The sequence below is a fragment of the Peromyscus eremicus genome, chromosome 3 (genome assembly GCF_949786415.1).
Source record: "Peromyscus eremicus chromosome 3, PerEre_H2_v1, whole genome shotgun sequence".
In the NCBI taxonomy this organism is placed as follows: domain Eukaryota; kingdom Metazoa; phylum Chordata; class Mammalia; order Rodentia; family Cricetidae; genus Peromyscus; species Peromyscus eremicus.
This window is the reverse complement of record NC_081418.1, coordinates 112,752,837-112,824,925: the sequence shown is the minus strand read 5'-3', so window position 1 is coordinate 112,824,925 and position 72,089 is coordinate 112,752,837. Positions and strand designations below refer to the sequence as shown.

The 72,089-nt window shown below is 43.6% G+C and overlaps 1 protein-coding gene across 3 annotated transcripts; it reads right to left on the bottom strand.

Annotated features, from left to right (window-relative positions):
* Positions 1–22,351: 22,351 nt before the first annotated feature.
* Positions 22,352–67,086, bottom strand: Ppp4r2 (protein phosphatase 4 regulatory subunit 2). 3 transcript variants are annotated; one of them, XM_059258286.1, is made up of 9 exons: positions 66,986–67,086; positions 66,013–66,094; positions 40,238–40,408; positions 28,264–28,357; positions 25,984–26,021; positions 24,393–24,467; positions 23,920–24,063; positions 22,926–23,224; positions 22,352–22,805 (listed from the first exon to the last, which is right to left on the bottom strand). In XM_059258286.1, the coding sequence occupies exons 1-9, from the start codon at positions 67,017–67,019 to the stop codon at positions 22,477–22,479; spliced, it is 1,266 nt and encodes a 421-aa protein (XP_059114269.1). In that variant the 5' UTR covers positions 67,020–67,086; the 3' UTR covers positions 22,352–22,476. The 3 variants fall into 3 exon arrangements, with proteins under 3 accessions (XP_059114269.1, XP_059114270.1, XP_059114271.1); XM_059258287.1 differs by having other exon boundaries at positions 22,926–23,221; XM_059258288.1 differs by lacking the exon at positions 66,986–67,086 and adding an exon at positions 66,474–66,600.
* Positions 67,087–72,089: the final 5,003 nt, after the last annotated feature.

Genomic DNA, 72,089 nt, shown 5'->3' with positions numbered 1-72,089 from the left:
CTGAGCCGATTCCTCTGCATATAGACAGACCCCCTTGGAAACAGTCCCCAAACGATGTCCCCAAATGGAGACTTCGAATCTAACTCCTTAGGCCAAATATGGCATCAGATCCTTATTTTAACGGCTGCTGGATACGCCACGACACTAAGAAATCAGAATTCAGCTGGCCAGTTCCCGTTGATGGACAGCTGAGCGGCCCACCCTACATCTCCACACATCACCACAATGTCAGGCCACGTACATGGTGCACCCGGCAGCAGCCTCCACCTCCACCTGGCCCACTTCTCTTTTCCTCTATGGTGTGACCATCCCAAAGGCCTGGCCTGCCCTTGAACCGGGGCCGGTCAGAGCTCAGCAGGTTAAACAAGATGTAGGGCTTGATGGGCCAGGGCTGACGGTGCCAGCTCCTACCAGGGTCCAAAGCAGATGGAGGAAGCCAGAGGGAGATTATAATAAAGAGGGAGTTGGCAGCTGGGCCTTCCTTTGGGAACCATGGAGGCCAGCAAGGATGAATTAAATGCTTTTTTTTTTTTTTTTTTAAGAAAAAAAAAAGGTGATGTGAGCTGGAATCTAGCCACAGGCTTGTCTTGTATCTGACAGCAACACATATGCCTGGCGATGATGGACTCGTGGGTAAGCAGTTCGGGGAGTCCATGGTATGACATGAGGGACACTGGTCCACAACGCCCAGTCTCGCATGCCTGCTTTTTGGTTCTTTTTCTTACACCCACCTCACCCAGCCCAGCCCATCTCAGGGCCTTTGCACAGGCTGGATGCTGTTTCTGGGAAGCTCTTCCCATGGATGGAATGTCTCCTTAGGCATCATCTACCCATCCCCTCTCCTCGATGGAGGCAAAGACACCCTCTGGAAGGCGGCCTTTCTTCCCTGAACCCACTGCGCTGCCCATCAACGCTCCCTACACGCTTCTCTCACACAGCATGGGAAGTCTCTCGGGTGGGTATAGCTCAGTCGTACAGCACTTGCCTGATGGGACAGTTAATATTGTCAACTTGACAGGATCTGGAATCAGTTAGGGCAAGAGTGCCCGGGAAGGATTCTCTAGACTGGGTTAACGGAGAGGGGAAGACTTGCTGTAAGTGTGGGTAAGGCCATCCCTTGGGCTGAGGTCCTAGGTTCAATAAAAAGGAAATGGGGTAAGAGCCAGCATCCATGGCTCTCTGCTTCCTGACTGGGGACACAGTGTGACCAGCTGCTTCTCCAGCCAGCTACTGCGACTTCCACATCATGATGAACGGCACCCTTCAATAGGGAAACGCTTCTTCCCTTAAGTTACTTTCTTATTTATTTATTTACTTATTGAGACAGGGTCTCACTTTGTAGCTTCAGTTTGTAGATCAGGCTGCTCTCGAACTCACAGAGATCCACCTAGCTCTGCCTCCCGAGTGCTGGGATTAAAGGCGTGCGCCACCACCACCCAGCTGCCATTTTTATTTATACAATTTCAATGGTTTGCGTGAACAGTTTTACAATCAGATGTGTTTCCTTATGTTTCTAAAAATGGTTACAATAATCACCAGTTTGTTCCTCTCCTCTTCCCCCTCCCATCCCCCAGCTTTCCCACCCGTCACCATTACCTCTTTGATCTATATATAACTCTACTGTTAGAAGCATAAACAGACTTGTAAGCTACGAAAGAAATTTGCCAACTGGGCACACGGACAGGTAGAACAGTGTGCCCATCGGATGCCTTTACGGTTACAGCATCATGCAAGGTGAGAGACAGTTTTGTCTCTAGTGGTTAATATTTACATCTGGTGAGGTCTGGGTTCTCAGAGTCAATTCACCAGCTTGAAGCTGGATCAGTCCGTTCTACATTAAGCACTACTCCATCTCCTTTGGGGATATACTAGGTTCTTCCTTTCATCCTCTAAGCAACATAACTTGAAAACTTACCCTTAATAGTTGCTTATCCCTTGTTCTCATGTCCTTCTTCCTTAAGTTCTTGGGGCATCGGCACAGTTATTAGAAATGAGGGAACTGTGGGTTTCTATGCTTCTACTTCATCCCCTGTCTCTAGACTATTCCCATTAACTCCTGATAACATCTATTTACTATTAGCATTTCTCCAAGACTCTGGTGGTTAAAATCATTCTCCCCAGAACAGTTATGCAAATATGTAATATTAAACTTTATGACCTACTGTGACTCTTTCAGGCCAGCAGTATGGCTAGCATGGGCTCAGCAAGAAGAGTGTAGCACATACGCTCCTGGGGTCATGCCCAGAATTATGCAGCCAGCCGTTCACAGGTTTTTCCCAAGTGGTCCAGGGTCTCCAGGGTTTCACCACAAGGAGAGCCAAATGTGCTGTTCTCAGGCCTCGGTCCGAAAGAAGTCACATGACTCCTGCCCAATCTTTAAGTCACTTCCATCACACCAGTAGAAGAGTAACTAATACACCACTCATGTGCAAGGCCACAAAAAAAAGTCTCTTTTGCTTTCTTAACCCTGTCCCTGTCTATAGTGTAAACTCCGTGAAGGCAGGGATTTTTTTTTCTTCTTTGTCCCTGCCTTGCCCCACCCCCACCATACATACCGCCTTGCGGGGCCACACAGCACAGGGATCAAACCCGGCCACTGCCACTAAAAAAAACCTGAGCAAATCAATATTCAGCTGTTCTCCACCCGTTCCTCTCTCTAAAAATGAGAATGAGGACTAGAGAGAGAGACGGCTCCACGGTTAAGGATACTGGATGCTCTAGCAGAAGACCCAGGTTCAGTGCCCAGCAAGGGCAGGTTTTTGTATCTAACACCAGGTCCAAGGGATCTGATGCCCTCTTCTGGCATCAGTGGGTACTGCACCCATGGAGAGCAATTTTGTACATGCAGAAAAAACTAATACACATAAAATAAAAATCTCAATTAAAAATAAGTAAATAAGGCCGGGCGGTGGTGGCTCACGCCTTTGATCCCAGCACTCGGGAGGCAGAGCCAGGCGGATCTCTGTGAGTTCGAGGCCAGCCTGGTCTCCAAAGCGAGTTCCAGGAAAGGTGCAAAGCTACACAGAAAAACCCTGTCTCGAAAAACCAAAAAAAAAAAAACAAACTCTCGCCTTGCCAGAATATCACAACATCAAACAGCACCCTTGAACACTATGAAGTGTACAGGGGCCCAAAAGTCTAGCCAAGGGAGTCCCAACTATGACAGACACGACCGCCCCCTTCAGTCCTTCCCTGGATCTCCAAATCCATAATTCTACCCTGAAAGGTCTGGCCCAGATCCCTTTACTGCTGCTGCAGACCGCTACAGATAATTATCACATGAGTTCTGGGGACCAAAATGTTATTAATCCGCACTTCTTTACAGCCCAGCTCAAAGGTCAGTTCTTAACAATTAACGGTGCCTGGGGGGCGGATTCTGACTTACTCATTAAGGTAGAAAACCGGCCTCTAGCCACTGTCCACTTAAAGCTTTAAATGCCACTGATTACAGCCTGCACGGTCCACACCCACCTGCTGACCAGCGGTATTAATTATTTACAGAACAACACTAGTGGCCGTGTCTCTCCTTGAATTCTCAAATTCCCTGCAACAACCTCTAGTTGAATCGCTCATTAGCGGCTCCTCTTGTACCAACAACCTGCGAGGGTTGGCGGGGGAGGGGGAGAGGGAGGCGGTGCTACAAAACAGGTTTCCCTTTGCCAGGAAATGAAGGAAAATCCAAGCAGTTTTCAAAGCATCGTGCTCCCTCTCGTGGCCATAATACGAACTGCAACGCCAGGATCCAGAGTGCTGCTTCTGGCCTTGGAGACATGCAGATGAACTTTAACCCGAAGCGGGGGACACACGTGACTTTTATTAAGTTCTATGTGGGAAGCGGGGGTAATGTGCATAAACTTAAAATAACGGGAATTAGGGCTTGTGCCAAAATAAGGCTACACCTGAACACTTTCCCTTGGATTTCAAAGCCAACTTGTGCTTCCAGGGGTAGGGGAGGTTGGGGGGAAGCATTGGGGTTTGTTTAGGCTGGGGAAGAAAGGGTTTCCTGCTGTAAGAAGACCGGATCTAAGCTCCGAGCCTCCTCTGGCTGCCAACATTTTCTTAAGCAACTTCCTTTGATGAAGCTGCCGCCAATTAATGGAAACACACGGAACACACGGAGGTGATTTCCACAGAAATCCACCAGGCCTGAGAACCAAGGGAAGCTTGGAGCTCGGGCAGAAATCAGAGGCTGCCAAGCCAAAGAGAGACAGCCTCAGTTCAGTGTGTGCGTGGGCCGGCCAGCTAGGGCCTGGGGTCATTAGGAAGGAGGAGGCCCCCTGGGGAGACCCACTAAGTTCGGGTCCCTCAACAACTTTTCAAATGAACATGTTTCCAACCGGAACGCCAACGCCGCTTCTATCTATCTTTCTTGCTAATGTTGTTCCCAAGACTGAAGATTTCCCAGCTCTCTTTGGGAGCAGCAGCTGGGTTCCTGGGTTCTACTCTCTGCCATCTTTACAGTCCAAAGGACACACCCTGCTGACCCTAAGTAGCCAAAGACTAGGCAGTGGGCAGAAATTCATCTGTGAGAGCATCAATCTGAAGATTTCACACCGGGTAGTAGAAAAACGTGTAAGGACAAGCCACAGCCTGGAGGAGTGGCCCTGGGTACAGTTAAGTAAAAAAAAAAAAAAAAAAAAAAAAAAAAAAAAAAAAAGGGGGGGGGGGAGCTGGAGTTGTGGGCAGGACTCCCCCGCCCCCTCCCCACAAGTGGGTATTTGGTTTGTAATAAATATAAATACAAACAGAAATGCTCCCTCAGACAATTAACAATAGCTGCTTCATGAATCTGGTTAAGAAGCTGGGAATGTGGCTCAGTGGTGGAGCACTTGCCTGGCATGCTTGAAGTCCTGGGTTTGATCCCCAGAGACACCAAAATGAATAATTAGTAACTACAAGAAGATGCAGTCCTTGTGTGGGGCACCCTCTGGAAGGCACTCTCTCTTCCCTCGGCTTGGCCCCCACAGGGCTTGGTCATTAGTGTTGATGGAACTCAGCTCTTACCCGCTCCTAGATTTTGAACCCATATAAGGAAGGGAAGAAATGTCTTCAGTTGCTAGACTCTCTTAGAAGCTCAGAAATGGGGAGATTCACTTCCCCGAGGATTGAAGGGCAAACTCCTCACACCTGGAAAATGGGAAGTGAAGAAATACATCGAGTTCACACTCTAGGTGAACGAAAGGGCTCCGTGTTCAGAACCAAACTGCAGCGCACGGATGGCTTCTCACACCTCCGCCAACAGCGGAAGGCTCTGGAGGCTTGTTAAGCACAGGGGACAGGACGTCCCAGGGTGGCTCACTCGGTAGGTCTTCACTGGGACCTAGGAGACAGGGGTCGCACATCCTATAGGCTCCTGGATGTAGCTGAAGATGCCATTCTCATCCTGGGAACCGCACACTGAACCACTGACCACGGGTCCTGCAGTGAGTACTCCACTTTAAACAGAGGAGGAAATTGCAAACGGAAGAGATCGGTCCAATGGTTCCCAGGTTGACTGTGCCTCAGAATGAACTGGACCCTGCTTGTTAAAATGCAGGTTCCCAGCCGGGTGGTGGCTGCGCACGCCTTCAATCTCAGCACTCGGGAGGCAGAGCCAGGCGGATCTCTGTGAGTTCCAGGCCAGCCTGGGCTACAGAGCGAGATCCAGGACAGGCACCAAAGCTACACAGAGAAACCCTGTCTCGAAAACAAAAACAAAAACAAAAAACGCAGGGGGCGGGTGCAGTAGACGGCCAAGTGACCACACAGTTTAAAGAGCTGCTCAGGGTGCTAGAGAGACAGCTGAGAGGAAACGAGCACCCCCTGGCTTCTCTTCCTGATACCTGGGTTCAGTCCTCAGCACCCACATAATAGTTAGCTCACAGCAGTCTATTAACTCAGTTATAGAGGATACGGCACCCTCTTCTGGCGTCCCTGGGCACTGCATGCATGTGGTGTACATACATAAACATAGGCAAAACTTTTTGTTTGGTTGGTTTTGTTTGTTTGTTTCTTTTCCAAGACATGGTTTCTCTGGGTAGCCCTGGCTTCCCTAGAACTCACTCTGTAGACCAGGCTGGCCTCTAACTCACAGAGATCTGCCTGCCTCTGTCTTCTGAGTGCTGGGATTAAAGGCGTGTGCCACCACAACCCAGCAACACTCTTACACGTAAAGACAAATAAATCAATATTTAAAGAGCTGCTCAAATGTTAAGAAAAACCTGGATTTCCCCCAGAGTGAGCTAGTAAAAGAGTTCCAAAAACAATTGCTCAATCCTGGCCACTACAGAATACTCATGGGCGCCTGTGGAACTGTCACAGGTGAATTTTCTAATCCAGTGATTCCTAGAGGGCCTCTCCCTCACTCACAGGTGGCCCTCGCATGGTTTCTGGATCTGCCTCTTCATCTCACAGCGTGCACACACCCCACAACCCCTACCATCCTTTATTCCCCTCCACCACCCCAACCAGCTTCTTCAAAACTCCCTGGGCTGAGTCAAGACGGTACCAACAACCCACCTGGTGTATCATTCCACCACCATGAAAAAGCACTCTTCACTGGGGAAACTGAGGCTTGGAACAGCTTACAGAGTAACAGCAAGCGCAGAGTCACAAGGGAACTCTGGCTATGAGGCACAAGTACTTGTCCACCATGACGACATTGGGTCTCACAGCCCAGGATGGCCTGGAACTCACTGTGTAATCCAGACTAGCCTCAAACTCTCCATCCCCCTGCTCCAGAATGCCACTGTGTAAGAACATTGCTTTCTACTCCATATGGGAAACAGCACCTATGGTAGTGGGGCTTCAGGCCCAGCCTGGGCCTCCCCTCCCTTAGAGCAGGGGCTCCTCCGTGTCCAGTCATTACTAGAGCAAATGCAAATTCGGTTTATTGATGGGCCCACACACAGCACTATGGGTTCACACTCCCCACATGCTTCAAACTCACGTGACTCTCTCGAGGGACACCATCACCCCACTTGACAATGTACAAGCAGTTCAGGAGCTATTGGCCTTACCTGGGTCATGCCGAGTGAAGATGTTCTCCCTCTGTTTGAAGTCACCAGGCCGTCTGTAATAAAAGCTGGGGTGTCACCCCTGATGTGTCCAGATCTGGAGTCACCCTGCTCCACCTGCTAAGGGTGAAATCCCTGAAGGTCCCACTTTGTTGACAAAGCCTATTCTGCCACTGTGGGAACAGCCACAAGCAGGTGTGTGTGGAGCCCATGGCCAAAGGACACTGGACAGGAGCTGTGTTTCCCCCCAGGGGGTTGCCGCTCAGACTCCTGGGAAGCCGCCCTCTGGACCCAGGTGTGTCCGCTGAGGATGTGAGAAAGCCTAAGGCAGAGTGATGGAGCAGGCAGGGAAAACTCATCCACAGAGCTTCGGAAAACCCCAGGCAGGCACAGCACGGGTCCATGCCTGGATCCTTTTCCCTGACACAGCAAGGCTAGGGCAGCCTGACTGAAACACACTCACTTTCTCAAACCTGGACACAGTATACTGAGGGAAATTCAAATTTCATACAGATAAGGAGTTTGGTTTTTTTTTTGTTTTGTTTTGTTTTATTATTTGTTTTTGCTTTTCGAGGCAGGGTTTCTCTGTGTATCCCTGGCCATCCTGGAACTAGCTGTGTAGACCAGGCTGGTCTCGAACTCACAGAGATCCACCTTGCCTCTGCCTCCCGACTGCTGGGATTAAAGGCGTGCACCACCACTGCCCAGTAAGGAGTTTTAAATAATATTTTAATTAATTATTTGAGAATTTCATACAATGTATTTTTAAAGATTAGTTTGTTTTTATTTTATGTGTACGTTTTATCTGCCTGTCTGTGCACCATATGCATGCAGTGCCTGAGGAGGCCACAAGAGGGCGTCAGATCCTCTGGATCCAGAGTTACAGATGCTTGTGAGGCACCCGGTGGGTGCTGATAACTGAACCCAGTTCTCTTGCCCTTAACCACTGAGCCATCTCTCCAGCCCCTATACAATGTATTTTTATCAGCTTCACCTCTCTTCCCCCAGCTTCTCCAAGATCCACACTCTCCGTCTTCACCTCCCCACACGCAATGTCTAGTTTTCTTTCCTTTTTTTTTTTTAACCATTTTGTCCGGTTTGTGTTACCCGCGTTCTCTTGGGAGTGAGAACTGCCCTGGTATGTTGTCACCCCTCTCTCAGGAGCGATCAGCTGCCAACAGCTCTTCAGCTAGGGGTGGGATTTCCTGCCCGCCTCCCCGCTCCGCTCCATGCTGGCTCGAGCTTGTGAAGGGCTTGTGCATGCTTTCACAACTGCGGCTAGTTTACATGTGCAGCTTCCCTGCTGTGTCTGGCAAGCACTGATTTACCGAGCTGGCCTGCCACCTCTGCTTCCTACATCCTTGAGATGGCTGAGCCTTGGATACGGGGTGTGATGTGTTCATCCCATTTAGGACTGAGCGCTCCACAGTCTCTTGTGAGTCTTCGTATTAACCACCATCTACTGCAGGAAGAAGCTTCTCCGATGGGGGCTGAGAGATGCACTGAGGCGTTAGGAGATGTTTTCATACTGTGTCCATTTAGCAGAATAATAGCATTAGAGCTTCTCTCCCAGGGCCTATGACGTATCTAGTCGCAGGTTCTCGACCCTGCCAGCAGTGCCAAGTATGGGTCCAGCTCATGACGCAGTCCCCAGATCCAAACAGGAAGTGGTTGGTCACTCCCATAACATTTATGCCACAATTGCAGAAGTGGGTGTACCTTGTCGGGCAGTTGTTGCTTGCAGGGTTCACGTCTGGGTGAGACTGGTGATTTCCTTCCTTCTCCAGAAGCATGCACAGCACCTTCCGGCCCTAGGCAAGCTATAGTAGGGATGAAGCTTCCAGGTGAGTAGCACTTTGATTTCTCCATGTGTGATGAACATGCGTGATTTGTGACAGTAACTTAAGACTTAAGACTTCCTTCATAACTTGCTCTGCAATGACAAGTGACTCATTGATTTTTAAAATTTTAGTGTGTGGGTGTGGGTGCACGCGCGCATGTGTTGGGGTTTGAGCGCCACAGCGCACATATGGAGGTCAGAGAACAAGTTCTGAGAGTCAGTTCTCTCCTTCTACCATGTTCCTAAAATGGAATTCGGATCCTTAGGGTTCTGTGTCAAATGCTTTTATGCCCTAAGCCATTTCACCAGCCCCGGGCTCTTCTCTAACTGTACAGTGAGGGTCTAGACTGGCCTCTTAACAAAGCTCACAGGGGAAGGTGTTGAAACTACCTTCCCAAGGCGTCTCTCTCCATGTCCATGTCTCAGTCTCACACTGTGATGGTGGATGTCAGGGTTAAACACATTGTACACATTGTCTGGATTAATTATCTTACCAATCATTCCATTTATTCCCCCTGTTCCTGTCCCATGGAACCAACCTAAACTCAGTGGCAAAAACTTCTCTAAACCCAAGTTCATGGTGTGTGTGTGTGTGTGTGTGTGTGTGTGTGTGTGTGTGTTGAAACCCTGGATCCACTCGTGTCCCCTGGAAGCCCAAAGCAGGATATAGCTTTGTAAAAGTTTGATTCCCCCTCAGGGACCCCGTCTTGGTCCCCTGAGGAGTAAAGGATGGCATTTCAGAGGTATGAGTTGGAGGCTCAATTGGGCTCATGCCTCCACTCAGGGCTGGATCCTATCTTCTCTCTGGTCCTCCTTTTCCTTGACTACATAATTCCCAGAATTCAACACACAGGGAGGCCACAAGAACCGGGATCTTCACATCCCATCATTCTGGGGCCATAGACGCAGTTGCCACCTAACAACACAAATGGCTCAGAGCATGAGGTCCCAGCATGTTCCTGTTGTCTTATAGTCAGCAGGTCCCCTCATTCCCACCAGGCTGACCCTCCCTTTCTGCAAAAAGCTCCAGGCCATCCAGGAACATGACACACATCTTCCTTCTCGAATAGTCCAGCCTAGTAGCAAAGAAATACAAGCTATAGTCATCCCCTGCTTTGCCTTAGAATAGTCCCTGCTTGTAGAATATTAGTTAAAGATGTGTTATATTTGTTTATGTTGTGGAACGTTTGTTTAATGATATAAAGATGTGTTGCATTCTTTTATGTTGCATTTATTTAACTCTGTGAAGCTGTGTTACTGTGCCCGTCTAAAACATCTGATGGTCTAATAAAAAGCTGAATGGCCAAGAGCTAGGCAGGAGAAAGGATAGATGGGGCTGGCAGGCAGAGAGAATAAACAGGAGAAACCTGGGGGAAAAAAAGATCAAGGAGTAAGAAAAGGAGAGAAGGACACTAGGGGCCAGCCACCCAGCCACTCGGGCACCCAGTCACCCAGCCACTAGGGCACCCAGCCACCCAGCCACTCGGGCACCCGGGCACCCAGTCACCCAGCCAGCTGTGGAGTAAGAATGAAAGTAAGATACACAGAAGAAAAAGCCCAGAGGCAAAAAGTAGGTGGGATAATTTAAGAAAAGCTGGCTAGAAATAAGCCAAGCTAAGGCCAGGCGTTTATAATTAAGAATAACCCTCCATGTGTGATTTATTTGGAAGCTGGGTGGCGGGCCCCCAATTAGCAAAGACTAAAGAGTAAAAAGAAAAACGAACAACACACTGCCCCCCACCCCAGGCCCCGATGGGGAGTGCACCCTGAAGGTGTCCACAGGTAAGCCATGAGTCAGGGGAGGCACTGGCATCAGGAACTTGCTTATCAGCTCACCAGTCCTGTCAACCATGAGCCCATGGGGCATAGGCTTCCCTTTCCACGCCTAACTCAGCACGCTGGCCTCACTCACAGCCCTTCACATCCTGGAGCTCAGTCGCTCAAGTCACAAATCTTAGGGTCAGGGCTTGAGAGATGGCTCGGTGGTTAAGAGCACTTGCTACTCTTGCAGAGGACCTGGGTTCGGTTCCCAGCACACACCAGGCTGCTTACAACTGTCTGTAACTCCAGTTCCGGGGATCAAATGCCCTTTTCTGACCTCCTCAGGCACCAGGCACACACATGGTACATATACATATATGCAGGCAAACACTCCTACACATAATTTTTTTTCTTAATTTACAGTCATGGCTGGGGATATGTCTCTGTTGGTAGAGAGCTTGCCCAGCATGGATTCACTCTCTTGCACTGCATAAACCAGACATGCTGGCACATACCTGTCACCTCAGCACGTGGGAGATAGAGGTTCAGGAGTTTGAACTCATCCTGGACTAAATAGTGAGTTCGAAGCCAGTCTGGGCTACATGAGACCCCGAAAAACAATAAAAACATGGGGTCACCTTGATCTGTTGTTCCCTCGTGGTCCATCTGCATGGGATGTAAGATGAACTGCTAAACGGTCTTATTAATAAAAAACCCATAGCCAGATATTGGGGTGAAAATGGAGAGATCAGAGGAATACGACAAGCCATAGCCAGCCTCCTTACCAACCCTCAGCCTCCAAAGAGACCTACTTTCTGCATACCCACGCCTATATGCCTTTCTGTTCTGCCATCTCACTTCCTCTCTCCGCCCAGCTGCATCACTTCCTGTCTGTCTGTACAGACCTCCAGACCTCTATGGTTAGTGCTGGGATTAAAGGCTGTATCACCATGCCTGGCTCTGTTCCCAGTGTGGCCCTGAACTCACAGACATCAGGATGAATCTCTGCCTCCCGAATGCTAGGATTAAAGGCGTGTGCTACCACTGCCTGACCTCTATGTTTACTATAGTGGCTGGCTTTGTCCTCTGATCCCCAGATAAGCTTTACTGAGGTGCACAAAGAAAATATCACCACAGTGGGCTCTTGAAACTGAGTCACCCCTTCTGCGGAGACCTCTCCTCTCTACCCATCAGTGACTCCACCCATTACCACCACCTCCGTGTGCCCTAGGCTCTTCTCAGCGCGGTCCCTTCTGAAACTGCCATTATTCCGTGTGTTTGGCCTACTGTGTCCCTCTCCCTTTGAAATCGGGTCCCTGCGATGGCAGAGGTCCCGTGCACAGAGGAGCCGAGGGAGGAAGTTTTGTGAAGCTCACAGGGAGCTCAGCATCTCCTGCGCTCATGCTCTCCAGCTCTCCTCCGGCTTTCTGGGTCCAGGCTCTAGTTCTCACACAAATGACCTTCCCACCTTCCCCTGCCTGGCTCGTTGTTGCCATTCAAAATGTTTTGGCATCTCTTGCTGTCAGGCCGGTGGAGAACGCTGAGAAATGTGTCCACGTTTTATGCAGCGGTTACTTTAAAGTTTGGTGAATTGTATTGTTTTGACAGGACTGTCACATCTTAAAACGTCCCGACTGAAAACATATGCAGGTCCTCCTCGTTTCTCTCCTCCCCTCTCCCCTCTCCTCTCTCCTCCCCTCTCCTCCCCTCTTCCCTCTCCCCTCTCCTCTACTCTCCCCTCTCCTCCCCTCTCCCCTCTCCCCTCTCCTCTCCCTTCCCCTCCCCCCTCTGTCTCCCTCTCTCTCTCCCCCTCCCTCTCTCTCTCCCCCTCCTCCCCTCTCCCCCTTCTCCCTTCCCTCCCTTCCTCTCTCCCTCCCTTCCTTTCTTTCTCTCCAGCTCAGAAAAACCGCCACCACCCTCCTGCAGATAAACTCATGGCCACAAGGGGGCACCATGAGGCCGTGCGTCTGCTCCATCTGTGAGCGGGCACGGTCTGGGACACCGGCAAACAGGCGATTTTTTCCTAAAGTCATTTCAGTCTGAGACATAAAACTCGAAGTGGGAACACCTATTTGGGGAGGCAGGCTAGGAAGCTACATATCGGGACAGCGATAATAACAACAAGAAGTATGATTTCTTCCTGGTGGCTGAGGCTTTACGACGACTGAGATTCATTCAAACATTCTTTTTTTTTTTTTGAGCTGAGGATCGAACCCAGGGCCTTGTGCTTGCTACGCAAGCACTCTACCACTGAGCTAAATCCCCAACCCCTCATTCAAACATTCTTTGTCCTAAGTTTCTTTAAGTCACCGTTGGATGAAATAGACAGCAGTGCGTATCAGTTGAAGAAACGGAATGTCTTGTTAGCTACAGCCTCCAGAAAGCCTCTCCTCATAACGGGGCCTTCAGAGGAGTCTGAAGACAGGCTGTGGACATGCGTGCTCACCGTGAAAGCACAGGACCTGAGGTCAGATCCCCAGCACCTTAGTCAACACGAGCACAGAATCTGTAATCCCAACACTGGGACCTGGTGGAGACAGGAAGATCCCTGGGTTTGCTGTCATGGCAACGCAGCAAGCCCCAGGCACAGAGAAAGACCCTGTCTCAGAAAGCAAGGTGGGGAGCAATAGAGCCTGGACATTGATCTGTGGCCTTCATATACACACACAGGTATGCATACCTGCACGCATGCACATACACACACAGACAGACAGACGGAGGAGAGGAGAGGCGCGAGAGAAGTCTGAACTCTACCCATTTTTACATCCGGATTACTTCCAAGGGGATTTCGTTAATGCCATCACTAAGCCAACGGTTGGATGAATTTAGAAGAAGTAGGGAAAAGGGACCAGGAAAAGGCTTTTAATGAACATGTAATTGTTACAAATCTCTCTTGTTGGGCTGGAGAGATGGCTCAGAGGTTAAGAGCACTGACTGCTCTTCCAGAGGTCCTGAGTTCAATTCCCAGCAACCACATGGTGGCTCACAACCATCTGTAATGAGATCTGGTGCCCACTTTGGGCATGCAGGAGTATATGAAGCCAGATTATATAATGTATAATAAATAAATAAATAAATAAATAAATAAATAAATAAATAAATCTTTAAAAAAAAACCAAATATCTCTTGGACAGGCAAAGAAAATTAGGCAAAGGGGAAAACTGAGCCTTTGAGATCATAAAATCCTATTTGGTGTTCACACAGCTGTGTGTCATTAGAGAAACGGATCAACCTCTCTGAGATGCTGTCTTTCTTCTCTCTGCAGTAGACCCAATAGCAGCATCTACTCCTGAGGCTGAGTTGGGTGAGGAGTAGAAAATGGTTGCCTCACCCTGCTCATGCAAAATAGCTACTGTATGACCTTTATTTCAGGCTACAACTTGGTGAGTGACACTTTCGCTGTCAATCTTAAAAGTGAAATGACTCCGTGTCTGTGGATTATAAAATGGGTTTTTTTCATATTCCTCAAAAGATACCAGGAAAGTTTGCTGATGTTTTGTTCTGTTTGTGATGGGGTCTCCCTACACAGCCCAGGCCGACCTTGAACTACCAACCTTCCTACCTCAGCTTTCCAAGTTCCAGATTTCCATACCCAGCTTTAATAGAACACTTCTCAAGTGAGCTGAGGAAACATTTATCATCCCTGATTAGTGCCGTTCAGTCCAGGCCAGGGTGGATTTAAGAGCTAACTCTTGCTGGATGGTGGTGGTGAACACCTTTAATCCCAGGACTTGGGAGGCAGAGGCAGGTGGATCTCTGAGTTGGAGGCCAGCCTGGTCTACAGAGTGAGTTCCAGAGCTATAGCTCTGTAGAGAGACCCTGTCTCCAAAAAAAAAGGGGGGGGGGAGAGAAAGGAAGAGTCTTCACCCAGAAAAAAACAGACTTCACCCTTCACCCCTTGTTCTGTGAAATGGCAGGTTGCTCCCCGCCTGAGAAAGCCCAGGTGTGCCCTGGTGGTGGGACCCCTCTGATTCCCTGCCCGTTTCCTCTCATCTGTCAGGTTCTGTATTTTAGGGGGTTGAGGTAGACATGAGAGGCTCCACATTTCAAAGACAGAAGTGTTCATGCATTGGGACAACCACAGCTTAATGAGTATGGCAGTGCTCAAAAATTTAAAAACACTTGATGGGGCTAGTGAGATGGCTCAGCAGTTAAGAACACTGGCTGCTTTTCCAGAGGACCCAGGTTCAATTCCCACCACCTATACTACAATTCACAACTATCTGTGACTCCAGTTTCAGGGGATCCAATGGCCTCTTCTGGATTCCCCAGGCACACGGTACACAGACATACACACAGGCAAAACACTGATACAAACGAAGTAAAAATAAATATAAAAAAAGTTTTTAAACCCACTTAAATAGATGCTGACTTTTGAGCATCAAATAATTTCCCACCTGTTACAAAGTCCTTCCTGCTTTTTTTTTTTTGTCTTTTTTTTTTTGATCTTTTTTCCAATCACCAAAATGTAAAAACTGCCTTTTCCCTCATGAATTATCTAAAGAAACGATGCGTCAGGGGTTGGGGATTTAGCTCAGTGGTAGAGCGCTTGCCTAGCAAGTACAAGGCCCTGGGTTCGGTCCTCAGCTCTGGAAAAAAATAAAAAAATAAATAAAAATAAATAAATAAATAAATAAATAAATAAATAAATAAATAAATAAATAAAAGAAATGAAGCGTCTGTCCCCTGGATGCTCCACTGACATCGCCATGCTCGTCTCGATGAAACCATTGTCCTGACCACTCTAGAAGATCCCTCTAGCAGCCTCTGGTCCTAGTGTGAATTTGTGAATGCGAACTCTTAGAAGAAAGCCATGTCTGCTGAGATGGATGGACAGGTCAGAACTGCAGTTCTGTGGAGAGGCTGAAATGTTGCAGGTCCAGAAGCTGATTAGCTTATTTCGGGCTAGCTCTGGTCCTCTGGAGCAGCCGTTCCTCGCCCACCTCTGCATCAGAACTAACATCTGTGACTAATGGATAAAACCCTTTTGTGAGCCGGGAGGTGGTGGCACACGCCTTTAATCCCAGCACTTGGGAGGCAGAACCAGGTGGATCTCTGTGAGTTCAAGGCCAGCCTGGGCTACCAAGTGAGTTCCAGGAAAGGGGCAAAGGCTACACAGAGAAACCCTGTCTAGAAAAACCAAAAAACAAAACAAAACAAAAACAAAAACACAAACACCTTTTGTGGTGCACGCCTTTAATTCCAGCACTTGGGAGGCAGAGGTGGGCAGAATTCAGAGTTCAAGTTTAGCCTGATTGATCTACATAGTGAGTTCCAGGATAGCCACAGCTACACAGAGAAACCCTATCTTGAAAAATGAAAAGAAAAAGGAAAGAAAGAAAGAAAAAGAAAAAACCTTTTGGAATCTTTAACTTAGCAGACCACCAGCTTCCACCAACCCGAAAGCTCAGAATGTCATAGGATAATATCTAAGACCTATAGAAAAGCTCCCGCATCTCGTTGTGCTGACCTGCCTCTGACGTATCCACCAATGTATTGAAACTTGCCTTGATTTATGATTTTCTGTGATCTATACAACTATAAAACCTCATGAAATTGCTTTCATGTTGGAACATGGAATTTGGGGGAACCTGTGTTCCCAGGTCATGGTCACTCAAAATGGCTCCAGAGTAAACTATCTCTTGCTCCCTGTGGTTTTTGTATCGACACCCCTGGCCACACTTTAGTCCGCAAGCCCACATCAATTGCCCTGTAGCCCTGGACCTGCCTCTGTCTTCAGCTGCCGCATCCCCAGCTGGGGCATATCCTAAGTCCCTCACTATGTAGTTATGAACAAACGAGTGTGCCTCACCCTGATGGGTGGCTCTTCCAGAGAAGTCTGAGTCCCATGTCTCAAGTTGGAAATCCAGACACATCTCTTGGTCTTGTGGCTGGTACCACCCAGAGAAAGCACCGTGTTCACACAGGAGTCGCTGTAGCCAAGGTGCAGTCACTCTAGCTGGTGGAGCATGTGTACTGAGGAGAATCACCACAGACCACGTCTTCAAGAAGATTCCCCACAGAAACAAGTTAGCCCAATTTCCAACAGCCACCAACAGCAGCAAGGAGTGCCTGTGGCACTGGTAAAGCATTTGTCTTTGTGCAAATGAAGTTCTGTTTTCATAACAAGTAGCGGGCATGAGTTTTACAGAACCTGAGAAAGGAAACTGCCCACAAACAAGCACGGCTGTTTTGTTTCACTGTAGGGCCATTCCCCAAAAGCCGAAACACTGCAGGCGATGGAGAAAGGAGTCCTCAGGAGAAACTGGACTGCCAAGTCAGGAAAGACCAGCATGGTGAGCTGTGGGATGGTGATGAGCTGGAGGTGCTCTCGCAAGAATATCGTGAAGGCAAGTGGCCACCTTTAGCAGGCAGCTTATATTCTTACTGTGGTGGCTAGTCTTATCAACTTGGCATACCTGGGAAGAGGGACCCCTAACTAAAGAATTATCTCCATTGCACTGGCCTGCGAACATAGCTGTGGAGCGTTTTAAAAAACTGCAAATTGATGTAGCAGGGCCGAGTCCCCCGTGGGCAATAAACCCTTCCCTCCCACAAGCTACTTTTAGCCAGTGTTTTAGTACAGCAACAGAGAAGCTAAGTAGGATGTATACTTTACACTTAAATACAGGTGCACACAGCCTGACTTAAAATAGAACATGGAGTTTACCATCCAGTCCTTCTTCCCTCCACCACAGACCCAAGGACAAGTATCACATCTTGCCTAACCATCCTAACCATTCTTTAGGTAACAAAGTTTAATGGATTGTTCAGTGTTCCAGGGAATGAGGGAGGGAATGAGGTTTGAAGTCTTATGCTGCTTGAACTGGCAAGTTGACATACCACAAAGCCACTTACAAGACACTAGATTAAGTCATGGTTCATGTGTATATGAGGTAGCTAAAATGATGGGAGGCAGCTTTCAGGGTACCAATTCAGAAGATTCACGAAGATCTGCTGAGTAAATGGGGGGGGGTGTTTTCTCAATGTGTGAACCATATCTACTATGGGGCATCCAGGCAGGCAATGATGAGTACCTTGTGTTTGAAAAGGTAAACTTCATTTGCGGACACAGGACAGTACTGCACAGTACTGGGGTCTAACCTCATGTGCACATAGCAACTAGCACCTGCCAGAGCCTGGTGTGGTTCCTAACAGATTGTCCTCCTGTTTTGGGAATTACCCTGGCAACAAGTGGCCATGAGGATTCAAACCCAAGGAATCAAAACGTTGGCTCAGGTGCTGCGCTCCATGGCACTAGCTGGAGGGAAGGGTGTAACTAAGGGGCGTGGAAAGGAGAGCAGTGGGACAGTGACCTAATTTGTTTGTGCTGTTGCTGGGCCTAAGTGACCCCACCTTTAGGGTGTATGCTATTCAGAAACTGGAGGGTAAGGGGCTCAAGAGCTCCACACCACACATCTGACGTCCTTGGTAGGGCAGGTTTTCCTGACCTCATCACCAAAATTCTTTTTTTTTTTTTTTTTTTTTTTTTTTTTTTTTTTTTTTTTTTTTTTAAGATTTATTTTTATTTATTATGTATACAGTGTTCTGTCTGCATATACACCTGCAGGCCAGAAGAGGGCGCCAGATTTCATTATGGATGGTAGTGAGCCACCATGTGGTTGCTGGGAATTGAACTCAGGACCTCTGGAAGAACAGGCAGTGCTCTTAACCGCTGAGCCATCTCTCCAGCCCCCCCAAAATTCTTATTATCCAATTTTTAATTGCCTTTCTTTTTATGTGTATGTTTTGTGTGCATGTATGTCTGTCCACCACATGCTTGCGGTACCCAAGGTCAGAACCCCTGGGAAGGCAGTTACAGACATGTGGGTGCTGAGAATCGAACACAGGATCAAATTTAATAATTACCCCAAATTATACTTCACTACTCACTAATTTGAGTAGTGAAGAACCCAAAGACCATAAACTCTAAAACTAAAGCCTGTTCCACTATCTTCTCCTGACGAAGATAGCCAGAGAACACTCAACTCCCAGCCGTACAAGTCAACTCTAAACTTACACTAGCCTCCAATTCTGTACTAGCTGCATCATTTAGCAGGTAAGTTCTAGTGGAGACTAGTCACAAAGGTCAACCAGGAACAAGAAGAAATCCTGACTCACTCATCCTACCTGTAACATTTCATAATAAAGCCACAAAGCAAGCTTTAACCCCCTCTCCAGACAACTACACTTACCATGCAGGTGCCTCAAGGTGGGAGTTCCCAAATGATACCAACACCTAGATCAATGCATGCAAACCAATGCCAAGTCATGCCAACAGAGAACCTGCATGTGCCCGGGAAGACCCCACTGTCCACACAACTCTGCATTCTCCCTGCCGGCACCCTCAAGCTCTTAAGTACTTAGGTCATACATTAAGCTTCCTCCCTGTGGATCTTCAACTGAGGGAAAACGAAGAGGCAGGTGTGCTAGAATAGTAAAGAAAGTAATTCCACACATGAAGACATTCTTCTATTTTACGTTTTATTGCATTATGAAAATAATACATTTATTTGGCAAAGTGATCTAGGCTCCAAGTTGAATTCTGGTGTCTGGATTATTTTTTAAATGTGAAATATACGTATTCTAGCCAATACATACTAGCATCCTTGTTAGGCCAATAACCCAGTCAAGCTAGTTTTCATAATTCCATATGAAATTACAAGGTGTTTTTTCATCCATTCATCTTACGATCAGCACAAAACTCAAGAACTGACCTTCATTTTGTCAAAACCAATAGATCTAAGAAAGTCCTTCTCAGAAGACAATTTGAAACTCTACTCAAATAATTTGCTTTGGCTCTGCAGGTACATCTCCGTCCTCTCATTACAGTTTTCACATTCAAACATTGCAGCAGCTTCAGGCTCTGCCCAGGTACCGTTAAGTAAACTAGTACATTACATACATTATTTGAAAAATTGATTTTACAAATGCACAAATACATGCCTATCTACACTGCCAAAATAAAACACTGGGACCTCAATGCTCTAAAAGGTCAGCCAGACTTTCTGACCCAAGACTTCTGGGACAACTTTCCGAAGCCGATAGTTACAGCTCCCTAACTCCATTGCTCTGGCCACACACGGGAAAGGCTGTAGTTGTAACAAACAGTAAATGGATTAAATTGAACCAACACTCAAAATATATTTTCACTACTTATTTTTGCTCTGCCACATTCCCAGAACTGAAGACATTTTTCAAAAATGTTCCCTTTTTAAAAAGGGGAAAAAAATGGCAAAAACAAGTCACAAGTATACTCTTTCCTCATTGGCATCACCCAATTACATGTCAGGGTTGGGAAGGGAGAAATGAGTAAGAATTTGTTCAGTATCAGAGGACCAGCTACTTCAGTCATCAAAGCCTTGATTCTCCTGGATCTTCTCATACGGATCTGCTGCATACGTTAACTTGCCTTTTGAACATACAAATGACTCAGTTCATGTTAGAACTGACGCTTTCTTTGCACAATGCCTATGGTAAGTGCATCGAACACTTGTAGAAATGGGCTTCCAAGGGACCAATGCATCTACAGCCTGCTGAACATAATTTCACGTGATGAGTACTGCAGCTGCCCTAGAGACCCTCCCCAGTATCCTACATGTATCTGTATAAACAGCAACAACTTTCATCTATGATCAACATAGGAATAGCTAATAAATATTAAAACTATTAAACTATAGATTAAAATGCAGACCTCTCACAGAATTGAGTGATGTCATTTTGGTACATTCACCATTATTATACTTTATTTAATAAAGAAATACATTTTCTCTTGCAAAGATAGTAACTGCAAGTTTACAAATAAAACCACAGACCTCCATTCATGATGCTAAATTTTTCCAACTTTAACCAGCAGCAAACTGATTTGTTTACAAATGGTCCATGGAACCATAAATAAAGACTATCAAAGGTCAAAAGAGCTTAGAGAACAGGTTTATTGACAACAATCTCATAAATACCCTAAGGAAAATCTCAAAGTTTCTAAACCTAAAATGGTTAAAATCTGCCCTCACTGGCAATCCCTCAACAAAATAGAGTAACAGGTCACTACACATGAATGTCACATTCAAAATTCGCTTCATTTTTTAACATTTTTGCCAAAATTTAAAAATTACATTTGATTTTCACCCCTCTTGGGTGCAGTAAATCAACACTCAATTTTATTAGACAGATTCATAACTATATCTAGCTGCTGTGAATCTGAAGGTCGTCAGTCAGTAGTATATTACTCTATGAACAAACAGAGCCAAATACCTTATTTTTAGTCATAGTAATGTCTAAGTAGTCAAATGCAAACTTTGTGGTTCCCTCCAAATCCCCCAAAGCTTATGATACAGTGTGAGAAACTGTTTGCATCAGCTACTGTAAGAACATCTGTGTACCTCAGGTGTCTGAAACTAAAAAGAAATTCTGTATTTTGATAAAAATGTACTCGAATATTTCATAACATTAATATTTATTGCTTTATATGAATACTGTATTGAAAGCCCAAGCATTCAGTTTACACACGAAATTATACAATTATACCGCTTCACAAAGGCAGTGAACACATTACAGTCTACAAAATCTACTTTACAGAAATTTAAAAATTCTAAATATCAAAAAGTACAGCTGAAGAAACAGGTATAAATTTGGCAGCCAGTAATTTGACAGGGAAGTTGCAGCTTGCATGACTTTAAATATGTGAATTTGAAAATATTGAGTTTAGAGTAGTAACTTTGTGCTTTGTGTTGATCTGAAAAATATAACACTGGCTGTCGAAGAAGCATGTTCAAAAATATTAATTCACTTCAAAATGTTATACAAATCATGGTGGTTTCTGTGTACCCCTAGAGCTTTAGCCATTTTAGCTCAGGTACATTACTGAAGTACCTCCTAATTCTTCCAGTACAGTGCTGTTTCACAGCAGTGCCATGTGCATACACAATAATTTAGAAATAAAGGTGTAATGTCACAATGTTCAGAAAAGCAAGTGAAACAGGACCTGTGGGCTCTTCTGAGGTGGTTTCCTGTCAGGCTCCTAAGCACTCATTCTACCGAACAGTGAGTTAATGCTCGTATGCAACTCCCAACATAAAGCACATTTTCTCATAAATAATGAAGTCTTTTTTTTCTCAGGCACCTTAGAAGTATACAAAAGAATTTTAGTTTGCACAGATCTCTTGGAATGTGTTTAACCTGGTATTTCAACAGACTTAAAGATTGCCAGGGTTTTACAGGGGCCAGATTTTATCTCAATTACTCAGAAGAGAAAGAAAATGTCTTCTGAAAGAAGTGAACTCAGTCATTACCAATAAAAAAGTATTCACTGTATTCATCTCTTATAGAAACAGAAAAATATAACATTCCCCCTTAGAATAATCTATATATGTATATATGACTTAAAGTTCCATTGTACAGTTGAACAATAAAATCTGAAACCACATGAAACCCTATAATTCACATGTTAACATGTTCAAACTATGACTGAAATATGGAAACCACTAGAGACAAGACAAAAATCTTCCTTGTGTATGTATAAACCAAATGTGATCATCTTTAAAAAGTTTTCAAAATTATAATTATCTTCCAGTTTAAAAACTTTAATTCTAAATTAAAAAAAAATCTATACACAAACCACTGATTTGAGTACACCAAAAAAGAAAGGAAAAAAAAAAAAAAACAAGCAAAAACCAAACAAAACAAGAAAATCAGCAATAAGCAGGACCTAGAGGAGCTGGTGTTCACAGCTCTTCCACGCACAACTCTTTCAGGGTTTATTCTTAAGGTTCTTTATTTTACAGCCTGTTTTTCTTGTAAAACTAAAGGTCCACTTTATTACTTAAAAGTTTGATACAGTGTAAAACCAGAACTGTATGTAAAATACTGCTCTAAGTGTCTCTAAGTCGTTAAGTCTTGTTCCATGGGTTCGTCGGTGACGTCTGTGGTGTCATCGTCGTCGTCGTTCTCCATGGGTGACACCGAGACACCCTCTCCAGCTTTCCTGGGCCCTCCCGGCTCTTCCGTCTCCAGGCAGTCAGAACCACTCCTCACAGCCCCTGTGCCGTCCCTCCTCTCTGGGGGAGGACCTCTCTGAGCTGGAGACCGCTCCGAGTCCTCCATGGGAGCACCCTCCTCTGAAGGCTCTTCATTCACAGCTAAGGTGTCTTCAGATTCTTTTTCTTGATTTTTCCTTTCTGGGACGATTTCTCTTGGTGTCATAAAAGATTCTAAAAATAAGCAAATGTTGTAGTTAAATTTGATTTTCAAAATACACCCAGCTATGTTTCATGAATTCTGTTATCTACGGTTCGTTAGCAACCACACTCAGGGGACTCTTCCCCTCTCACCTTCCTCCTCCTCCTCTTCCTCGTCCTCCTCCTCCTCGTCGTCCTCTTCTGTGCAGTGCTGCCTGCTGCGACCTTCCCTGTCCTGCTCCGGAGGGGACGACGCTGCTTCCGCGTCCTGTGCTCTGACTGAGCCGTCACTGCACACCGTCTGGCTGGCTGGCTCTCGGACTTCACCTTCCTTATCAAACCGCAGTCTTTTCACCTCATGCTCCTCGGCCTCCACAGCATCTTCATCTGGATGTTTGTTTTTAACAGGGCTCAGTGAGGAAACCTCGGATTCGGATCCTGGAGAATCACTGCTGATGGTTTTTGAAGTGTTATTAATACAATTATTTTCCTCATGATCTACATTCTCATCTGTAAACTGAATCCTTAACAGACTGCACAGTCAAATTAACTGCAAGTACCCGTGCTGAGAAAACACAGAACAATCCCAAAGCAATCTGAACTGGTTCATGGATGTTCCTATTGGAACCTACCTGGCAAGTTCAACCTTTCTGGGAAATTCTAGAAAATCTTGTCTACATTCACCTTCGGCTGTACTAACACAGAAACCATAGCTCCTACAGCTACATCAAGGCCTGTTCTGACCCTCAGAACAGTAAATCGGTCACATCCCACAGGACCCATGGAAGTTCCAGGACCCCAGGGCACCAAAATCTGAAGAGCTCCAACTCTCTATATAAAAGGCTCAATATTTGCAGAGCCTCCCTTCCATTTTACCTCACTGCTAGGTGACACAGTACCTACCTAATGCAAGTAAACACTCTGGGCACAGGGGACAAAGTCTGTACGTAACCAGTACAAAAGCAATTTTCTTCCTCAATTAGTTTTCATCTTTTACTGGTTGAATCTACCAAACCCAGAGATGGAACCCATAAGTATAGAAAGGTCCATGTACCTTGTGACTAGTAAATAGTGCTAAAAGCCATTAACAGATATTAAATTTCTATGAGCTTCTTTCTGTCTCTCTTTAAATATAAAACACACAAACCTGTGGACTTTCTCTTCACTTGGCTGTAGGTCTGACTCTTTGCTATCTGTGCTCTCAGGCAAACCATTTGTTGTCAAGGAGGCTGACAAAGAAAGCTTTGGTCGATTAAGTGGCCTGGGTGTTCCAGGCCCATTTATATTAGACCTATAATGAGATAAACCAATATCATTTTCTACTTTTAGGAAAAATTATATATATATATATATATATATATATATATATATATATATATATATATATATCACCCCTTTAAAGTACATATCACAAGTATTTGCACTAATTCTGGCTTTCAGATCCATGCAAATGTAGCCCGGTATAACCTACAACATAGATCTTGTATCTTCCCCATAAAATGTCGCATTAAAAAAAAAGTTAGCCTGCTAACTCAAACACCCTAGATAGTTAAAAAAAAAAAAAAAAAAAAAAAACAAACAAACAAACAAAAAAACCCCACATACATACAATATTCTCACCTGTCAGTATAGTTTGGTGAGTTTCCAGGAAACATAACACCATTCATTCGGTTTAAACTATTAGAACTGTTCTTCCTGTAATAAAAGAAAACACTTCAGCTGGGCATGGTAGCACATGACTTTAATCCCAACACTGGGAGGCAAAGGTAAGTAAAGCTCTGAGCTCAAGGTCAGCATGGACTACATAGCAAGTTCCAGGTCAGCTAGGGCCATAGAATAAGATCCTGTCTCAAAATAAAAAAATAAAATAATGCAATAAAGGAAGACACAGAGGAAGGGAGGGGTTATGAATGGCTCACTTCTTTAATTTTGATAATAACTGGGTGTAAGACTGAAGAAATAGTTCAACAGGCAAGAGAACACAAGCTGCTCGCTCATCCAGAGGACTTGTGTTCTGTTCCCAGAATCCTCACAGTGGCTCATAATCATCTATAACTCCAATTCCAGAAGAGCTCATGCCTGCTTCTGAACTACATGGCATGCACAAGGTATACATACATTCAGGCAAAAACACTCAACACATAGGAAGCAAAATAAACACGTTAAAAAGAATAATAATCTGGGTCTTTAAAAAACAAAACAAAAAGCTGGGGCTGTCAAATTCAAACACAGATAAGCGCGCGCGCACGTGCGTGCGCGCGCACGCGCGCGCACACACACACACACACACACACAAGTATGGAGGAGAAACAACTATTAGTCAATGACACTTGCTTTTGAATCTCCTGGAATGTTCTTCAGGTAACTTCATATTCATCAGAAAAGCAAAACATTTAATTCAAAAGGAAATCAATTTTGCATACTTTTTATTCCCCCCTACCAAGAAGCATCAAGGGATTATCTCAGTATCTGACGTAGCAAGACAAAGTCATGAACTCTTAAAACAAAATTGTCAGCCGGGCGGTGGTGGCGCACGCCTTTAATCCCAGCACTCGGGAGGCAGAGCCAGGTGGATCTCTGTGAGTTCAAGGCTAGCCTGGGCTACCAAGTGAGTTCCAGGAAAGGCGCAAAGCTACACAGAGAAACCCTGTCTCGAAAAAAAAACCCAAAAAAATAAAAAATTAAAAAAAATTAAAAAATTGTCTAAGAAATAAATGGCACTTAAGATTAAGCCAATGAATCTTATCTTGGGCCTCTTGTCCCCGACCTTCACACACTCCAGGGCACTCAAGTCTCTCTGTGAGTGTGCGTGCAATTTCCAGGACATCCACCCACAACAAAGAATTATGCAGGTGGCCTAATTGCTAATGGTGTCATGGCTGAACACATGCCTGGAACCAAGTCCTTAATTTGGCATAGAAATCCTGACAACTAACAATACCTGTCCACCATGGAGAATACCATGAAGTATCTTATTCCAAACCTAACAGCCACCCCTAGAAAATCATCTAGGTGGCCAGAAGTGTAGTAAGTAATCAGTCTCTTTAGTGCAAATCTCTCTACTGGAAACACTTGAGCAGTATTTTGGCAACATTCCACCTCAGGGACCAGGTGGTAGATTTCACATGTACTGAAGTATATTTAGTTACATAGAAAATAAATGCACACTACTTTAACATTTTAAAATAATTAGAAAATTCTCTATACTTACTCTGAAGAAGGACACACACAGCTAACAACCATCACATTCTGAAATAACAAAAGTAGTGACTCAATGAGTGAAAGCAAAGCACAGTTAACAACAGTTGAACAACTTGTCTGAAACTCTCACATTAAGCCTCCATCTATTCTAACTGAAAGCAACTGGTTACAAACAAAAACAATAACAAAATCCAGAAAACTATGAGCAGCAAGAAGGACTTCAAGAGGTCTCACTGCACACTCACTGGCTTGCTCTGTCATTTATCTTGCATGCCTTTGTGTCTCTGAGTTCAAGGAGGCAGCACCCTCCATCACACAGGTCTCAGATCAGGCCTGGGAGATATGTGCTGTGATGGGCTGAGCCACCTCAGAGGGCCTGATCTCTACTTCCACCCCCACCCTTTCTAAAGCCTTAGCTGGCCTGGAATTCACTCTGTAGACCAGGCTGGCCAAGAACTCAAGAGATGGACTTGCCTCTGACTCCCAGATGCTGAGATTAAAGGCTTGTACTACCATGCAAGGCTGAAGTATTTTCTTTTCTTATAATTTCAATAATTTAAATCAGATAAATGGCATTATGACTCCTGGAAACTCACCAAGCTATACTGTGAGAATGTTGATTCATTTTTTTAATTTCTTCTTACTAGTTTTTTTTTTTTTTTTTTAAAGCATACTTTGGAACTCAGACAATGTGTAGTGTATGTAAAAGTACAGTCCATTTTATTTTCCATTTTCCTGGGCATGCACAAGTACATGCATGCACTTACACATAGAGGGCCCCAACGGTCTTCCATCTCATTCAACAAGACAGGATCTCTCAATGAAACCCAGAGCTCGATAGTCAGCTTGCTCTGTGGATCCCTGTCTCTACCTCTCAAAGCTGGAATTCATTACAAGCAGGCCAGCACATCCACCAGCACTTACACTGGATCTAAGGATCCAAACTCTGGTCCTCACACTGGTGTGGCATCCCCCCCAACAAATGTGATGCCTGTGGGAGCCAAATCCCCAGTCTCTTCTAAAACTATTTTAGAATTTAAATATTTAGTACAAGAGTGATGAATTTCCTTATCTATAGAGCAATACTCAAACGCCCTCCTTTGGAAACTATCCCAGCAGAGTATTTGAAGGTCCCCTCACAGCCCTATCACCTAGATTATGTTTAAATCCTTGGCTCACACTGTATAACATGGCAGCACGGAGGTGGCAAAGGTACCAGTCATATCCTATCTGTTCATCAAAAGCATCCCATACACAATTAGTAAGGGTCCCCAAGTTGAAGTACCGATGAACCCTGCAGCATTCTGCTCTTCAGAATCTCATTCAATAGGCAACAGAAAGGATTAACAAAATGTATGAGTCTGATAACCCAAGAACTACCAGAAATCCCAAAGTTAATGGGCTAAGATTCCTGTTCCCAGAGTAAAAGAAGTGATTTTTTTGAAACAAAAAATTCTAATGTCAACTGTTTTAGGATCAACTACCATATGAGAATTAGTCATTTGTCCAAATTCAGTTGATCCAATTACTCCTTCCAGTGATTTAATGTTTTGATCATTCAAACACTTTGACATCTTTGTGTTATTTCCACCACCACCACCACCACCACCACCACCACCACCACCACCACCACCACCACCACCACCACCACCACCACCACCGTAGCAGTACCCTGCCACCCATAATGTGAACTAGAGCTTTCTACTCAATATATCACTAAAATGCTCTTACACACAAGTTTCTAAGGTTGTGTGCCTCTGAATTCCAGAATTCAGAATTCCACAACGACATTTATAACGTACTGCTAACACTTACGTCTTTCTGGTGGGCTTTTTTTTTTAATGCTTAACAAAGCAAATGTTTGTAAAATAAAAAACAAAACAAGCCAGGTAGTGGTGACACACACCTTTAATTCCAACACTTGGGAGGCAGGGGCAGACAGATCTCTAGGTTTGAAGCCAGCCTGGTCTATAGAGTGAGTTCCAGGCCAGCCAGGGCTATATACAGAGAAACCCTGTCTCAGAAAAGAAAACAAAAATAAAATAAAATAAAATAAAATAGACAATAAATTAAATAAAACCGAATAAGCAGCTTTCCTCAAACTTAAAATAATGGTTGCCTAGGACCTCTTGGGCCTTTTTTCTGCCTCTGCTTATAAATTTCTCTCTGAAACATAGAATGGAATTTAGAAAGCAAAATAACTCAGTAGACAGTCTACGAAACAACTCATGCCACTGTCTTTTCTGGAACCTATTAGGTTTCACTTTAATTCATGTGATAGAATACATACCTTTTCTACTCCTCGGAGAAATTTGTCTGTTCCTGTATAATTTCTTCTTGGATCTGTTAGCAATTCACATAGTCGTTGAATAGTAAAAGGGATACTGCAAAGGAATAATTGTATAGTTTGAGTCCTAAGTGTAACAAACTAGGAGCAGTGCTCCATAGTGAGCTTTATGGAGTCCTGTGCTGTGTCGAGCAAAAAAAGGAATGCAGGAGCCACCGAGCAATATAAAAGAACACTGAAAACCGTGTCAAAACCCATGATGGAGAAAATGTAGTGCAGTGTTCTAAATGCTGACCGCTCAATTTCAACTTTACCAGAGAGGTAACACAAATAATAACTGTCAGTTTATTTACAAACAGAATGTTTTCTCAAGCATTCTTTTGCACCCAAACATTTTACTGAACATCATAAACGACTTTGTTACTGGATAGAGAATAATCACAGTAAATAAAAAAGACAATAATCATTTTACAAAGAGTTTTGAGAAAACCAGAAAGATGGCTCAGTAGTTTAGAGCACTGGTTCCTCTCCAGAGGACTCAGGTTTGATTCCCAGGACCCATATGACATAGCAGCTCAGTTTCTGTAACTCTAATCGCAGGGGAATCTGACATCATCCCGGGAACTAGGCATACAGCAGGTACATAAAGACATAAATGTAAGCAAAACCATTATTCTTATAAAATAAATAAATTTTAAAAAAGGATTTGACTCACCATCAGAATTACAGCTAAGTGTCATGTTGTAAGTACTAGATGTGACAAACACTGAGAAAATGTACATCTTTGGATTTCAGTGTTTTCCATTAACATCTACTTGTGTGGTTTATGAAGAGAACTGCAAAGCCTCAGATTCACATACAATATTCACAAGGTCTTAATTTTCATACAATAGTCTACCCTACAGCAATGCAGCTAGTATGTGATAATGACATTTTTGCTGTACCCCACACATTTGACAGAAATCATAGTGGTTTCTCACTGGATAAACTATACTTATATATCACTCCCCCCCCCTTTTTTTTTCCTTTTTTAAAGAGGCAAGGTCTTACTTTTGTAGACCAGACTGACCTAGAACTCAGGTATCTGCCTGCTTCTGCCTGTCTAGTTCTAGAATTAAAGGCATGTGATACCACACTTGGTAAATCTCACATTCTTAGCACAAACACTATTTTTGCATTCTTATGTCAGTGTAAGGTTTAGGAAATGTGTAAAGGAAATGTTCACATAATAAAACAAATGTTTTCTGATTTAAACCCAAAGCTCTATCTAAAAGTGAAGAGTATTCTGCCAAAGAATGTAAAATAAAAAGGTGCAGCATTTACCTGACATATCCAGAAACAAAACCCACAAAACAATGAACAAAGTACAGCAAAGACACAACCTAAATAAAAAGCTAAGCAGACATCCTATTAGAAAACACCAAAATAATACTAATAGACATGTAGATCAATGGGACAAAAGACCCAAATGTGTTCATACAATTACAGTCATCCCATAATTGACAAAGATGCCCAAAAATACACAATAAAGAGAAAGACTGCATCTTCAATAATGATCCTGGGAAACTGGATGCCCACATGTGAAAGAATGAAATTAGACCCATTATCTATTACCCTGCTCATAATCAGTTCCAAATGGACAATGACCTCAGTGTGAAGCCTGAAATGGCGAAAGCACTAGAAGAAAACATAAGCAGTGTTTACAAGATATAGACGTAGCTAAGGACTTTCACTCAGGAATTCAGGCCAATAACTGATAAATGGTACCAAACTAAAAAACCTTTATATAGCAAAAGAAACAACACAGTGAAGAGGAAGCCCAGATAGTGGGAGAGAATTTCTGTCAGCTATACATCTGATGGAGAATTAATATCCAGAATATATGGAAAGAAAACCCAATACAATAAAAACTTAAAGAATCAAGAAAACAACCCAATTTAAAACTGGGCCACTATCTGAACAGAGTTCACAAAAGAAATAAAAATATTTGTTAAATGTGTTCAATATCCTTAGCAACTAAGGAAATGAAATTAAAACAACTTTTGAGTTTTCACCTCACCCCAGTCAGAATGGCCATGGTCAAGAAAACAACTAACAAATGCTGGCACGGGTGTGGGGAATGGGGAACCCTTACTCACTCAATGTTGGTGGGACTGCTAACTGGCACAGCCTCTATGGAAATCAATGTGGAGAAATCTCAAAAAGCTAAAAGTAGATCTTTGTATGATTCAGCTATAACCACTCTCCTTGGCTATGTCCAGAGGACTCATCAACATCCTACTCCACCGATACTACATGTTCACTGAGGCTCTGCTAACAACAGTGAGGAAATGGAAACCAACTGATGTCCCTCCACTGATGAATGGATTAACAAAGATGTGCTAAGTATACACAATGGCTGGGCATAGTGGCGCAGGCCTTTAATCCCAGCACTTGGGAGGCAGAAGCAGGCGGATCTCTGTGAGTTCAAGGCCAGCCTGGTCTACAAAGTGAGTTCCTGGAACAGCCAGGGCTGTTACACAGGGAAACCCTGTCTTGAAAAACCTTCAAAACAAAATAAAACAAAACAAAACAAAAACAAACAAACAAACAAAGAAAACCACCAACCACTACACACAATGGAATTCTCTTGGGCTGTAAAGAAAAAAGTGAAATCATGACCTTTGCAGATAAATGGAACTAGAAAATACAACAATACTGCATGAAAGGCAAATTTCACATGTTCTCTATTTATGGACGTGAGTGTATAAACTGGAATTACCACAGAAACCCAGAGAGTAGAAGGGGACCACGGAGTGTGGTGAAAAGGAGCTCCAGAGGGGCACAGGAGGACACAGGTGCTATGAAGAAGGAAATGGGAAGAGTGGAAGTGGGTGGGACAACATGACTAACGGGAGAGGAGAGGAAAGGCTATAAAGAAGGAGAGTTAACACTAAGAATGCTCCAAAGAGACAAAATCATTGTTTAGTTACAATTACATGTAATCATATAAATATATGTGTATACATACACACAGTTTAAATGCAGTAACAGAGTGATAATGTTCTCCATGGGTTCTCCAAGCACAGAAAACCCTCATTTGAGTTGTTCAGGCAGTCTCTCCAATCAATATAAGCTATTGCCCTTGGAAGGTAAGACACTACTGTTGAAGCTATCACATACTACAGACACAGGACTTGGAAGAATAGGATAGAACTGACCTGGAAGCCGCCTTCTTCCTGAGGACTAGCAGTATCCAAAAGTGCTATGCAAACTGCCAAGGGAGGGCAGCAGTCAGTGGTCCTACCTAGCTGTAAATCCTGCAAACCACAATGACTGGCCCAGCAAGTTATCTCCAATGGCTGAATAATGGCACTTTTACCTTGGGACTAACCAACAGCTGTGTAACTAGACTGAAGGCTGGCTAAACAGGAGGGAATTCATGCTTGTTACTATAAACCTAGTCAATTACTCATAGCTGATCCAAAGTTATGAACCCTTGACGAGAACCTTCTATTGCCATGTTCCTAAACCAGCATAATTTCTAAATGCACTCTAAGTATTTATCTTTATATTCACAAGTAAATGTAGCTCACCCCTCATCAAAGAAGTTTCTTTTTTACAGCAGATGGAAACCATTACAGAAACCCACAAATGTTCAAATCACAAAAATCCACAACTGACACATCTTCAGTGCAACCCTTATACCTAAGACTCAAGAACATTGCAAAGAGGGGGTGGAAAGATTTCATGAGCCAGAGAACCAAGATGCCTGTTGCTGAACAGTGTCTTCTAGACACAACAGGGAAGCTGCACCATTAAGTCCTAACAATATTGCTGTTCAAACAAGACCTGCATAATGACAACATCAGTTATATGCCTACAAGGGTGGGGAAATCACACAAGATCCTTCTCCCAGATGAAGAGCTATGGGTGAACAGGACATAGAGAGAAGGCCCCAGGGTTAAGAGCACTTATTGCTCTTGCAGAGGACCTGGGTTCTGGCCTTAAGGTACTACTGTATGCACTATTTTATGTTACAGCAATAAATGGATGCAGAAAGAGAAAAATCAATCTCCTCCAGGGATGAGCCCCCTGATAAATTATACAATCTCAAGTGATTAGCCCTAAACACATATACATAGAGCAATACTCAACTCAGTATGCTGTATATACTTACAAACACACATAATTTAAAAGGTCATAAATTTGAGAGTAGGGCCACAGAATGAGGGGTGGAAATTATGTACTTCAGTACTTATATATGAAATATTCTTACAAAAAAAGAAAAAGATCCAAAGAGTCATTGACTTTTATGTGTAGCATGCAGTTTTAGAATGCCTTTTTCACTCAGTCTGACAAACTATTTAATGGAGCCTAACTTAAATATCTATCATCAAAAACTGAAGAAAAACTAGATGTGGTGGGTCACAACTTTAAAATCAGCTCTTGGGAGAAAGGCAGGTGGATCTGAGTTCCAGACCAGCCAGAGATACACAGTGAGACAACAGACGCTAGCTAGTGTATCCTTGCAAGGTACCAGAACCTTGAGTGAGGGTAGTGAGAGAATGAAGAAAACACAGATGCATCAACACAGAAAGCCAGGATGGGATGTCTAGGATAAAGAAGCTATAGCACCCAGAAAGCTTAGTATGTTTATTATTTACAGCTAACCTCAGGAGGAACAGTCTCTGTAGGAGAGCCCATCTTCAGGACATAAACATGCAGGGAGAAAGCTAAAGTGCACATTTTCTGCAGCCAACATTCCCCAGAGGAAGGCTTTGCCACTCCCATGGGTCATTATGTCAAACACACTCACAATTTTACTTGCTCCCTACATGATGCTGTCTCAAATAAAAGCTGAATAGGCTCCTACTGAATTATCTCACACAATTCAGAAACGGAAGTCTAATAACATTATCTTTACTTGAAGTACTATGTTATTTCTATACCAAGGCTTAGCAGTAAATGAACAATGAGCCTCTTTCAATATTGGCAAAAAGCCAAGGTTGTGAGTACATTAATGTTTGTCTCAGTCCACATCCCTAAATCAATCTACAGTATGTCAAAGCCTTTAACCAAGTTAATTATCTGAGTGCCCATAGAAATCTAAATTGTGATTTTTATCATACCAACCCCTATCATCACAAGCCAAGGTGAGGGAATAATGTAAGGAGGAATAAGTACCAAATTATACCAATTCTCAATTAATTATACTCTGAAAAGGGGAGAGATGAAAATAAGCACATTTTAATGAATAGACTCAATGGGCTAGAGTTAACTGCACTTGCTGCTCTTACAGAGGACCTGGGTTTGGTCCAGCACCCACATGATGGTTTACAACCACCTGGAACTCCAATTCCAAGGGATCAGACCCTCTTCAAATCTCCACAGACACCAGGTGAATATACATACATACATCTCGACTGAACACTACACATAATGTAATCTTTAAAATATTAATATATTTATCCAGTTAACAAATGCTTACCCCAATAATTAACAAAAATGCAGACATTTTCTCAACCAATAAAGGAACAGAAAACCCAGAAACAATAAAGTTCACTGAGTAAAGAACAAAGTAACAATAAGAAGGACCCGTTCTTTCAGTCACATGAAAACAACCAGAGTTAACGATAAAGCAAACAGCAAACCTGTTTTAAATCTGTATGTAATCCAAAGGATAAAAACCAAATAAATGCTCTTCTACAAAAGTACAAACTGATGCCTCAAATGTAAACAGAAGAGACGTACATGTGCAGGCCGGACACACGGGGACACACACACACACACACACACACACACACACACACCACCACCACCACCACCACCACCACCTAAGGTCTCAGTGCACATTTAAAAACCTATCAGTCCAGATGTCTACCTCAGTCTTCTATAACCTTGTTTAAGAAAATCAGTTATCCCCAGAAGCTAACCATTCAGATGATTAAAAAAAAGTGAATATTAATTTTTTTTTAAAAAAGGAAAGTGAGTGGCAACTTTTAACTCAAAAGAAGAGTAAAAAAAATACATACTCAAAATTTACTAAAATAAGGATCAAATGGGGAGAGAGGAAAAAAAGGATAAGGGAGGAAATACAGGAAGAGACAAAAACTAAGGGGCCTTTGAAAGGCTTATGGAAAACCCACGAAACAGAAGCTTCTTAAAATATACACATATGGCCTGGTGGCGGTGGCGCACGCCTTTAATCCCAGCACAAGGGAGGCAGAGCCAGGCGGATCTCTGTGAGTTCAAGGCCAGTCTGTTCTACAGATAGAGAACCAGGAACAGGCACCAAAGAGCTACACAGAGAAACCCGGTCTCCAAAAACCAAAACCAAACCAACAATAACAAAAGACACACATACATGTAACTAAATGGAATCACCAAACAATGGGGGAGAAAAAAAAGCCCCAATTAGACATTAACACCAAATGAAACCTCCAGTTCTAGGGCCCCCACAGAACCCCTAAAGAATCCAGGCTATTGGTTGCTCTCCACAAAATGATACTAAGACCTTACTGCTGAAGACAACACATAACAACCCACAGAACACAGAGACGTTGGGCTGGCACTAGCTAGAGCCTTCCTCCTATAGACTAGTGTTCATGGCACTAGAAAGTACTCTGCACCCTACCAAAGGAGAAAGGCAAACGCCAACCCAGCTACAAACCTTTCAACCTACACTGGTGACCTGCCCCCAAGATACACTGGTGCAATAGTGGCCCAAAGCTTGGTTGGGGGAGTAACAACCAATACCTGATTGGATTTAAGACCCACTCTATGAGATGGAACCTTATCTGCTTGGAACCCTGACACTGCATGGGTGGTCAAGAACCTGAGACTACATAGCCCAGGTACCTAGGGGGAAACCAAATGCTACTGTTCTGCTAGAGGAACATAACAATCCCCATATTAACTCTGCATGTAATCCAAAGGATAAAAACCAAATAAATGCTCTTCTACAAAAGTACAAACTGGTGCCTCAAATGTAAACAGAAGAGAGGCACATGTGCAGGACAGACACACGGACACATATCACCCCCCAGTGATAGTCTACAACACTCATAGATCAGTCAGTGCCTTGCTCAGCCATCACCAGAGGCTATTCCTCCTGCAGCAGGTGGAAACAAATCAGAGACCCACAGTCAGAGTATATGCAGAGAGTGAGAGACCTTAGAACACTCAGCCCTAAATGGGATGTCTCTATCAAATTTCTCTCCTCAGGACTCAGGGAACTCAGCAGAGGAGGAAACAGAAAGAGTGTATGAGCCAGAGGGGATTAAGGTCTCCTAAAACACAGCCTGAGTGGTGCACATATGAACCTTGAGGACTGTGGCAGCATGCACAGGGCCTGCACAGGTCTGCACAAGATAAGGTCTCAGAGCTAAGAGAAGTGGACACGCACCCTCATCACTAACCAAAAGCTACTATTCTCCAGGAGAATCTCACTGGAAAAACCAAGGATAGGACCTTATGCCCAGCAGAAGGCATCTTTGGAAGTTGTCTCATATGTTGGATTGAGGGTTGTTGTTTTTTAATCTTATAGGTCCTTTGCATATATATTATGGTTTCCAGTTTTGTGTTTTCATGGGACTCCTGTGTGTCAACTTATGTGTCTCTGCATCTGTGTTTCTTATGCTTTTTCTTCTGTTTGCTTTGTCCTATTCCGATCTGTTTTTGTTTTATCTTATTTTACTATTATTCCTTAGATGTCTGTTTTCTTAGGAAAGACCAAAGAGAGAAAGTGTAGATGAGGGTGAGAAGCCATAATCAGAATATATTGTATTTAAAAAATCTATTTTCAATAAAAGAAAAAATTAAAATAACGAAGTGAGTGAACTTGAAATTCAAAGAGCAAAAAATTACATACTCAAAATTTACTAAAATAATTTAGAAAATATTATAATCTGTGTCAAGATACTATGAAGCATTTAATTTATAGCTTTCAAAAACTAAAAGCATAAGCTGGGCGGTGGTGGCGCACGCCTTTAATCCCAGCACCCAGGAGGGAGAGATAGGTGGATCTCTGTGAGTTCGAAGGCAGCCTGGTCTACAGAGTTCGAGGACAGCCAAGGCAGAGAAACCCTGTTTCGGAAAAAAAAATAGACACACACACACACAGGCTCATCTGAGACTCAAGGCAACCTCTTACTTGTAACCCTTGTAAAATCAAAAAGCAAATTACAAACAGAACAGGGCTGGAGCGATGGCTCAGCAATTAAGAGCACTGGCTGCTGCTCTTGCAGAGGAACCCGAATCTGGTTTCCAGCATGTACATGGCAGCACATGAACATCTGTATCTCCATTCCTAGGGAATCTACTGAGGCCTTACCCTGGCTTCCAAGACCACCATGCATGCATGTGCTGCACAGACATATATGCAGACAAAATACACACACACACACACACACACACACACACACACACACACACACAAAGCTGATAAAAGCTTAAGAAAAACAAAAAGCCATTAATTAAAGGACTACTGACACATGAAAAAATGCCATTTTATTTCACAAAAGTACAAATGGAACCTCAAATGTAGACAGAAGAGATGTACACAAAACTCCTAAAAAACATACACAGGCATATACACAACTACAGCAACTAGTTATTACACAGAGGCATAAATGAACATTTTTTGATAGGGCTAGGATGTAGCTGATTGGTAAAGTGCTGGTTTAGAATTTGCAAAGGGTTCAATTTGAACCTCCAGCAACTAACACTCTCTCTCTCTCTCTCTCTCTCTCTCTCTCTCTCTCTCTCTCTCTCTCTCTCTCTCACACACACACACACACACACACACAGAGAGAGAGAGAGAGAGAGAGAGAGAGAGAGAGAAGCAACTTGTTAAAGTGTGATATGCTCTTGCCTAGAGCTGCAGCAAATCAACAAAAGATGGTCTGTACAATACATACTATAAACAAGGATGGCTCACAGCACTGCTCCCCAACTTCACTTAGCAAAGGGGGGGAAAGGCAAAAAAAAAAAAAAAAAAAAAAAAAAAAAAAAAAAGCCTGCTCACAATCATAGAGAAAGGCATATTATGAGCTGTTTACATATGAGAAAACAGAACCACAAAAGACAGCATTTTTTCTTTCCTTTTTGGATTTTTTAAAAATATAGTGTGTGTACGTATATGTGTGTATGCACACTTGGAGTCACATGTCGGTGGAAGCCAGAAGGCATTCAATCCTCTGGAGCTATAGTTACAGGTGGTTGTTAAGAACCTGACATGGGTGCTAGGAACCCAACTGTGACCGTCTGCCATGTCTTCAGCCCCTCTTCTTTGGGTTTTTGAGACTGATCTCATAATGTAGCACAGGCTGGTCTGCATGCGGTCTTAAATCATCCTGCCTCAGACTAGAGTGCAAGGATGAAATGTGTGATGATCCACCACAACAGACTATAAATGTACTTACTAATTATTGAAATATCAAAGTTTTTTCTAAAGTGAAAATACAACTAGCATGTAACAAGACTCCAACACATCTATGATGTTTGGGTATCTTTTAAAAAAAGAATAAAGACATATCACTTCTATCAAAGACAATCTATTAAAAATGAAAGAAGTATACTAACTAGAAAGAAGACCCTCAGCTGATGGAACAGGGCTGGGGCGTTAGCTCAGTGGATAAAGTGTTTGCTCTGCCCCGGCACAAGCACTTGAATCTGAGTACCCAGCACCCTTGTAAAAGCTTGGGTAGTAGCACACATCTGTGTTTCAAATGCTGGGAGGCAGAAACAAGTGGACCCCTGCGGCTTAATCACTGGCTAGCCAGTCTAGCCAATTACCAGGCTCCAGGACCAGGAGCAATGGAAGAAGACAGTATGACAGAACCTGTGGTGGCCACAGGAGCTGCACAGATGAGCACACACACAGGCACACACCACACACAAAATACTATTTAAAATTTTTAAAAAATCCAATGGAAAGCAAAAACATATGATTAAAAAAATTATCAAAACCTTTATTCAGAACTTTAAAAAGACTTTCTTGTTAACATTATCTATATAATTATAGACCAAAAATGCAGATATAAAATGAAAATTCATAATGTATCACTAGTTAAACTTAAATTCTGACTAATTAGAGTAAATAATCCAAACAGCCATTCTGAAAATTGGAATTAAAAACACCTTAAGAGCAATTATGTTTAAGTGTGCTTAGGTATTTAATGACTGTTCAAATCATCTAAAGTAGATGAATACATGTTTTAACAGGCTAAGAAATTATAAATATTTTAACTTTATCTAATAACCTACTTATCTGTTATCTACTCTAATATAATTAAGAATATTTGCTCTTACTAATTTATAAATTAGCTCAATATTCAAAATGCAGTGGTATAATTCATTTTAACTCCATATATCTGGAATCTCTCTCTGCGTGTGTGTTTGTGTGTGTGTGTGTGTGTGTACACATACGTGTACTATATACAAATATTCTACAAAGGAAGTCTGTTTATGCTGTATACATCCAGCTCAAGAATAAATTTTATGCAACATATAACACATAGCTTTTTTCCCATATGTGCTTTTAAAGAGCCCCAGATAAACTCATAATAAACAGGCATATGGTTAAATAACTAACAGGACAACAAGGTATCTCCAGGAAAAGTTTTAGTAATAGACCTAACGCCAGAGCATAAGCTTCTGATAGTGCAGGCAAATTCCTAAACTTAAAAAAATGGGAATAAGAAGCTGAGAATGGGGCTGGAGAGATGGCTCAGGTTAAGAGCAGCATCTCTTCTTCCAGAGGTCATTGAGTTCAATTCCCAGCAACCACATGAGGCTCACAACCACCTATGAGATCTGGTGCCCTCTTCTGGCAGGCAGAACACTATATATATAAAATAAATAAATTAATTTAAAAAAAAGAAGAAGCAGCGGAGAATGGCAGTGCACACATTTAACATCCAAGGAACAAAGAGGCAGTGGATCTCTGTGAATTCAAGGCCAGCCAGGGCTACACAGTAAGACCCCATCTCAAACCCCAGCTCCCCCAAAGAATCAGGTTATTTGTGGTCTAAAAACATACAATTAAAACCTCTTCACATAACACCTCCCAGTAAACAGGAATCTTATTAACAGAAACCCAATTCACTGTATTTCACAGTGTTGTCACATGCTTCAAATTACTAGTGCCAAATGCAATACTCAATCAGTCAACTCCACAAATGCATCATTCCTTCAGTAAACATAAAGTTCTAAATTAGAACTTAATGACTAATAGGAAGCACAGCAACACTTTTAAAGTAATCACGTTCACTTAGTGTTCCTGGTGTTTTCAATATTTTACAAAAGATTAAAAATGCTTATAGTTATTGAGAGAAAGGGGGACTCAAACTCTAAAATAAATAAACCTCTTAACTATATAAATAAGTCTTCACCAAATATCAAAATAATACCAAATAAAGAAAAGAAACATTCAAATATTTTTTGATAAATGCATGCATAAAAGTATGAATATCCCCGAAACTCATAAAATCGGTTCAAGTTTTTTTTCAATGAAGAATGTAAACATTTAAAATATTTATGAACCAAAATTTGGCAAGCACAGCTGGGTGGTGGTGGTGCACGTCTTTAATCCCAGCACTCAGGTGGCAGAGGCAGGTTGATCTCTGTGAGTTCAAGGCCAGCCTGGTCTACAAATAGAGTTCCAAGACAACCAGAGCCCTTACACAGAGAAACCCCATGGAGGATGCACCAAGCACTAGAGATACAATAGTCAATTATCAACCAGATATAGCAAAACTTAAAGAAATAACATCTAAGGCCGGGTGGTGGTGGCGCACGCCTTTAATCCCAGCACTCGGGAGGCAGAGCCAGGCGGATCTCTGTGAGTTCGAGGCCAGCCTGGACTACCAAGTGAGTCCCAGGAAAGGCGCAAAGCTACACAGAGAAACCCTGTCTCGAAAAACAAAAAAAAAAAAAAAAAAAAAAAAGAAATAACATCTAAAATTAAATCTTTAAAATATTATAATGTGCATACCCATTAAATCCAGTGACAATTTTCAGTATTCTTTCCTTCATTTCATCAAAGGGAATATATTCAACATTAGGATTGGGAGGACCTCTTGGTTCAGGAGCTGAAGTTCTGAAATCATCCATCACTTTCTCCAGTTTGAAAATAAAATAACCTTTAAATTGGGACCACTGAATCCTATAAAGAAAAAAGTCAGAAAACATTAACAATTACTCTTGCAATTACTTAACACAGACACTATAAAGATGCTCATAATTTCCACAATAATGCTTATGTGTACTAGAAAAGTCTCTTACAATTAAAAGTACAGAGTAAGTTACGTTTGGTGGCATATACCTTTAATTCCAGCACTTGGGAGACTGAGTGTTTTAGTTAGGGTTTATATTGCTGAGAAGAGACACCATGACCACGGCAACTCTTATAAAGAAAAACATTTAATTGTAGTGGTTCACTTACAGTTCAGAGATTCAGTCTATTATCATCATGGAAGGAAACAAGGCAGCATGCAGGCAGGAGTGGTCTGAGACACTGGGTGTGGCTTGAGTATATATAAGGTCTCAAAGCCTGCTTCCAGAGACACACTTCCTCCAAGGCCATACCTCCTAATGATGCCACTCCCTACGAGCTTATGCGGGGAAATTGCAAACTACCAAACTGAGGCAGGAGGATCTCTGTGAGTTTAAGGCCAGTCCTGTCTACAAAGTAAGTTCCAGGACAATCAGGAACCACACAGTGAGATCTTGTCCCAAAAAACAAACAACAACAACAAATAAATAAATAAATAAGTTCTTTTCCTCCCTCCCTTTTCAGTCACTGTTATTTGAGGTATTCAGGGTACTGGTCCCAGCCTATCTGACATAGCAAAAAAATTACACACATGCCCCAGCTAGAAGATGGCTCAATGTTTAAGGCACACACAGTTCAAGTACAAAGGCAAAACCTTGGATCCCCAGAATCAAGTACCAGGTGGTTATGGTAGCCTATGTATAATTCTAGCACTTAGAAGGTAAAGATGAGAATCCATGAAGCTGACTGGCCAGCCAAACTGTATCAGCAAGCCCTGGGTTCAACAAAAAACTTGACTCCACTCAACAAATAAAGTGGAGAAAGAAATCATCAATTCCAACGTCATCCTTTGACTACAAAAATGAAGATACACATATACACAGGCATACAAACATGAACATATGCATAAGAAAAAATATACAAGTACCCATTTATATTTTATCTCTATTCATTGCTGGGTAGTAATTTCCTCCAAGATAAAACGCTAACATTGATCAGCTCACTGCGACCCATCTTCCCCAAACTTATATAAGGAGTAAGAACTGCTGACATTTTTTTTTTTTTTAAGTATATGGGTATTTTATCTAAATGCTTTCTTGTGCACCCTCTGGGTGCCTGGTGCCCAAGGAGGCTACAAGAGTGTGTCAGATCTTCTGAAACGGCAGTTGCAGGCAGTTTGTGAGTTGCCATATGGGTGCTGGGAATCAAAACCCAGGCCCTCTGGAAGAACAAGTGCTCTTAACCACTGAGCCATCTCTCTGACTCCCTCCCACCCCTAGACACTCTTAGGCAAGCTAAGTAGCCTACAAGATGCTCAGACCAGCTACGCTGCACTGCCTGGAAGATACATTTTCTGACCTGCTCAGCTGCTTACAAGCGGCTCAGTGTGTTCTGTATTTCCAGCTACTGTAACCTGCCAGGCATTCTGCGGTTGGCTTTTGATGGTAAAACTGCCTCAGAGTCACTTCTGCTCTTGTAGTTAACACTTCATCCATGCTTCAACTAACAGCAGTATCTGAACAGGAATGACTCCATACATAGGCTCATATATTTGAATGCTTGGTCATTAGGGAGTGGCACTACCTGACAGGGATTAGGAGGTGTGGCCTTGGTGTTGGAGGAAGTGTGTCACTGGGGGTGGGCTTTGCGGTTTCAAACACTCAAGCCAGGCCAGTGTCTCTCTCTTCCTGCTGCCTGTGGATCATGATACAGAACTCTCAGCTCTTTCTCCAGCACCCTGTCTGCCTGCATGCTGCCCCACTTCCTGCCATGATGATAACGAACTAAACCTTTAAACCAGTAGTTTTCAACCTGTGGGTCGCAACCCCTTGGGGTGTCAAATGACACTTTCATAGGGGTAGCCTAAGACCATCCGAGAAATTAATTACATTACAATTCATAACAGGAGCAAAATTACAGTTATAAAATAGCAACAAAATAATTTATGGCTGGGGTCACTACAACATGAGGAGCACAGCATTAGGAAGGTTGTGGACCACTGCCTAAAATGTAAGCAAGCCCCAATTAAATGCTTTCCTTGTAAGAGTTGCTGTGGTCATGATGTCTCTTCACAGCAACAGAACATTGACTGAAACCAGTAAATATAAAATGAGCCAGTGCTCACTAAGTTGGACTTTGGTGATATCCTTACTTTAGTCTGTAGTCCTTAGTGAGTAAAGGTTTGTTCATGTCTCCCCAGGAATAGTACTAGACCTCTTAATCCTTTCTTCACATTTTACCATTAATGTAAGAAAAAGTGTGAAGGTGATACCTGAACAGTCTCAATTCTAGGAGATACAAAAGTTAGGGATGTCACCTATTTTTTGTGCAGAGAGCACTTTCATGTACATTTACTAAACACAATTACAGAAAACAGAGTATTAATTTGCTATATATGACTGTCTAGCAGTCCTATAAACTAGGAGAGCAGTTTCCAACTGTGATTCAAGAGATCAGGCTTGAATCAGGAATCAGGCAACTTCACTGTGCTATTGGCTCTATCTTCACTGTGCCAACAACCCAGAAAGCAATGCTGGATGGAAATGATGACGACCTAGCAGCAATCTAGCAGCAGCACCAAATCATACTAACAGTATTATCAGAAATTCAGTTTTGCTTTGTTCTGTGTTTTAAATCTGGGGCTGGAGATATAACTCAGTTGGTAAAATGCTCACCGAGCATAGATGGTGTGCCCTGGGCTTGATCTCTAGCACAGTATAAATTGGGCATGCATAAATTGGCCATGGTGATGTAAGACTGTATTCTCAGCAGTTGGGAGATAGAGACAGGAGGTCAGAAATTCAAGGTCAGCATAACAACCCACAACATCAAGGTCAAGAGCAGTTAAAAGGTCTTGAGGAAGAGCAAGTAGTGTCAGACTGTGGATCCCAGCTACTCAAGAGGCTACAGCTGAAGGACCTCTTGAACCCAGTTCCAGATCCGCCTGTCTCAACATAAATTTTCTCAAGGAACAGGAAGACCCACAATCAACAAAATTAGTTTCAAAAGACTTCGTATTAAATAGAAAATTTATTATGGAGATTTTTGTGCTAATACACAAAACCTACAGGAGGATCAATGTAGGTTTAGAACTGTTGACAGGAGGGCTCCAGGACAAAGTTGGAATAAGCTGGACCTTAAAAGGATAAAGCTAGCAGTACAAGAGGAAAAAAAAAAAAAAGTCAACAAAGGGAATTTCCCATACTCAGCAATGCTGGCATTGAGGACCACAAAATCCTGTCTTGTGGCAAACTACCCTATGTGCTTTAAGTTTTCTGCAGCATGGCCAACCACTATCCATGTATGCCAGGAACAATGGCCACTCCTCAGAAGTAACAATCAACAAAAGTACCCCTCAGACATTGCTAAATGAACTGCCACCAGTTAAGAACCACTACAACCCTAATCCCTTCTGCGAGGACTACAATTAAAAAAAATGAAACTAGGAAACCCAGAACCTCTAACAGAAATCTCACAATGAGACATAAAGTTTGCTTAAGAATACTCTACCATTGTAACCTCTGGAAGGGTAAACACTCAGGTTAGTCTTCCTGCTAGCTGTGCCCCTGACAATACCATAGGCTGTGTCACTATGAAATTGTAACCCCAAATAAATCCCTTCTCCTTTCAGCTGCTCCTGTCAGGGTATTATCACAGTAACAACGAGGTCACCAAGACAAGCAGCACATGAAAAGCTGTCTGTAGGTTGAACCTAATAAATATTAAGGAACTCGAGCATGACTTGGTATCAGCAGGGTTCCTATATCCATACCCTGAAGACACCAAGGGATGACTATCAGTTTGCAAATTCAAAGAGCTCACAAGGGTAACTGAAAGTAGCACATAAGAATTGACAAGACCTGTATCAAAGCATGATAGAGAAAGTGCATAATCTTGGAACCAAAGAGAAAACCCTACAATATTTCATTGATGAAACACAGAGGACCTCAAGTCAGTGTCAGAAGAGCAATAGGAAGACACCTCAAAATCTGAAGAGATGAGGATTTTTCAACTATATGCCAAAACTATCCATCAAGTAGGACAGTGATAGCAACACATCTTCAAACAATAAAAGCAAAATTAACCAGTTTGCTGTCCAGCCTTCCCTCACTCCATGAAATCAAATAAAACCAAGAAAGGATGGCATAGTATCTAGAAAATGAAGATCACAAATAAATCAAAATTATAAAGAGGGAGATCTTTCATTCTAAGAATTGTCAACTTAGTTGTAAGGTATGAAGTTTCCTATCTTTATAACATGGTAAAATTAAAAATCTACAGGTAATCAATTTGGAATAAACAATCAAGAATGGTTCTTTCAGCTTTTATAGGGCAAAAGACATGGTCAGTAAGACAAAAAGACAGCCTACAGAATGGGAAAAGATCTTCACCAACCCCACATCTGACAGAGGACTGATCTCCAAAGTATATAAAGAACTCAAGAAACTAGACATCAAAATACTAAACAACATCCTTAATCATCAGAGAAATGCAAATCAAAACGACTCTGAGATACCACCTTACACCTGTCAGAATAGCTATGATCAAAAAAACACTAATGATAGTCTATGTTGGAGAGGATGCAAAGCAAAGGGAACACTCCTCCACTGCTGGTGGGAGTGCAAACTTGTACAACCACTATGGAAATCAGTATGGAGGTTTCTCAGGAAATTGGGAATCGATCTACCTCAAGACCCAGCCATATATCCAAGGAATGCTCAATCACACCACAAAGGTACATACATGCTCAACTATGTTCATAGCAGCATTAACCATAATAGCCAGAACCTGGAAACAACCTAGATGCCCGTCAACTGAAGAATGGATTAAGAAAATGTGGTACATATATATAATGGAGTACTACTCAGCAGAGAAAAACAATGACATCATGAAATTTGCAGGAAAATGGATGGAACTAAATAATACCATCCTGAGTGAGGTAACCCAAACCCGGAAGGACAAACATGGTATGTACTCACTCATAAGTGGATACTAGATATAAAGCAAAGAACAATCAGACTGCAACCCACAGATCCAGGGAGGCTACATAGCAGGGTGGACCCCAGGATGACTGTGGCTTATAATAAGTTTTGGTTTTACTCAATCACTGGGCAAGCTTCAGTGAAACATTTCGCTATTAGGATAAGAATTTGTACTGTATCAATCTGATAATAGAAAAAAAATTAAATTAAATTAAAAAAAAAGAACGGTTCTTTTTCAGCTAGCAAGAGGCTCAACAGAGAAGGAGCTTGCTGCCAAAACTGATGACCTGAGTTCAATCCCCGAATCCTACATTGTAGGAGAAACAAACCCTTGCAAGTTATCCTCTGACCTCCATGGGCACTGTTACACATATGTCCATCACCCCCACAATTTAAATTTTAAAAATGCCCCTTCATCCCTGGGCATGGAGGCCCTTGCCTATAATCCTAGCAGAGGGAGTCCTGTCTCAAACATCTACAATGGGGCTACTTGGGCCAGCCCTTCCAAAGGTCACAAAAGCCAAGGGATGATGCAGAAGCAGTCTGTGCACCGGACACTATCTAAAAGTGGTCTAACCATGGCTCCTACTTGCATTCTGTTTACATTTGTATCAGACAGTGGCATGTTTCACTTCAAAATTGAGGTGTTAAAACAAAGTGAGGAGATGTACTTGGCCTGTTTTGCAGGAATGAATATACTCTAAGGCAGTGGTTCTCAATCTGTGGGTCACAACCCCTTTGGGTGTCCAATGGCCCTTTCACAGACGTCACCTTAGAGCATAGGAAAACACAGACACTTACCTTATGATTCGTAACAGTAGCAAATTAGTTATGAAGTAGCAACAAAAGTAATTTTATGATTGGGGGTCACCATGACATGAGGAAGTGTATCAAAGGGTTACAGCATTGGCAAGGTTTGAGAACCACTGTTCTAAAGAGACATATACGCTCCCTTCTTTGGCTATCAGACTACTGACACTTGCTATTCTTGCAGAGGGCGGGCATTAAGTTTACAGCACTCACACTTCTGCTGACAATCATATGTAAATCCAGTTCCAGGAAATTTGATGTTTTCTTCTGACCTCCAAGGGCCTCTTCTGACTCCAGAAGCACCAGGTATGCATGTGGTGTACACATATACATATATAGGCAAAACACTCATACACATAAAGTAAATCTTCAAAAATAATATAGAAAGAAATGTAAGAACCTAGGGATATGGGTAACATCTCAGGATGGCATTAGTAACAGGAAAATGTGTCAGTTAACAAAAATGTGTAGAGTTGAATATGTACTGTCACATTAACAGGTAACTAACTTCAAGAAGTCTCTACCCTAGAAATACTTTCAGAAGCACTCTAAGTAATCTCTCTTATTAAAGAGAAGAAAATTCTCAGTATTACTTTCCAACTCATTTCTATTTCTTTAAAGAAAATATGTCAACTGGCAAACCAGTATAGAAAATAAGGGGAAAAAATGTTATCACTTAGCTTTCTCAAAGTCTAGTGAGATTTATTATTACAGTACTTTGTGGTGGTATTGTGTTCCCCAAAATATTGTGTACCCTAATAAACTTATCTGGGGTCAGAGAACAGAAAAGTCACTAGATACTTAGGCTAGAAAATGTTGGCACTCACGCCTTTAGTCCTAGCTAGCATTCCAGAGGCAGAAATCCATCTGGGATCTCTGTGAGTCCAAGGCCACATTGGAAACAGCCAAGCATGGTGACTCACGCCTTTAATCCCAGGGAGTGATGGCAGATAGCAGAAAGGTATATACGGCGTGAAGACCAGGAACTAGAAGCTTTTGGCTGGCTAAGCTTTCAGGCTTTCGAGAAGCAGTTCAGCTGAGATTCATTCTGGATGAGGACTCAGAGGCTTCCAGCCTGAGGAAACAGGATCAGCTGAGGAACTGGCGAGGTGAGGTTAGCTGTGGCCTGTCCTGCTTCTCTGATCTTCCAGCATTCACCCCAATACCTGGCTCCGGGTTTGATTTTATTAATAAGAACTTTTAAGAAGATCCCTGCTATAGTACTTGGTGAGGGAAAAGCATACTGCCACATTCAATGACCTCACTTCCTATTTCTTTTCTAAAACTGAAGTATAGGTAGGGAATGCCCAGCTACTTTCTCATATATATCTCCTGATGAACAATCTATGTGCTCATGCTCACCCTACATACAATAATGAGCAACCTTCCCTCTTATTACCTACATATACATCTTTCTGGTAGATTACCCCCACCCAGTGTTTTTCCCATCTTCACCATTTTTCTTTACTCCTCCTCCCCTAGTTCCTAGTTCATGTCTTCACTGTCCTATACAGTAAAATTCCTAGTGATATCTCTCAGTCAGGCTTTCAGCTCTATCACTAAAACTAATTTGTCCCTATCAAGATCACCAGTGACTTCCATGTTGCTGTATCCAGTGGTTAACTCCCACACTTCAACTTCCCTGCTCTCCCAGGAGCCTTCTGCAAGGTTACCATTGTTCATTTTCAGCTGCCCAATGTGGCAACTCAAGAGCTCAACCTACCTGTTCTCTATGTAGAGCTAGTGGTTTCACCCAGTGTCACTTTTACACCTCTGTATGTCAACTGGATCTAATTTCTTAAAATTCATCTGTTCAACCATGTAGTTCATGTTTACACTTTGCCAACAGTATCCAATACTGAACCGATTTTTCCCATCAATAGTCCCTGCCTGAACCATCTTCTTCTCCATGTAATGAAATTCCTGAATCACTACTGACTCCTTTCCCCCACATCTTCCAGTCAAAAAAAAACAAAACAAAACAAAAAAAAACCTTATTATAACTTTAAAATATATAAAGAATAGCTGGGGCCAGGCGTGATAGTGCACACCTTTAATCCCAGCTCTAGGAAGGCAAGGAGGATTTCTGTGAGTTCAAGGGCAACTAGGCCTAGAGTGAAATCCTGTTTCAAAAATAAAACAAAAAGCTGGGTATGGTAGTACTCACCTTTAAGACCAGCACTCAGGACAGGCTTTGCCTGTTGAAGGCTAGCCTAGTCTACATAGCAAGTTCCAGGCCATACAGTGAAATCCTGTCTCAAAACAAAGTACTACTTATTCCAAAGCACAACTATTCCTTACCCTGAATTAAAGCTATGCCTGCATGGAGCTACAAGTATAACTTAATGGTGGAGCGGTGCCTGAGTGCTGGGTTCAATCCTCAGTTCCAATGAAGGAACAAAAGAATAAACAACACCCACCTCTCCCTTACAATACCTGAAAGGTTTCAGCACAACCATCCACAGAACAATTCCACTGGCAGTCTAACATTATCTCTCTGCTTCAAACCTGAGTTTCACTAAGAGTAAAGACCAAAGTTTTCAAGAGGTCCAAAATGACCCACAGGGGGAGATGAATCTGGTTCTGTCACCTCTTCCAGCCCTTTGTCATCCCACTCCAACCCCTCCCTAGTCTGTGAAATGCTGCATACCCCCACTACTGTTTAAGTACAGGAGTAGAATATCAAAACAAAACACGAAGTATGCATTATATTACCATGTGACTGCAGAACAGGCCAAAGGGTCCAGCTAACTCCATGGAGCTCACACCAGAAGTATCAGCAAAACAAATTTAACACATGACTAAGGAAGTCATCAAGTATCACAAGCACATCTAACATGGGAATGGAGGTTTTCCAGAAGGCCTTAGAATGTCTTTAAAGATGGGTGCCCATAATGGAGGAACATGAAGTCACCGGCACAAGGGAGCATTATCTACTAGAGAACTAAGGAATTAAGTAAGCAGGAAAACAGAGGGCCACAACTTAATCAGACATACGCTCACAGGCTCTCAAACTTCACAGGGCCTAATTCAACAGTGGAGGCACATGAGGATTTTCAACATGATGTCCAAAGAGAATAAATTAAACTGTACTTCAGGAAACCATTTTTTTTAAAAAGCCCGTGCTGAAATCCAAAGACAATGAGAATGGTGTACAAATGTTCCCTGATGGAAAACCCCAAATTCTCTGAGAATCTTATTTCCCCTACTGCAAGTCTCATTTCCTCAAATTTACAGTAGTTTCCTGAGAATTTTCCTAGTACTCCTAAAGTATGCTAGATTTCCCAAGAGCAAAGCTATGGTTTCTCTCTCTTGCACAAAATCCTGAAGTAACCATTTCTCATCTTTCTCCATTTAAAAATTCCACATCAGAGCTACAGTTTCTGACCCCCACATCAACCAGGAGTCTTGTATTTCCTGACTTCCTTTGATCACTATAGACCCCACCTCCCCATCTCCTTCACCTCCTTGTATAACCAGTAAAAACTGCTGATCCCTTCCTAGGCACTTGACCTAATTTACTTACTAAAACACTTTGTATTTCTGTTAAAGCATCAGATACCTTGATGCTAAGACATATATCATGAGAAATGACCTTTCTTATTTCTTAGTCCAGCTTAGTGGCATACATCTTTAGTCTCAGTGCTTGGAAGACTGAGAGAGAGAGAGGGGCAGGCGGATCTCTGTGAGTTCCAGGCCAGCTTGGTCTACATAGTGAGTTCCAGAATAGCCAGAGCTACATAGTGAAACCTTGTCTACAAAGGAGATGAGAGGGAGAATAATACATTTCTTTTTTTTAGGAGGCAACATCCTTGTCATGAAAACATTAAGGTGCAACAGTGGCTGTTTGAGCCACGCCCTGAAGCCCGCCCCTATTGAGGCAGCTGTAGCTGTTACACCTGCTTATGACCTTGAGGTACAGGCCTCTGGGGGACGTGGCAACCAGGGACCCTTAAGACCTGGGACGCAGCGGGCGGTGGTGGCACACGCCTTTAATCCCAGCACTCGGAAGGCAGAGCCAGGCGGATCTCTGTGAGTTCGAGGCCAGCCTGGGCTACCGAGTGAGTTCCAGGAAAGGCGCAAAGCTACACAGAGAAACCCTGTCTCGAAAAATTAAAAAAAAAAAAAAAAAGACCTGGGATGCTGGCCGTCTTCTTGGCTACCTTGTGGTTCTAGATGCTGAGATCTTGGACCAAGCCATTCAGCATGGGACATAGTTAAGCTTTCCCAGACCCTACAATAAATCTTCCGTGGTTGTGAGTTTACCCCCAAATAAATTCCTTTGATCATTAAATAGACTCTGTGGATTGATCCCATTATTAAGTACATAATACCAACTCAAAGATTTCTGCAGATTGAGGTACTAAATGTATCTGGATCCAAGGAGGAGCTGCTCTTCCCACTACAACAGAGCTGTAATTGCAACCAACTACTGGAGTTTACTTGGTAACTGAGTAGACCTCACTGCTTGCTGGCTACAGTGTATGTACAAAGGAGCTAGCTCCCCAACTCATTTGCACTCACTACTCTTCTAGAAAGACTTAAATAGCGGGATGGGCCTCCCCAACTGTTTCTATTTTCTTTCGGTGGGATGGCGCCCACCAGGTCTCCCCACAAAAAGTGGATTAATCCAAGTGGATCAGTCATATACTCTCCCTCAGAAACGTAGAACAGAGAAGAAACTGGAGGGGAAAGCATTGATGCCTAACTAAGGAGCCTTTTGGCAGCAGCCCAAGGAACAGTTCCACCAACTACAGTGGCTTAGTCTTCCACAGGTACCTTATCCTCCTACCCAAAGCCTGACAGGGTTGCTAACAACATCTTTCCCAAAAATGTATCTTTTTCTTTTCTTGTTTCCTTTTGGATTTAAATGAATCAACAGTTATGCAAAGGACCTTATACTTAACTATACTTCCTAAAACCCAAATATCCTTTTAGAATATCTAGAATGCATATTTTAAACAGAAATGAGAGGTAAAGTAGTCTCTTCTGAATTTCTCATTATAATTTAAATTTTTATTTTGTATAGTTTAAATGTTAGAGCACTAGTACATTAACTCAAGTCTTTGAGAACACTCCCCAAAGAGCCATTTAAACATCCACCCTTGCAGATTACCCAATACTTGAAGGCTCACCTCAGCAGAGAATCTGGGCTTTAATATAGCACAATCTTCAACTAGTCGCAAATTAAGACGATTTTCCCCATAAATCCTACTAACCCAAAACAGTACACACATTTTGAACATCCCTAAATAAACATAAAAAAAAATGACTTAAAATCTGAAAAACTTAGCTTTCCTTTCAGGGCTCAAAGCTTCAGATGTCAGAGCATTTTGGGGTTTGGATTTTCAGATTAAGGAAGCTGAACTAGTAAAGTCCAGAAAACTTCTATTTTGGACAAGGAATGTTAAACTATATCAACTATCCGTTAAAATGTAAAACTTTTTCACACTTAAGGAATAATTTAAGGCTAGGGAGATGGCTCAGCAGCAAAGGCACTCACCCTACAAGTCTGATAACCTGAGCTCAATCCCCAAGACCTACATACATGGTGAAACCAACTCCTGCAAGCTGTCTTCTGTGAGGCACATGCACATGTGTGGCACACACGTGAGATGAAGTCCTAAGAGAATATGTATTGTTGACATAGGCATGGCCAGGGCAAGGCTTTCCCCAAATCAGGCTCACAGAAATGTCAAAGCCTTTGGCCTTTGGCTAAAAGCAGTATATTCAGACTACTGAGATTAGCTGAACTGCCCAGCCCAGCAGGGCTTCAGTAGCATCCCCATCAGGGCACTCCTCCCCACCTGATACCAGCTGGCCTTCAGGTATGCTTGTCTGTGTGACTGTCCTAGTTCATTTTCCTAGTCACCCCAGTCACGTTTCCAGGATCCAGCTCATGGCACACACAATAAATAAATATCCTTTAAGAGTGAATGCTCAGGCTGGAGAGATGGTTCAGCGGTTAAGAGCAATGGCTGTTCTTCCAGAGGACCCGGGCTCAATTCCCAGCGCCCACATGGCAGCTCACAACTGTCTGTAACTCCAGTTCCAGGGGATCTGACACTCTCACATCAATGCACATAAAATAAAGTTTAAAAAAGTATTAAAAAGAAAAAGACTTAATAAAAAAGAGTGAATGCTCTTTTAAGCTCTAGAGCCATCAATCAATACATTTAAATACATGCTTCTCGTAAACTTCAAACAGTTAAGACTATTAAATCTAGGTATGAAATATAATATACTCCATTATAAAGAAAAAAATGTTGGACAGCTTGGTATGAGAGTACTATGTCTAACTTTAAGATTCTATCCCCAACAGGGGAGGGGAAGGGACAGAGAGGGAAACTGAAGTTCCAAAGGCTTCGTTTATACATTAAAATGCAGGAGAGGGGGCTGAAACGATGGTTCAGGTGTTAAGAGGACTTGCTGTGGCAGAGGAGAGTTCTGTTCCTCTGGCCTGTGCTGGCAACACACTGATGCATACATACTGAACCCCCCATACACAATAAAATGATTAAAATAAACCTTTGAAATGTGGGAACAAAGGGCTAGAGAGATGACTCAGAGGTTATGACCAAAGTCATGACCAAAGTCATGCAAAGGCTGTAACTCCCCCTCAGAAAAACAATTCTACAAATCACAGAAAACAATCACTGTTTTCCACAATGACTTTGGCTGCTCTTCAAGAGGTCCTAAGTTCAATTTCCAGCAACCACATGGTGGCTCACAACCTATAATGATCTATAATGAGATCTGGTGCCCCCTTTTGGCTTGCAGGCATACATGCAGGCAGAACACTGATAAATCTTTTTAAAAAATTGACAAAAAAACATATATTTAGTTTTTTTTATAATGTCTACCTAGCAAAGAGAGTACAGAATTAAGCCATTAGACAGGTTAAGTTTATAATTATGTCGAAATCTTAAAAATAACTCACATATTTATAAACACAGGAAAATTTTTTATAAAGGTAAATAAAGCTGATTTCAATTTTACATGTTCCTGCTCTATGTCACATGTTAAAAAAGCTAGTACAGACAACATGACACTGAAACTTACTTTACTCACTGAGCATCTCCCCAGTCCCCTAAGGTACTTGGGTACTTTCAACACAAGCTTGAGGACCAACCTACCTGGTATTTGCAGTGACAAAGAGACTCTGCTTCAAGGTGGAGAAAAATATACAGCATAAGGATGTATGTGCCTGCATGCATACACACACCCACACAAACACCCCTCCCTATATACATGAAAAGAACTACATCCTTTTAATTAGAAATGCATAGCAATGGGCTGGAGAGATGGCTCAGCCGTTAAAGGCTAGGCTCACAACCAAAATATAAGAAATGCATAGCAAAAAACCATATCATTTTTAAGTAAAAATGCAGTCATTTGTCAACCTCATTCTGGACCCAACAGGTCTTGGACTCATTTAAAGGACTACTTAAAACATTTCTTAAAGAACTACATTTTTAGTCAGGCCCAGTGGCACATATCCACTATTCCAGTTGCTTGAGAGGCTGAGGCAGGAAAATAAAGGGGTACAAAGCATCTCACGTAAACAGAAAAATCAATTTATAAAAGTTTCCTCTAAGGCCTAATTTTCAAAATGTAGTATACCTGGGACAGTAAAATACTGATAAAGGTTGTGAGCAAAAGAGTAAGTGAAATTTAATTCTTTACAAATACTACAAATGTTGTATACAGGCTGTCCAAATACCTAACTAGCCACACAGGATGTACTGAATAAATGCAGGGCCCTTCTATCTTTAAGCACAGCTGAAGGAACAGCAACAATGTTTCCACAACTCAACATACACTTGCAAGAATGCCATCTTCAACACTGCACAATGTGATAGTTTGAATGTAATTGGCCTCCATAAGCTCATAAGGAGTGGCACTATCAGGAAAGTGTGGCTTTGCTGGAGTAAGTATGGCTTTGTTGGAGGAAGTGTGTCACTGTGGGGGGTAGGTCTCTTTTGCTCAAGCTTGGCTCAGTGTGACAGATCTTTCCTGTTGCCTGCAAGATGTGGCTAGCACCATGTCTGCCTGCATGCCGCCAGGCTCCTCACCATGATGACAATGGACTGAACCTTTGCCACCTTAATTAAATGTTTTCCTTTATAAGAGTTGCTGTGGTCATAAGTGTCTCTTCACAGCAATAAAAACCCTAAGACACACCCATACTTCAATTTAATGAGTAAACTTGAGATTCACTTATTGCCCAAATCTGGCCAAGCATCAACTCAATTTGATCTTACACTATTCATAATTTGAAACCCTCAAACTTCAATGCAATGACTTAGAGAGATGGTACCTTTCACAGGTAATTATGGCTACACGAGGTCATCTGCAGAGAACCTTCATGATTAGGTTAGTGCCTAGAGACAAGAGAAGCTGACATTCTCTGAAGTGTGATGAAATATTGACAAGGCAGACAACCAAGTTTCACCACCACAGGACCTTAATGATACCTGTTGTAGGAATTTAGCAGTCACTCACTGTATCTGGGGTAAACATTAAGAGTGAATAGTTGTTTTCTACACCTAAAGAATCATTGTGGAAAACATTGTTTTCTGTGATTTGTAGAATTGTTTTTCTGAGGGGGAGTCTTAGGCCTTTGCATGACTTTGGTCACAAGATGATTCTGGCACACCTTAAGCTCTAGGAGTATTATGTACTGCAAGAGGCACACAATGAAGGGCTAAAGTCATGTGGGCATGTGAATCTTTCCTTTAGAGAGACATAGAGCTTAGATTAGATTAGGGACCTTGGTATGAGGAAATATTTTACCCCCCCAAAAAAAACTTTGTGTAACAATCAATAAATATGCCTTTGTCCAGCGGTTTGAAATTCAGTCCAGTTCAGTTCATCAGAGGCTGGATCTTCCTGCTGCCACATAGGCCTTAAAATTTCATCTTGGAGTAACCTTTCTTCGACCAACCCACATAACAGAGAACACCCCAACAAATACCCTCATCTTAGACTTCTCAGTCTAAAAAAAACTGGGAGAAAAGAGCTTCTCACTAAGCAGGCCAAGTGAAAATAGTTAAGTCTACTACTTTGAAGGACCAATGATACAAAATGCATGATCCCAGGTAGATTGACAGTGTATGCCTATAACCCCAGCATTTGAGAGACAGCAACAAAAGTATCACAAGTTCCAAGCCAGCCTGACAGAAACATAACAAGTATGAAGAATGCTGGGACTACAAAACAAGTCCTAGTCCCAAATAAATACATATATAAATAAAGCAAGCTAGATGTGGTTGCACAGGCCTATAATCCCAGTATCTGGAAGCTGAAGAGAGACTACAGGTGCAAATAAGGGCAAAAAATTCAAGCTCTTTGCGGGCTAAGAGAACCATGTCCAATAAAAATTTTAAAAAATATTAAGCAAGGCAGTGCATGTCTTTAACCCCAGCAGCACATGTTAAACATAGGTAAGAAGATCTCTGAGTTCCAGGCCAGCCAGAACTAGAGACCCTGACTCCAAAATATAAAACTAAACACACACACCGAGACAGAGAGACAGATGATATGATCAGACAACCAAGCTTGGCATGTGTAGTCAGATTTTCTGTGTCCCAGCATGCCAGTGGTCGGACAAATCTCTCACCCACCAGTCCCGCAAGTAAACACACAGAAGATTATAGTAATTAAAACTGCATGGCCATGGCTCAAGCCTTTTGCTAGCTAGCTCTTATATCTTAAATTAGCCCATAACTATTAATCTATGTATCATCACATGTTCCGTGGCTTTACTTGCGTCCCATTACATGTTTCTCCTTGGGCAGTTGGCTGGCGTCTCCTGACTCTGTCTTCCTCATCCCAGAATTCTCGTCTGCTTATCCCGCCTATACTTCCTGCCTGGCTACTGGCCAATCAGCTTTTTATTTATCAACCAATCAAAACAACCCATTCACAGCATACAGAATATCCCACAGCAGGCATGAGATCTGTTTTTAACATAATATTCATAATGCAGAATAGAACAGCAAAAAAGATTTTAAAAGGCAAGATCACCGTTTTCTTCGACAATCTAAGATCTAGGTGACAGCTAAACTGACAGATTCTGGACATACAAAAACTAAAAAGTAAACAAGACAAACTTACCCCCAAATACTTACACATACATAGACAAGGTTCACATATTTTTTTTCCCTTGGGGGGTGGGGGGGGGGCGGGGGTTCGAGACTGTTTTTCTGTGTAGTTTTGGTGCCTGTCCTGGATCTCGCTCTACCTCCCGAGCACTGGGGCCACTGCCGCCCGGCTTACATATTTTCTAAAGTTAAGAGTACTGTCTTGGGTCTGGAGAAAGATCTAGACATGGTGATGTGTACCTGTAATCTCAGTGTTGGATAGCTGAAGACAGAGGATTCCTAGGGTTTGTAGTCAGCAACCTAACTTAATTGGTGAGTCCAGGGTCCCAGTGAGAACTTGTCTCAAAGTCAAGGTGGCCAAGTGTGATGGCACACACTTTTAATATCAGCACTCAGAAGATATCTATCTATCGATACTGAAGACCAACACCCATCCCAACCCCTCCCCCTATCTATCTGTACTAGCATGCACATAAAATGAGTTTTTTTTGTGTGTGTAATTAAAGGAAAAGCTTTTCCTTTTATCTTTTAACCTAGCTCTCTGTGTGCCATACTAAAGAGCAAGTCAAGTTCTGCTCACTCAGCTACAAAAGTGTGAGTAAAAACAAACTATCAATGCATATTTGAAACATGGAAATATCTATGGAGAAAGACATGAAATCATGAAAAATTTTGCATATAAAATATTCGGTCATACACTACATAGCTGTATTTTGGTCATCCACAGAGCACTAAGAGAATACAACAGAAATGAAAAACTTTATTGCCTAATATGATGACACAGTCATGCCATCAAAATAATTTGCTTTAACAACACGAGATGGTCCTTGTGAATTTCCCAACAACCCATTGCACTGCGTATATTAGAACAGTCCAACTTATATGGGTTACTACGATGCATAATACTTGATAAGAACATGTGACTGGCCAGGCAATGGTGACGCACGCCTTTAATCCCAGCACTTGGGAGGCAGAGCCAGGCGGATCTCTGTGAGTTCAAGGCCAGCCTGGTCTACAGAGTGAGATCCAGGAGAGGCACCAAAGCTACACAGAGAAACCCTGTCTAGAAAAAAAAAAACAAAAAACCATATGACTCACTGATCTACATACATTTTATTGCTAAAGAATATCTAGCTAAAGCAAAGTTGACTGTGTAACAGCAAACTGTATGGTACCAGCTGTAGCCTCAGACACCAAGAAAACCCACTCACTGACTGCAATCTGCTATGTTTGCAATAGCAACTCTCAACAAGGTTCTCAGAAAGTATCCCCATTAAGTGGTGCAGGCCTGTTTATAGAGAGTCTTTTGAACAGTCTTAAACGACAAACTTAAGTTACCCCACGAAGAAAAACGGAAAATATTGTCAGCATACACTTTTTTTTTTTCTTGGTTTTTCGAGACAGGGTTTCTCTATGTAGTTTTGGTGCCTGTCCTGGATCTCACTCTGTAGACCAGGCTGGCCTCGAACTCACAGAGATCCACCTGCCTCTGCCTCTTACCTGGCCCCATTTTTAAATTTTTAAAAAAAAAAAAAAAGATTTATTTTATCAGTATAAGCGGTCTTTGTTTTGTTGACTTTGTTTGGGTTTGGTTTTTCCAGATAGGGTTTCTCTGTATGTAGCCCTGGCTGGCCTCGAACTCAGAGATCCACCTGCCTCTGCCTCCTGAATTCTGGGTTAAAGGCATGCATCACCACTGCCTGGCAGTATGAGTGTTTGGTCTGCATGTATGCCTGTGCACCATGTGCATGCAGTCATTGCCCACAGAGGTCAGAAGAGGATGTCAGCTCCTCTGGAACTGGAGTTACATAGACAATTTGAGCCACTGCCTCCTGGGACACAAACACAAGTCCTCTGCAAAACTAAGTGTTCTTAACCCCTGAACCATCTCTCCAACCCCATCAACAATGTTTTTAAAGTTGCCAAACTTGGGCTGTGCCAGTGATTTCCTACAGTGACTAGGACAGCAAGTCCACAGACCACAGAAAATACAAGAAAGCCAAGCAACAAGGTAGTTATGAATCTACTAAATGAACAGGGGCAAAGACTAAAAAATATCAAAATCTTTGAAGACAGGAAAGACAACAGTAATATGAACTAGAACAGTCATGGAATCAAGTGTCAGTAAAATGTCTCCTATCCCTCAAATTTCAAATACTTCTACAATACATGCCCTCTTCACATAATAAAGACAAGGCCAGGTTTATGAACTACAAACTAAAATTGAAAGGGCTCTAGCAGGCCCTAGCATGGCAACCATAGCTCTGGCAGGTCTTGCCCTTCCCCCATTCCCTCTTCCTATATCACATTCTTAAAGATAGCCACAAGATCCATTCCCTTTGGCCACTTCCTCCTCCTGAGACTGACTACAGAGGTCCAGCTACCAAAAAGTCCAGCAATCAAAAGTCCCCTTTAACATGCCCCATCAAAATTTACCACTGCATCCTCCCCGATTCTAACACAGACCTCTCCTTTTTTTCCTCTTAAAAATTACACCTGCAAGGTCATTTGCTACTGTTTTTCTGCCTGGGTCAGAAATCAGACACTTTGTCTTCCCTGCTTAATAAAGAATCTCCCTGTGAAAACAGGTGTTTGGGTATGGCCTGTGCCTAATCCAGGGTCAGAGAGGGAACACTCTCAGGTTTGCAGGTCCCTTCAAAACTAACATCTATCTTACTGTCTTTTACTAAGTGCCTCCAAGCAGTGTTCATGCATCACCATACACAGCCTTTCTAACACCTCTCTCATCCACAAGGACATGTGCTGTACCACGAGGAAAGGAGAGCTGTGCAGGTACATAAGGTCAGCTTCGTTAAACAACCACCACCTAAGTAATGATGATAATGGAAGCCCATACCCCAAAACCTAAACTTTGAATTCTAATAGTGGTGTTAAATAAGATTGCTGCAGTGGAGAGGGAGGATGTCACACAAGTGAACACAGCACAAGCAGGGTCTAAAGGAATGAGTTCTAACAGGGCCTGGGTACTGACCATGCCCAAGCATAACTGCATCGCTTACCATCTGTACACTCTTAAGCTTTATAAGTCTTGCCCCATTTTAATAAACAGAACATATTCTTCACAGAGAACAGTCACAAAGACTAAAGCAGGGTATGCATGGGAAATATTTGATGTCTTACACAAAATATGTTCATGCAATCTGTCTCTCCTGGGGTTTGGTGGGAGACAGTTAACAACCCAAAGCAAAAATTCCCATGTAAGCCAGCTGTATGCACATCTGCAATTTCAGTACTAAGGAGACTAAAGCAGGAGGATCACAAGTCTAAGGGCAGCCTGAGCTACAGAGACAGAGCAAGATTTTACCAAAAAAATAAAAAATAAAAAAAAAAAAATTTGCCAGGCGGAGGTGGTAGCATGTGCCTTTAATCTGAGCACTGTAAAGGCGGGCGGCTCTCTGAGTTCAAGACTAACCGGGTCTACATAAGTTCCAGGACAGCCAGGGCTACACAAAGAAACCCTACCTAAAAACAAACAAAAAACCTCATACTGAAACCTATTTTGTATTAAGTAATATATGCTAATAAGAAAACCTTGTGGGGTGGGGAGGGGGAGGCAGTTGGGAAGGCACCTACGGTGGTAGTTCTGAAGCTAAGAGTGCTTAAGGGACCTAAGTCTCAATTCTCAGCTTCCACATAAAAAGCAGGGTGTGGCTTTGCAAGCTTGTAACCCCAGCATTACAGGGTGGAGACAGAGATCCTAAAAGCTCCAATCAACCTGGCTTAGCCAAAAAAGTGAGCTTCCAATTCTGGCATCCACATGTGTGTGCACAGGAGTGCTCCCAAAGCTCACACAAGTAACACAAAAGCAGTATGTACTTTACGGTTTATAGGTACAGACAATGAAGTTAACTTATAAAAGTACAGCTCATACAACAGACCAAGTCTCACATGCTATACTCTTAAAATTAACTGGGAAATCAACAGTAGTTAGATCTGAGGAAGGGGGAAACACAAAGCCTTTAATCTGTAGTTTCCTCCATAAAAAACAAACAAAACAAAAACTGGGGCTGGGAAGATGGCACACCACCTGACCTGAGCTTGATTCTGGGACCACAGGGTGAACGAGATAAACTGACTCTTGCAAGGTGTCCTCTCACTTCCACACTTGTACCCACACACACACAAATAATAAATGTGTGTTTCAAAAAAAAAAAAAAAAAAGACTGGTGGTGGCGCACGCCTTTAATCCCAGCACTCGGGAGGCAGAGCCAGGCGGATCTCTGTGAGTTCGAGGCCAACCTGGGCTACCAAGTGAGTCCCAGGAAAGGCGCAAAGCTACACAGAGAAACCCTGTCTCGAAAAACCAAAAAAAAAAAAAAAAAAAAAAAAAGACTGAAAAATCAATATGCCTCAACATTAATTACTAATAGATTAAAGGGGGAGGGACAAAATTCACAAAAGCAGGATACAGTGGACATTTTAGACACAAGTACTACATCAGACAAAACATTCCCCACCTTAAGAAAATTAAGGGGCCGGGCGCAAGAGGCAGAGCTAGGTGGATCTGTGAGTTCGAGGCCAGCCTGATGTACAGAGTGAGATCCAGGACAGGCACCAAAACTACACAGAGAAACCCTGTCTGGTCGGACGGACGGATGGATGGATGGACGGAAGGAAGGAAATTAAGGGGGAAAAAAAGAAAAAGAAAAAAATTAAGGAAGGACCAAACAGCCTCACAGTTTGTAATAATGTAAGAATAGTGACTACCTTTAAGTTGTCTAACTTTCCTTCCTTCCTGAAGTGTCAAATATATAAACACAAAGAGGGTCAGACAGGACTGCCAGCTGGAGCCAGCCTAAACTCTAAAGCAAGTTCCAGGCTAATCTGGACAACAGCTAGACCACCTCAAACTCCCACCCACCCCCATCCAAACCCTACTGCCAGCTGTTCTTTCTTTAGCACCAGGCAGTGTACTAAGTTTTCACGTATATTTTTCAGTTTGAGGTGTTATCAGTACCCTTGTTTTAACCAGTTGTTGTGTAAATTTCCTCCATAATCCAAACATTCCATCCTGCAGGCTAGCTCCTAAGGGGAGGTAAACACCTTCCGAACTCCCTGAGGCTGACCAGATTCACTAGGCCCCTCTCTATCTGAGTAAACAAACACAGAGTCACCTCTCAGAGGAAGAAAAGCTGAGCTTCACAGAAGACTCAGAGAGAAGCTTCCAGGGCGACTCTGAGGCCAGACCACTGCCTGGAGAAGGTGCAGACCCCGAAACACCAGCAAAGGGCACTCCATCTGCTGTCCTGTCTGCAGGCTGCTGCTGTGCGGTGCTCCAGGTTCACCCCATTTTGTGAGCTGTCACCCATGCTGGGGTAGGCTTTGGTGACAGCTGTCTTTGAGTCACTCTGTCCTATAAATAATTCCTCACCCATCTATATCCTTGTAAATAACCCCAATAAAACTCATTAGTTCACCAAGTTCTGTACTTTGGTCTGCCGTGGGCTCCCCATCTGGGATGAGTAGACAAGTGTGTTCGCTCCCCAGGAAGTTTTGTCACACCGCACTGGTCTAGCAAGGATTTAAGTTTTTCTCTAAAGAAGGAAATCAGAAAGAATGGAATTGTTGGCTTTAGCTCATCTCTCAAAGCACCGTCAGACACACTAGAAAACAAAATAAAAAGCCCAACAAACCCCCAAAGGGTGAGGAGAAGCTGACCAGTTGTAGATCACTGAGACCTACCTGGTCAAGAGGAAGTAAAGGTACAGAGATCAAGGCCCGAAACTAAGGATCACAAAAAATAAACAAAAACAAAAACAAAAAACAAACAAACAAAACAGGAAAAAAAAAAAAAACACCACCAGAAACCATGGCAGCCCAACTTGAGAGTAGCAGTTAAAAATGACATGCTCTTGGCCACCCTACCAGTGGGCAAAGGGAAGATCTGAAGGGACCACTTTGTTGCTCACACTGAGCTCCTGAATGTGGCACAAAAGAGATCTTGTCTAGAAACCAACTCCACATGAGGAGACAGCTATGGTTACACAGCAAGATGAAGTCTCAAAATGGGTTGGTGGGTGAGCACTACAAATTGGGTAAAAAGTAACATTCTTGGGGCTGGATGCTTCAAACAGTTAAGGGTACTTATTGCTCTTCCAGAGGACCTGGATTCATTTCCAAACACCACAAGGCAGCTCCCAACCATCTGTAACTTCACACACTGTCTTCTGATCCTGGTAGGCATGGCATTCACACAGTGCACAGACACATATGCAGGCAAAACACCCATACACATTTAAAACTTAATGTTCTTCTTTTGTGGAAGTAACATTGGCATTATCTCCACCTTTTCCAGTGTATACTGACAGACCCATGAAACAATTTCGGGATATACTAATCCAATCACTCCATCTCCAGAACCAGAGATTTTTGTTATGGAGAAAGCCCATTGAAAAGCTCCACAGTATTTGGCTGGAGATGGAGCTCAGTGGTGAAGTACCTGCCTAGCACGCAGAAGAGTCTGGATGTGATCCCCAGCACCAGGAAAACAATGTAATCTCTATCTGGTTCTGCAGTTATGACTCAATGGCTGAGCAGGGGGCTAACAGATGCAAGGCCCAGGTTCTACCCCAGGGAGAAGTGGAAAACAAGCAAGCAAGCAAAGGTTACATCTAATTTGAAAGGAAATATTATCCAAACTTCACCAAATGTAATCAAGAATATAAAAGCACCAATCATTTTAATACAGAACATCTAATACACAATAACCAAACAATGTAGGAAGTGGAAGATTCAAAATCTGACTGATTCTCAGGCTACCTGGTGATCCAGTAGGACAGGGTAAGACAGAACATTAAAGTTACCTTTTAGAATCTCTCAACTAGAGCAATATGCTTATCAAAAAGTTAAGGCAGTTTGTATATAAGCATCACAGTCGAAGATAAACCTTCACCCCTCCTTCTAGTTCTGAAACAGGGTTTCTTCTCTGCATAACTTGGCTGTCCTGGAACTCACTCTGTAGACCATGCTGGCCTTGAACTCAGAGATCTGCCTGCCTAAGCCTCCCAAATTCTGGTATTAAAGGCGTGCACCACCACCACCACCCAGCTAAAATAATTTTGTATGGAAAAAAAAAAAAAACTTGAGGAAATAAAATGCTTTTCTTCTGATAAGGAAACAGCTTAGCCCAGTCAACAGCTCAAGGAAGAGAGACAATGTAAGCAATGAATATTTCAGGGACTCACTTATTTTTGAAAGATGGCATCTAGTCATTTTTAGGCTTTTCTTTATAAGTAAAACTAGCGACCTGCATCCATTTTTGGGGTGTTATGCCTGCACATAAAAATGTGCACCATGATCGTGCACTGTGCCCTTGGAAGCCAGAAGAGGACATCAGATCTCCTGGAACTGGAGTTACAGAATTTTGAGCCTACAAGTGGATGCAAGAAATCAGATCTGGGTCCTCTGGAAGAGCAGCCAGTGATCTTAACCACAGAGCCATCTCTCCAGCCCAGTAAATGACTTTTTTCACTAGAGGATTCTCTTGTTTTTGGAGAAAGAGACTCACTGTAGCTTTGGCTGTCCTGGAACTCATTATGCAGACCAGGCTCATAGAGATCTACCTGTCTCTGCCTTTAACCCTCTGCTGAGATTAATGGCATGCACCGCCATGTCTGGCAAGGATTCTATTCTTAAAATTGACATGCACAGAAATATTAGTCACATTAGGTTGATGGATATATTTTCATCTTCTTGTTTGTTTGTTTTAGTTTTGCTTTTGTTTTTTCAAGACAGGGTTTCTCTCTGTAACAGCTCTAGATGTTCCTGAAACTCGCCCTGTAGAGGCTGGCCTCCCAAGTACTGGGATCAAAGGCCTGCACCACCATGTCCAGCTGTTTTAGTTTTTAAGACAGGGATTCTCTGTGTAGCCCTGACTGTCCTGGAATTCATTCTAGACCAGGCTGGCCTTGAACATGGAGATCCACCTGCCCTCAAATCCTGGGATTAAAGTGTGTGCCACCACCTTTCTTGCCTGGATGGGTATATTTTAATAAACTACTGAAGAGGTTCTGCTTATATAACTACTAAATTATGTACTACACTTAGATATATTTTCTTTCTAAAATCTAACTACTTATTAGAAAGCTAAACCACAGCCATAAACAAATCTTGTAAAAAATGAACACTTGTTAACAAAGACAGAGAGCATGTTGGGGCATGCATGTAATCCCAGCACTACATAGATGAAAGCAGAATGAACCTGAGTTCAAAGCCAGTGTAGGTACCTTAAAGAAACAGGAATTCAAATTTTTAAGGAAGCGGAGAATGTAGCTCAGTGGTGGAGCTCTTGTCTAGCACATGAGGTACTAGGTCCCAGCTCCAGTGAAGATAGTAATAATAATAACAATATGATGATGATGACAACAAGAATGGGGAAAGCTAGGGTAGCAGCTCACATCTGCAATCCCAGTACTTGGTGGCTGAGATAGGTCTGCCTAGAGTCTGAGGTCAGTCTGGGCTACCTAATAATTCAGAGCCATCTGAGCTAGAGCGTGATCCTATCTCAAAAAAATTAAAACTGCCTGGCTTGGCTGCCCAAAACTTTAATCCCAGCACCTAGAAGGCAGAGCCAGTAAGGATCACTGAGTTCAAATCCAGCCAGGGCTACAGAATGAGATAATGACAGAGAAGATATATAATCACTTGCTGAATATTATACTCAAAACTAAGCAGAGAGCTCACCAACACTAAACCCTAAATAACCTTTCTCTGCCCCCTACCCTACATGACTTAGTGTACAAAGACAGGCTGTCTTACACTAAGTCACTGAGCCAGAGTGTGAAAGAACTTGTACCACATGAATAAACCAGACTTTTCCTTTTGAAAAATACAGTATAGGTTCGGATTGGCAAAATTTGGCAATGAGCCTAGTAAGATGTTGACATATGTAATAAGTTAGCTAACCCAGAAAGTCAGGACAGTGACAACTTCACCATCTGGAATGCGTCAGATAATCTCTTAAGTCCTCAAGACAACAAATCCAAGTTAGACTTTAAACAACATGGATTAGTCTGACAACAAAAGGCTGGACACTGGGCAGTACCAAAAAATGTCAACAACAAATCCCTATCAGTATCAAAGTCACAAAACTGTGGGAAGAAACCTGTTTACAATGATGAAGAACCCATAATGAAACATTCTTTTCTACGGTTCTTTCAAACTGGTAGGTTCTCCTTGTGCCAAAGCTGATATCCAGAAAACTTTGATAAATTCTAACAATTGTTATGCAACACACAGGAAGGAGTCTAGTCTTTACTGTGATCTTTAAGGCATCTCCATTTTTTTAAATTATATTTTTCTACTTACTTATTTTTGTGTATGAGTCCAATGACAACTTTTGGGAGTCAGTTCTCTCCTTCCATTATGTGGGACTCCCTAGGTGGAATTTCCAGATGAAATTCACATCCTCAGGCCTGGCAGCAAGCACCTTAACCAGTTGGGCAGTCTCACCCATCCCCAGGGTCTCCAATTTTGACAGACCTATTATATGAGTGTTCTGAAACCTTCTTTTTCCACTTTCCTAAACAACTGTGAAGATAGGTAGGCCTGTGACCATGAACCCATGCTTCCTACTTACATTGTTTCTCCAGTCTTGGCTACATGACAGAGAAACTGATCCAGGACCGGACAAACTTCCTTTTTCCCCCTCTTCTCAAAATCTAGATAAGGGAAAGAAAAGAACGTTTATCAGTATGTCCTCTAACAAGCGAACTTTATTCAAAGTCTTGCTCTACATTAGAAAACAATTAAGAAAATCAGCCTCAGCTGGGCGTGGCGAGGCGGCACGCACCTTTAATCCCAGCATTCAGGAGGCAGAGGCAGGCGGATCTGAGTTCAAGGCCAGCCTAGGCTACAGAGTGAGTTCCAGGACAGCTAAGGGTACACAGAGAAACCCTGTCCCGAAAAACAAACGGGGGGGGGGGGGGAGATAGCAGAGAGAAAATGACCCTCTCACCCAAATACCCACAGCCACCCCGAGTTCCTCCACGCCACCCTTTTCCACCCACAGCGCGAGTTCTCCTACAGGGGGCACCCCACCTCACAAACCATCCTTCATCGTGTTTCCCAAGAGTTTCCCAAGGGGAGCCCCGGCGTCCGATCCAAGCCCCGATCCCCGTCGCGTATACCCGAATGAATCCACCTCCCCCCCCCAAGTCCCCCCCACCCAGCCGCCAATGCCCCAAATGCGGCTGGGTGTCGAGAACGGGGTTCTCAGAACGCCGGGACCCCCGCGGTTCCAAGTTTGGGAAGCAGCGCGTTCCCGAGCCTGTTGCTCGCCAAGCCTCGGGACCGGCGTGGGGAGGGCGAGCGCGGGGGGTGGGGGGACTCCCCAGGCCCAGAGGCCGCGGCATCGGCATCGGCATCGGCACCGGAATCGGCATTCGCCGCCGCCGCCGCCGCCGCACGACGAGGCCGCGCCGGTGCCAGGCGCTCCCCTCCCCCCACGCCCGCGGCCCACACAAAGCCCGGCGCGGGGGGCTGCGGGGCGGCGCGGGGGGGGGGGGGACCCCCGCCCGAGCGCGCGCGGCCGGCAGCGCGGCGACCCCCACCTTTCAGCGCCTCCTGCAGCCTCTCGACGTCCATGGCGCCGCGGAGTCCCTCGCCGCCGGCGCCTCCCTCGGCCGCCGTCCCGGGGGCCGCGGCGCCCGCCCCCGCCTCCCCCCCGACGCCCGCCCCCGCCCTCGCACACACTCCGCCACACGCCGGCGACCGGGGAGGAGGGGGAGGGTCCCGGAGGGAGCCGGGCCGGGGGGGAGGGAAGCGAGAGACGGAGCGAGACCGACAGAGCGAGCACCTCCCCGAGCCGCTACCACCAGCCCTCCAACATGGCGCCCGGCACGTCAGCGCGCGCACGCTCCCTCGCGCACCCTCCCCGCCCCCCGCCCCCCCTTCCCCCGCCGGCCGTCCTCGCTCCCGCCGCGCGCGCGCGCGTACTCCCACACGCCCAAGAGCGCGCCCGGCCCAGTGCGCGTGCGCTGCGGAGCGGGGGGGGGGGGGGGGGGACGCGAGGGGCGGAGGCGCGAGTTCGGAGCCCGCCGGCTGCCTGGTGGGCGCTGAAGCCGCCGCCGAGCCCGACGGGAGGGCGGGGGTGGGGTGGGGTGGGGTGGGGTGGGTCCCTTTGCCTTTCTGAGCCTCGGTTTCCCCACCCGTACACTGACGGCGCCGGTGCCGACCACTGTGTACTGTTGCAATGATCACTGGGGCTCAAGGAATGCATTTAAAAAAAGAAAAAAATTTTTTTTGGTGGAGTAGGGGAGTTGTTTCGTTTTTCAAGACAGGGTTTCTCTGTGTAGCCCTGGCTGTCCTGGAACTCACTCTATAGACCAGGCTGGCCTCAAACTCAGAGATCTAGCTACCTCTGCCTCTCAAGTGCTACCACCGCCCGCCTTCGATGTATTTTGTTTTTATTTCTGGAAGATGACCTTAGGCTAGTCTCCTGACGTCACCTCCCACGTGCTGGGAAGATGGAGGTGTACCACCATTCCTGATTTTATGAGTGCTAGGATACAAACCCAGGGCTTGGCAAGCATTTTACCAACTGAGCCACATTCAGCCCAGGATGCTTTTTCTTCTTTAAATATCTACTTCTATTATTTATGTGCTGGAGATGGGGTGTGGCACAGCATGTGTGTGGAGGTCAGAGGTCACCTTTGAGAGTTGGTTCTCTCCTTACCCCTTGTGGATTCCATGGATGAAACACAGCCCCTCAGGCTTCCTGGTAAACACCTGTACCTGTTGAGGCATCTCCCTGGCCCTTGTGCATTTTCAAAATAAAACAGACTTAATATTGCCTGCCTGGACCAAACTTTGATATTTGGTGAGAACTACAACTGAGTGGACCAAAAGCCTGAAAATCTAGACGCTGGATTTTTATCTCGTCTCCTCTCCCTGTGTGCCCTTGGGCTAGTGACCTAAACTCAAGAACTTCCCAAAGCCTCAGTGTGTAGATCAACACCCCATAGCCCCGCACATGCTGGTAAGGCTCCACCACTGAGTTAAGTCCTCAGTCCCTGAGGGCTCACCTTAAGGTGGGGAAGATGGTTCAGCAGGGAAAGGCACTTGCTGCCCAGCTAGGGCCTGAGTTCTCTCTAGGGCCTAGCTTCATAGGATGGAAGGAGAGAACTAACTCCCACAGGTTGTTCCCTGATCCTTACACATGCCCACTTGCACAAACACACAATGTGTGTATATATATATAATATATATGCAAAGAATGAAAAATGGCGGCTATGAAGCCATGAACACATTGGCTACAATTCTGAAATGTTCAGGCAGCTGCTGCTTCGTTACCATGGGCCTCAGTTCTTACAAGGAAGGAGAGGGCAGGGATCCGGGAGGGAGGGCCTCTTCAGGCCTGACAAATGGAGACAAAGTATGTCAAGACAGTTCCCGGAACTCAGAACCTAACACATCTGGCTCTGTCCAGCATGAGCCGCTTTTACTGCCGGCCTTTTTAAAAGGTACCGCCAGCAGGATGGCTCTTCAGTGAAGAGTGCTTGGAACCAGAGTTTGATCCCTGGTACCCAGGGGCAGAAAGAAAAGGCTGAGTCCCTCTGGTTGTCCTCTGACTTCCATTAGATACGTGTGCGAGTGCTTGCACACACACATGCACAAAGTAAAGGTAAATTTAAAAAATAAAATAATAAAAGCTATTGCTTATTTCATTTTCTTTTCCCAGGGCCCACTTACTACATTATCAACAAAGAGGGGGAGAAGCCTGTTGCTTGACTGAGACAGAATCTGAACACAGCCATTACAAAGTTGACCTTAAATGAGCTGGGCTCTGACTCTAACCCTAGGCTGTAGGTGCAAGCAAAAGTTGCATAAGTACCCATACCCAAAATACTTCTGTCAATTTTGCTGACAAGTTGTCTGCATCTTTAGGCCGCCACTGATCAGAGTACACGTTCAATCACAGGAAGGTTTGGGGGGAGGACAATGTCATGAAACCATCGGCCATCACTGCCGTGTGCTGGGTCCATCCAGCTCTGAATGGACCTACTAACTCCACAAGGAAGTTTAACCTCTCCTTTCTGCTACCCTATCTACCATAGGGCCCAGTTTCTTTCATCAGAGCAATCTGTGCTGCGCGATCCGGCTGCCACTAGCCAAGTGCAGATATTTAAATCCAGAAGTAAAACTCAGTGAGATTTAAAGATCAGTTCCTGGACTCTTCAGTGAAGACCGGTTCCTCAGGAACCAGCCCCGTTTCAAGTGTTCAGAACCGAGCGTGGCCGGTAGCTCTTGTGTCCCAGTTGCAGGGTTACAGGGAGTTAGCTCTACTGGAACCTTCCCCTGGAGAGCCAGCCAGTCCACTCCTGTCACGTGCTCTGTCCCTTGCTCCACTCTCAGCTTGGGTCAAAGTGACCAGTTTTTATGGCTCTTCAGAATCCATTTAGCTCTTTCTTTTTCATGTGTGCTGGGGATGGAATCCAAGGCCTCTCACATGCTAAGCAAGTGCTGTACCCCTGAGCCCCACCCCCTCTACTTACCCCCCATTCCTTCCTCCTCTTCCTCTCCCCTTCCTCTTCTCTCCTCTCTCTTCCTTTTCCTCCTTCCCTCTCCTGTCCCGATCTTCTCTCTCTAGTCTTCCTCTACCTCCTCTTTCTCTCTCCCCTTCTCTTCCTTTCTCTCTCTCCACTTCCTCTCCTCTTCCCTTTTCTCCCCCTCCTCTCCCTTCCCATCTCTTGTCCACCGTTTCTCTCCTTCTTCCTCCCTTCTCTCTCCACCTTCTCCCTTTTCACCTCTTCTCACTTCTCTCCTCCTCCTCCCTCTTTTTCTCTCCCTTCTTCCCTCCCTCACCTACCCTGTTCTCTCCCCTTCTTCCTTTGCCCCCCCAACACCTCTAGTTTTTACACACAAAATTGCACTCTGTAGGCCAGGCTAGCCTGGAACTGGCCATGTAGCCCGTACTGATTTCTCCCTCACCACCCTCTGCCTTCTTGGTTTTCTGAGTGTTGAGATTATAGGCGTTGACCGCCATGCCCAGCCACCACGGGCCACCTCTCCAGCATTCTCCTTGGTGGTTTTCTGTTTAAAAGCTCCTCCCTTGAGTTCACTGTGTGAACTTCCTCACGGATTTCTGCTCTCAGGTTAAACTCCACTTCCCCCGTTCCCTTAGGCCGGCATTGCCCTGTGCACTTCTGTTGTGTGATATTTTGTTTGCATTCTGACACAAAGCTTGCCTGGAGATCAGAGAGGGTGGAGCTAGCTACTAGTTAACCATAGAGGAGTGGAGGTCTGTACAGAGAGGAGACAGGAAGTGACAAGGTGGGGCAGAGATAGGATCTCAACCCTTTTGGACAGAGGATCAGGAGAGGTAGGAAGTCGCTGGTGGCTGCTCGTCCACTTATCTTTCAGGTTTTATCCCAATATCTGACTCCTGTGCTGTGGGATGGTCTGTATGTCAAATGTGTTGTTGATTGGTCAACAAATAAATCACTGATTGGTCAGTGGCCAGGCAGGAAGTATAGGCGGGACTAACAGAGAGGAGAATTGAGAGAACAGGAAGCTGGGTGAAGGAGACACTGCCAGCCGCCATCAGGACAAGGAAGATGTAAAGTACCGGTAAGCCACAAGCCATGTGGCAAAGTAAAGATTAATAGAAATGGGCTAAATATAAGAGTAAGAGCTAGACAATGACAGGCCTGAGCTAATGGCCAAGCAGTTTAAATAATATAAGAGTTTGTGTGTTTATTTTATAAGTGGGCTCTGGGACTGGCGGGACTTGGTGGCGGGAGCTGGAGAAAAATTCTCCAGCTACACTCCTGATTTTTATTGATAAGATTAATTAGATTTACGCTTCACACTTCTTTCTGTCTTGTACTTTATCTGGTATTTTCAGGCTTGCAAAGAGAATAGAGGCAAAAGAGGAACCTGAGGACTGTTTCTTTGGTTCGTTTTCTACTTCCTCCTGGAATTCTTGACTGGCCAGCCTCCTGCTAAACCCTGATAGTTCCCTGGGAGGAAAACAGGACCAAGACGTGGCTGCCAGCCACAGAACTCCCCATAATTCTTGGGGTTCCTGCCTATGTAAGATCTCTCCCTATATTGAATCAATGTACATGGTGGAGGGCGTTGGCTGGATCATAGACTACCCCGGGTCTTCTGCCTTGGGGACTTGATGGCAGAAGTCAGCTGCCATTCACGAGAACACTGGATAGCCCGGTGGCAAGAAACTGATGGAGAAAGGCAGAGGAGAGCTTAGATTGGGCACTCTTTCTGTGAGTACAGCCCCAGCTGATGCTAGCTTTGCATTAAAGGCTAGAGCAACTAGAACAGCCCATAGGGACAAGTTCCCAATTGCTGATAAAAGGAGCAATGAACAGTGGTTATTGTTGTTCGAATCTTAGATGGTCTTTTAATAAAAAACCCAGAGCCAGATGTCAGGGTGAAAGCTGGAAGATCAGAGAAGCAGAAGAGCCAGCCACTAGTTCTTACCTCTACGAAATTCTCAGCCTAAAGAGAGTGAGCTCCTGTTTCCTCACGCCTTGTATACCTTTCTCTGCCCTGTCATATTACTTGCTGGAATTAAAGGCGTGTGTGCTTCCCAAGCAAAGGCATGAGATCTCAAGTGCTGGGATTAAAGCTGTGTGTCACCACTGCCTGGCTCTGTTTCTCTCCTATACTGGATCAATCTCATGTAGCCCAGTG

Coding starts and splice junctions, on each gene's coding strand:
- Ppp4r2 (XM_059258286.1), bottom strand. CDS start 67,019: ATGGACGTCGAGAGGCTGCAGGAGGCGCTGAAAG. Junction 66,095..66,985: donor GCTGCAGGAGGCGCTGAAAG/GTGGGGGTCGCC, acceptor TCCCTTATCTAG/ATTTTGAGAAGAGGGGGAAA. Junction 26,022..28,263: donor TTCTCCGAGGAGTAGAAAAG/GTATGTATTCTA, acceptor TTGTTATTTCAG/AATGTGATGGTTGTTAGCTG.